Here is a 72,089-nt window from a genome sequence, read left to right as displayed (position 1 = left end):
TTATACTTCAATAAAATTGCTAAACTTGTTAAGATGAGATTGTACAAAAATAAGAACAAATAAGATTTATATTTTCATGGTGTATAAAGCAAGAGGGGTTTTTATTAATACAGCTGTGATTTAAGCATTTACAAATATTGAAGGGGAAAATGATCTTATACTAATATGCAGTGAATTTTGAGTTATAATGCTCAGAATCATGAATATCAACCTGAACTGAAGGTTGGTGGATCATCAAGACTTTCCCTCACAGATGGTGACAGTTGTTCATGTTTTACCTTGTTTGTAGTGCAGCCTAAGGCAAGTTTTTCCAGGCGGCTGAACATGTACTCCAACAGAGCTGTACTGCTCCACATAAATGACAGAAAAGAAATACTGAGTAAAGAAAAAAAAAAAACAGGATTAGAAAAAGTAAGAGACAAAAAATATCGTGAGCTTCAATTGATCCTAAAACATCCACTGCATCATGCCATTGGGGCCTTGGAGGCATTAACTGACACACACATGTCAAACTGTTTTGCCAAGGTCTTTGGTAGCTAGCCAGCTCTGACTCATCACCTCCTGAGAGCCCATAGGGAAGGAAAGGTTTACCATGCCCTCAGGCAGTGCTTATTGTCAAGGAAGCAGGAAGTGGTTTTCTGGGACTTTCTTTTAACACTTAATCCCAGTTTATAAAGACAGAAAATAGCCTACTATAAAACTCAGAGAAAAGACTCTTAGTAAATAAATGGATAGAAATCTAGACAGAAAGATATTTAAATGCAGCGTTACACACTATTTTAGCAACCTTTTGAAGGTTTAGAAGCCTAGTATTTTGTCAAAGGCCCTGAAAGCTGGTGAGCCATCAGCCACTTTCCATCACTTCTGGTTTTTATCACTGAAAGTCCAGAAAAAGAAACGTTAAGTACTCTTAAAAGATTTCAGTTTTCAAAAAAACACGTTTTCTGAAGTCTTATGGGCTCGACACACGGTACGCGACCAACTACAGCGACAGGCGAAACTCATCGCAACTTTCGTGAAACCGAACACACGGGAGGCGACCAACGACAGCAACGGCAGCAGTGCCGTGCATCGCGCTCTAAGATCGCTTTTCTCTAATAAAATTTGATTGGTTATGATATTGGTGGGGATTTGACATTTTCAAACCAGTCCCTGACGTGACAAAGTATGACAGATGGAGAGTCAGAATATTTTGCAGGAATTAACAGAAATCATGCTGTTTAGTATAAAAGAAAGACAACTCTGGGTTCATCCAAGTTTATAAAATAGGAAAGAGCAATCCTGAATATCATCATTTGATGGACCTCGAGGCTGAGCCAGATAAATCCAGAACCTACGTTTTGACTAATTCACTCTGGCGCCACGCTGCTACCTTTTATTAAGCTAAAACGATCCATTCTTCCACGTTCAAGGTGTTTGCAGACTGCGCTGTCTAGCTGCTCTCATTGGTCAGTCCATGAAGCCCCTCGCTGGTTGGCTGTAGTGCCATGTGTCGAGCCCATTAGGCTGTAATTAGTTTGCTGGGACTGTGGCTTGTTCACATTCATTGATAGAATAATGTAGGTTCTGTTTCTCATAAGATATTAAAAAAAAACATCCTAACAAGATGAAGTTTAAACATAACTTCTTGTTGGAATATTGAGAAATATATGTTTGAGAATAAATACATAAAAGGGTTTAAAAATTTGAATGTCAGTCAATTTACCTGGGCAACATCTGTGACAGCATTCTTCATGTTACCCCACAGATCTGAAATTACACTCAGGCCTAGGCTTTGGCTGATCCATTATTATTGAACATTGATCTGCTAGTTCTTGACAGGTTGGGAGTTACTTCCTAGTGGAACTAGTCAAGAAAGAATAAGCTGCCAGTAATAAGGAATTATTTACCAGTTTTTGATTGAGTACCAGGGTTGTTTTTCTTCTGTGAAGTAGCAGAAGGGCCCAAAGTCTCCAGGCCCTTGTTGAAAAATCAGCATATCAGCAACACAGTGACCAAAGCTGCCATTTCTTTGACAGTATTATGAATGCAATTAAAGTCCAACACTTAATTAATGTCGTTAGATTTATGTAAAAATAATGTATTGTTAAGTGTGAGAGCACCTTGTCATGGAATTTTTGTAGTTTTGCAAATGCAAAAGCCGGTGACAGTAATGTGTATTTTAATCCCTGTGTATTGAGTTGAAGATTTAAATGTGCATTCTTACATCAGAAGCCATTTTCATTCAGCCGTTAAAATAAAAAACAACATGTCATGTTACTGGTTCTTTAAATGCAAAACACCTTCCTAACAGGCAGTGACACGTCACTGTGGGGTTACAAATAGTCCATGGTTTATTAATCTCACAAAAGAAAAACCCGATCTTGCTTTGAACTTTGCTTTATTTATTAATCTGCAAGCAACCAACAAACTGCTGTAAGGTTAAATGCTTTCAGTAGAACAACCATAAGTATTAATGTGATAATTAATGACTCGTGAACAGCTTCCAAGTCAGTAGTTACCACACATCAAAGATAATAATGTGTGCATGAATGAACTTAGAGCTTTTACCCGCTGTTTTGAAATTACAATAATACTCACATTCTAATTTTTTGTGATCATGCATAGCCGCCATCATAAGTGACTGGAATTGGTTAACATGTCAGTTGATTAGATATTAAATATCTGAAGTTGAGGAAAATTATAGATCATGTTTTGACTTGAACGATCAGTTATGATTTTTGCTGTTCAAATCAGACCTTACAATAAATCTGCATGCAAGTTAGCAGCTTCTTGGAATGAAACAGGAAGATTAAGTGTCCTTTAAGTGATAGTGTTGCACAATCAGAATCGGAGACATGCCAGGAAAACTACAGGTTGACATGATCATACAGGGAAAGATAGGGTTTGAACAATATGCCCTACAGGGAGGAATCAAGGGGGAAAAAGTCATAATAACAAGTGCAAGGCATGAATTTTGAAATGCTATCTTTGTTGTCTCAGGGACTGAGCAGCTGACAGTCATTCAACAACTTATTCTGCTTCATATCCAAGACAGCTTGAAAATGATGTGAGACCAATTGTCCAGAAGTGGATGGACCTGCTAGCAAGTTATTGATTCTCAGGCCAAATCTACAGAGGAATAGTTAAAAAAAGACCAAAAGGAGGGTTAAGAAAAGATCGAGTCAAAGCCCAGACTTATATTTCACTGGAATTTTAAATAACCCAGTGTCATGTTGGGGTTTTGCTTACATGGAAATTCCTCCAACATCTTAAAATGTTAGGAATTTTACATGGAGCAGTGCTTAATAAATAGCTGAGAATGCTATTTTTCCTTGTAGCTGCAAGCCCAGAGGGTAATGTCTTAACAAGAAGTGAGTAAAGTAAAATCATGATGCATCTCATAAATAGAAGTGTATAAGGGTATGAAAAAACCCTGCTTAGATTTTATTTTGGGTCTTGTGCAGTGAATGGATGTCCTATGAGGGGGAGTAACTCTACTACAGTAGTGTGCCTAAGAGATGGCTTCACATAGCCAGTGAGACAGCCGTTGTTTTGTCAGAAGGTTTCCCTTGGGAATGCTCTCTATGAAGCACCAACAGCTGCTGGGTGGGTCGGATAACTGCGTGCACACCACATAATGAGACATGTGCACCAGGCAAATCTTTCTGGATTTAGGAGAATGTTAGAATTGTGTATCTATAAACACAGAGTTTGTTTCGCAAAGCGGTTGTGCTTCTATCACACCATATAGCAAGGCAGGATGGAATGACGGAGAGAACTATTTATAAGATGATGCTAGTGCAAGAGAGGCATTACCCTTAGAGACAAGAACCTCAGAGGGATTCATGCCTCTGGCTTAAATAGAGGCTGAATGAGGTTTGTAAAACTAAAGATAAATCCCACAGGCTTTAATCCTCTGACTCTTTTTAGAAAACATTTAATTGGTATATTCACAGTTACAGATCAGTAACCCCAGCCAACAGAATGAGATAGCAGCTGCTTGTTTTGTCTGTAGACTGAGTCAGACTGCTGCCTACAAAGAGGAAGATGTCAGTACTCTTGGAAGAGACTTTCAACTTTCAACAATATGTATAACTATGAGTGTCCCATTTTGCAAATCCTAGCATCAGTCAGTGCCCATGCTTTCTTGAGGTACCAGAATCACTGTCAGCCCCTCTTCCTGGATATGTGCAAATAACCCTGTATTTGACCACAGTTAATGAGAGAGTGGGGGAATCTCACATTCACTCACAGTGTGCTCATACTGACACTGCTTGTATACAGATAACAACAGATTGTTTTCTGACCTCCTGAATGTATCCCACATCTTTTAAGATAGATTATTAGGAACTGTTTAAAATCTCTTAAGTGCTCTTGAGCTATAGTTCTCTTATTGTAAGCCATGTAACACTGACCCATGATACATTCACGCATAAAAAAGCATTTACTATAGAGAACACCAGGCTTTGTGTCCACAAAACTTAGCAAAGAACCAGATTTTAGATCATAGCTCTCACCATTTTGTGACTTAATCATGTCAGGTCGTCTACTTGTTACCAAGGGTAATATTTAAAAAAAAGAAGACAAAAACAGTAATAAAGTTCTAATTATATTCATTTGCTGGACAATTAAAAGACACAAACAGGAGAACAATTTGCTTATAAATCCACGGCACACAGTGATGGTGGCCACGTAAAGCTTAACTGATTGCATATCAAACCGTTGCAAATAAACACCAACAAGATCAGGTGTAACAACTTTTTTTTTTGTTTGTTTACAGGAAGATGACCCAGTGAACATAAGACAACGTAAAAAAAAAAAACAATCTGCCTATGTATATACTACTACTGAAGAATACTGAAGAAGAAAGGTGGCCATTATAAATATTTACTTGAAAATTTATTCAATCGGCCAAACTGTATTTTGGAAAATTCTCCATTAGCTGTTCTCCATCAACCAACTGAGATCAAAATAAATACAATTACAAACTCATATTTGCACAGGTTTTAGTACATTTCTACACAATATTCCTGTTTTTCTAGTATCCTTAACAGACGTCAGGATACTTTTGCACAGCAAACTGAGCTTTAGAATTTTAACTGAGTAGAGTTTTCCTTGACAAATACCAAGACACCCCTGTTGTTTTTCTGCACTTTCCCATGTATGTGTTATGTATAAGATGTATATCTCTTGGTAGTGCAGTACAGTGCAGTGGGGAAAAAATAAAGGGTCTGTTTTTTTTCCCTACTTCTATCTGACATGGACTTACCTGAACCCCTCTGAAAGATAAATAGAAGAATGGATGTTAGCTACTTGCTGGAGACCAGAAAATGCATATAATGAATGGTGGAAAGCAGAGTCAACTCCAAACATGTAAGGATGATTTTACAATGTTAGTTTTCACAGTGCCATATCGAATGGTGGGAATCTTAGGCACACTGAGGAGTGTAGATCTTTTTCATTAATCCACCCACCCATTCATAGAAAGCAAGAGTTTCTACACTGAGTAACTCTGAAAGCAGGAAAGCAATCTGAGATGCCTCTGTGGACTTTACAGACAGGCTGTTCAGAGAACTTTCATACACTGAACTGAGTGTTCGCTCAATGCAACCTATGACATGGTTGAGCGGCCTGAGGCAGTGAGGCTTGTGTGTCATTAAAACAATCATGTCCAGCACCCTTATGCTGTGGAGAGAAATCCCCACCAACACGCACTGATGGGCGAGAAATGAGTGTGGATGGGTTTTGATTATTAGGCATAAGGGACTCTAAACTGAGGAGAAACTCAACATCCACAAAGAGTGTGCAGTGGAATCAGCTTGTACCAGGGCTACTCAATTCGGTCCTATGAGGGTCAAAGTCCTGCAGGTTGTCATGGTATCCCTGTACCAACACACCTGATTCAAATTAATGAGTCATTGTGCATAACTGTATAGGCTGTTGGATCCATCAAGATTGGGTCAGGTGTATTGGAGCAAGGACATATTGCAAATCTGCAGGACTTCCACACTTGTGGGACTGAATTAAGTACTGTGTGAATGCAGATCAAACAAGTCCCTCAGGGCTGAAGATGCACAAGGTTGTAAATTTAGTAAGGTATCACCAAATAAAATCAAAATTTTAATTTTTTAAAATTTATTTAATGGCTAGCCACTTGAGATGCAACCTCTCATTTCCAAGGGTGTCCATGAAAACAAAAAAATACATTACACATTACAAGCTGGATCACAACAAAAATACATAAAAAGTGCAACCATTATACAGTTTTCTTTTACTCAATGACAGTGATTTGCCTCTTTCTACTGTAGATTTGTCTTAAACCAGAATTACTGTTTTTGAAAATACAATAGCAATACATAGAAGGAAGAGATTGTTCAGAAAGCTGCAGAGAACACAGGCTGGGTGGTGGGTCAGCGCTGTGACCCTGCTGCAAACAGTTTTCATTTCATAAGTTGACATTTTAACACCAACTTGTACTTTTCTAAAGGTTAGATTATTTCCACAGAAAAAAAAAACTTATTTAAACAAAAGAGAAAAATAAAATGTAACAAAAATAAATAAATAATTGCACAATTAGGCTGTGTATCTAAAGTGAGATTAGCAAACGTAGAGCCATCGCTATTTGACTTAAAAATAGCTTACAGTATATTCAGAACCAGCCTGGCCTGTTTTCTGTAGTTTAATTATAACAAACCATCTTTGAGAAACAAATTGCGATTCATATTTTTATTAATTCTCTTTCTTTTGATGTAGTGTGCCTAATGCCTCCCAAAGCAATTCTAAATATGATAAAAGTCTGGATAACAAATCCAGAGTTCAAAACTTATCTCAGAATAGCCGGATATTTGCTGCTCTTTTTCATTAGAAACATCAGAACTACTGCAAGTAGGAAGAAAATTCAGCAGTAATATACTATCAGGGGTAGTGTGGCCACAGCTTTAATGATAGTTTGTTTTTCTCCACTATGTGTGTGCTGGGAACACACAACAGACGTTCAAATGGCTGCCACACCACACATTATTGATGGCACCATGCTATTACTGGACTAATTTAAATTTTTAGCAATGACCTATTTGTAGCTGCACTGATGTGGTGTATTATTTCTGTGGGGGGAAAAATGTTAATGAACAAACTGATACAATGTGGTAAAATTTAGTTTTGAAGAAAGCATTCTTAAAGTTTTGCTTTATTTTGGGGGGGGGGGGGGGTGTTACAGTTCTTGGTGTCCATGTGCAGAAAATAAATCCACAGTACAACAGTGTTTCCACTACTCCAGAGATATGTAAAAGAAAGAAAAACAGGACATTATAGTTATCTTTCTAGCAAATTAAGTTTTTTCCCCTAAGAATATTCTTGGGATTTTAGTTATGGTTAAATAAGACTTCTAGAAATAGTAAAGGTCTCCATCTCCCCCTTCTCCACCAAGTAAATATAATAAATAGATAAATATGACATACATAAAATGTCCTATCACCCCCTTTTGATTTTATTTAGACTTTGACTGGGTTGAAGATAACAAGAGAGGCTGATAAAAGATGCCACACAGCTGTGTAAGAGCTAGGACCACACCCATGTCCATCCATCCATCCATCCATCCATCCATCCTTTACATTGTATTGATTGAAACAATGATTCTTACTCAGTGCTCTCTGGCAGGAGCTGCACAGCGTTGTGGTGGTGGCATCAACCCCTCCACCCCAATTCCAACCCGTCAACACTTGCCCCTCATTCAGCCGTCTTTGTAAAGTTTGAGCCTGTCATCCTTTGATGAGGTCATCCAACAGATTAAGGCATCTAGCTCTCCTAGTGATGCCATTCCTCCCTATCTTTTAAAGGAGATCTTTTCCACTGTAGCTCAGGTGGTCCTTGCCATTAATAACAGCAGTTATTAATGTCTTCCATTGCCAGTTCTACCTTCACAATATTATCAGTGGCAGGGAATAGTCCAGTCGTAATGCCTTAATATTTCTACACAGGAGTTAAAACACTGTAAAACATGTTTCTTTATTCAATAAGAAGACTCCTGAGTTGTGCTAAACCAAGACTACAACAATGTCTCCTGTAATGCAGTGTCAGTGGGGGGGAAATTATTTAATGGGAGTTAATGTGCTTGAATGTGACTATTAAACAACACTGTTGTGAACATATTCTTTGTCTTTCTTAACAGCTTAAACCAAAAGAACCAAGCAGATCCAAATCTTAGTTGTGACTTTTTCAATGTGTAGGTTGTAACAAGCAGATTGTGGAGGAGTAAACACTGATCGGTCAATCAGCAGGATAAAATACTGACATGTCAATTTATACTGCCATGTATTTAAGACTAATGAGATCACAAATCCATGCAAAGTGAAAGTTTTTGATTATAGTTTTTAGTGCATTGATGAACATGAAAGATTCAATAATTATTGAATAAAACAGAATAACTATTATTACTTATTTTGTCTAAAACTATCCAGTTGTAATTTTTCTTGACCTAATCAACTTATTTAAGTTCCTAAACCTCACCAAGAAGTGTGCTGCCAAAACCAAACAAAGTCATTTTATGTACAAGACTCCATCCCCTCCAACTGCCTCTTTTAGTGGACCATGCTGTTTGTTCAGGTTTCAGTAATACAAAATCACATCAGTATATATGTTTTGGGCATTTACCAGGATTTAACAGGTACTGATAATTTGTAAATTTACAGTTTTAGCATTCAATAATGCTCGCATCACCACAAAATATTTTATATAATTAAAGACTTTATCAAATATAAATCTATCAAAGCCCTTATTTGTGTATTTGTGAGCAGTGAAATATGTCAATTAACATTTTCTCATTTTGTCAGTAAAAAATGTTATGGTGTTGGTGGTTTACCTGGCAACATGCTGACGTTGAAACAAACGAAAATGTTACTGCAGACAGAGTGAGAGGAGTTCCTCCTCAAAGCAACACTACATAACTTTCTGACCTTAAAAGTCCACGCTTCTGATTCATTTTGATGGTACTGACATTCATTATGTACATTCCTGAAGCTGTCATTGCTCTGCATCGTCCCGAGGCTGAAGAATTGCATTTCACTTTTTTGTTTTTTTTTTAAGACTCTTACCCACACTTTTATATGTGAGGAATGGGTTGAGTTGAACAGCCAGGTACATCCCTGCTGTAACTGGGGTCTCAAGATTCGTGAGGTAGCCTGAAAACTTTAAAAATAAAAAAAATTAAAAATTTCAGGAGACAAATGACTTGAAGAGAGCTTTATGTATTAACAATAAAAGACATTCCTTTAAGAATAAACAAAAACAACTGACAATAGTCAGCAAAACAGTTAACAACTAAAATGATACTATCAGATAATCTGTGTTCACTGTCTTTAAATCTCCAAGAAAAGTCAAGTCGATTGTCTCAAAGTGTCTCAAAGTCCAAAGCCAAAACAAAGTTTCATCAAGGTCGCTTGCTCTTAGCTTAGCTCTTTTCATTGTTTATGAATGTCTCCTTGTCCATAAACTCATTGAACTGCTTGTCAATAGATAGATCAACTTTGTTCTCATCATCTGTCCTTTTAAATCCAAGTCAAGGTCTAGGATGAGGTGAGCCATAGACCTAAGGTGAGGATGGTGTCAAGCAGCCTCAGGCACTGCTAAATTCCAGCCTATCATCAGGCATATAGATGCACTCTATGAGTGTGGGAAGAAGAGCACTAATGGTTTCATCCAGTGGCTGAACGACGAAGCCAATCTCTCTTCTTCCAAATGTTTCCAGCACATGTGCGCAAAGTGTGGGGAGAATCTACACCCTCAGGGTTGAAAAGGTAAAAAAAAAACTCAGACAGAGTGAGAGGCCTATTACTCTGATCTTGAAGAACAGCATAGACTTTTATTGATCTGTCTGGTTGTCCCACAGGATGCAATTTTTTTTAAGACAGATTTTATAACAAGAGCGGGAGATGTTAGCCTCACAAAAAGCTGCAGTGCATTTGGAAGTTATATTTGGAGAGGCCTTTTTCTTCTCTCCCTGCCATGTTGTACATCCAGATCTTGTGTGGTCCATAGAGAAGATTCCCGATGTAAATCTTAACCATATCTGTTGCTGTCATACTCCTTACAATGAATTACTATTTTATAGTCTTGAGCTCTATGATCAGTTGACACGCATCATTTGAAGCAAATCCCACTCTCCTTGAGAAATGCTTTCCTTTCTTCAAGTGTTTTACTTGCTTGTTTGTAGTTTTGCCTTGTTTTTAACTTCTCGTTTTATCTTTGGGTTTCTAATAATAATAATAATAATAATAATTATTATTATTATTATTAGTATTAGTATTATTATAAACCTTAACACCTCTGATTCTCCTGACATGCTCTGAAGACTGAGGGCATAGCCACTTAATGAGAAGGAGTTTTAATCCTTGCATGACAATCATGAAGGTTGACTTCCAAGGCCAATAATTTTTTTGGAAGGTCATTAAACTTGATCATCCCATAGGTCACAAGCTCACGACAAGCCATGAAAATTACAAAGTCACCGACACTTTGTCTGGTCATGAGCAGATGACTGCGATGCCTGTTGCATCCTGAGTGGCAATGATGTTATGCTCGAGCTGATCTGCTCGAGCAGATGTCGAGCACGTGACACAGAAGTGTTGAGTATTGTTCCTGAACATTGATTCAACATGCCAAAAGTCACGTGACCTTACCAACCAAGGCCTCGTTACGTCATCGGTGCGTATCAAGCAGCACACAGGAAATTCGAAGGGGCCGGGCTTATCTATCTCTCAGTGATTTAAAAGGGGTTCCAAACGCTTAGGAGATTGTGGGTTTTTGAGAGGAGAAGATTCTGTTAGCGACTGTGTGACATTACACATCACATCAGCATTAGCTTATACTGAATCACATTTAGCTGACATACATTTATATAGACACAGTGACAAACACAAAGGAGTAATACTACATATACATATGGTTAGGTTAATATATATATATCTATATATATATATAGATATATATATATAGATAGATATGGATATATACTGATAAGTATAGAGAGTGTATATAGAGTGTGTTTGAAAGGCTGAAAGAAATTTTGGGAAACAAACGTCAGCGCGTGATGCCATTGCCAGGGTAACTGCTGAACAAGCTTGGAGTATGAGAGTGTGAGAACGGAGCGGGCGGTGCCTTCACATCACAGGTAGGATTTATTTCCCTTTCTTTCTATAGTTGTTTTTTAAATATTCTTGCAAAAAGCAGACTTTAAAGTTAATCATAAACTTCACTCAGAAGCATCAGAGGGAACGTCTCAGTCTGCAGCTGCAGGGGAGAACCACAACCTGTGGGACCTTAGACAGCCGAGCTGGTTTCTAATCACCATCAGCAGAGAATTTTAATGATTTTAAACTTGGTTAATTACAATTTAATTCTTGTGCTTCTTTCAGGTGCAACCTCTTTAAAGGTGGAGAGGTAGTATGCCAGAAGAGGAGCAGACAGAAGCCTAACCTTATTGAGAAAATGCTTTTTTTAAAATAAAAATCTATGACACTTCACAAAGTTGCCAAAGTGTTTCTTTCATAACACATTTTAATACAACTTTATAAAATCACTAACATAATCGCTATCCCCATTGCACAAGCACTCCTTCCCTCATACATTCCCATTCCCGCTAGCTGTGAGTAGACTGGTATACTTTAAATTACACCATAATCCTGTTACCTAAACCAGTGTTACCTAAAAGCCCCTTTTTTCATTTATATGATTGACAGAAAAGATATTCAGTCGTGGTAGAAAACATGTACTTTATTGAACACTTCGTCAAAAGTTAGACACGGATGTCAGACGTGCACTGAGGAAGCCATGTCAACGCTGTCCTTCTGATGCATCACACACCCACAGCCAGCAGATGGAGCTCTTTGACCGTCTCAAATGTTTCAACACAGTGAGCTATTTTCATGCATTTGTGTCAAAGCTGACTTGATGATTCATGAGACCTCAGTTTCACCATCCCAATTAAGAGGTCCCTTCATAGTTGAGAAACTGTGTGGACAGACCCTAGGACGATGTTGGGTAGCTCACTGTTCATATGTTGTGTGCCAGAGTAGGTTGCAAGTCCATCTCCACCTGTATGAATGGATTGCCATTTGCTGTCTTGGTGTGGTGACGCACAGAAAGCTTTGGCATGCGCTTTAACTGCCAATAAGCTCACTGATGACTTGCTATAAGAAGATCTGCTGGAAGAACTAGCAACAGATCTGGCCCTGAATGACTTTACAGACAGCCTGAGATTCAGCCCTCTGCTGCTCTTCTGTATTTACCTCGCTGTCCATCATGAATGCTTTACACAGTTTCTTCAGTGTGGAGATGCATTTAAGATAAAGCAGAGCAATAAGGCAATGTCAAACATTACATTTAATTCCAGGACACCAAATCCCTTAACAGCTGAGGTTTGCTTTATGTATTGTGTCACACATGAACAACTTGACACAATGGCCATTTTAAACAGCACCATAGCTGATTTGGCAAAGAAACAGAAAAGGACATTACAGGAGGAAGTGCGAAAAATAATAAAAAAAAAAAGTGACAAGAGGATGAATAGAAGACAAGAGTCAACATCAGACTGACTTTTACTGGACAGCAAGAGCTGAGAGAACAGACATGGTTCAAAGCTAACGACAAATTAGATCTCATTTGGGGAGGCCAAGGTGTGAAAATTTGCTGAAGTGCAGTAGTGTTTCTTTAAAAAAGCATTACTGAACTTTAGCAGATTTTCTCACGGATGCACCCTCTAACAACATCTAATTCAGCATCCATCTTGCATCCTGCCACTAAATATCACTGTGCCATCCCAACAAGTTAGAAACACATATTTATAAGGTCAGAAAGTTATAGAATGTTACTTTAAGATCTCAAGCAGCCTTAATAGACATCCATTGAATATTTGCTTAGACATTAAAACCACATGCATCAGCCAAAACAAAATCAAGAAAAATTCATGATGTAGAAGCAACGAATTAACTATCTCCAAATAGCCTTTCAGTGGTTTTCAAAAGTCAATAGAATTTACTCTTTATGAACATGAATTTCTCTGCATATCAGTCTGAACTAGTAATGGATCATCAGTGTCAAAGAGCCATAACTATCAAAAGATAAAAAAAAATAAAAATAAATAAAATGTCTGCATATTGTATACTAATTTCTCCTGAATGTCTGATTTACTTACACTTTTAAAATGTGTTATGATCATGCAGATAGGATATTATGTTAATCTGCAATGGACCTGGATGACAACTGAAGCCAAAATTTATGAGGAAACACAGAGCACATGACATCTTGGAAAATGAAAAGAGAAAATAGTTGACAGATGCAGGAACAGAAGAGACTGAGAGTAAAAGATTCAGACTTTGGCTTGGACTTACAGAGAGATGGATGCAGGGCTCAATCTTGGCTGCAGCATCTAGCTCCTCTTGGCCCTCCTGCTTCCAATGTCTAGATTCACCTATGGAGTTGGATGAGAGCAGACAGGCAGAAACCAGGCTGGTGAGTATGATTGTGAAAGAGAGAAAGAGAGACAGGGAGAGCAGCCGTAAGGATGATAGCAGCTGAATCAGGGCGATATCTTGGCAAAAAGTAGGAGCTGCCCCACTGCCTAATGAAGTGCCATAAATACAACAGACAGCTTTCAATTCTCATTTTCTTTCTCCTGTATCTGTAACTGTGCCACTTTTATTTGGCTCACTGCTGTGGAAAAAGCACACACACTTATGCACACACATTTACAAAATTCTATATTCAGTAGCTGCCTTTACAGTATCAGCTTTACTGAAGATAATACTATTCCATGGAAAGATGCCAGACTGGTGCCTTCACAGTCTCTTTCAGACACACACACACACAGAGACACACGCAAACGCCCAAACACTAAAGGAAAATGACGGGCTGCATTCTCATGGAGGTGAACTCAAATAAATGCTGACACAACAATGACACCTGCTGGCCAAAGGAGACATTTATTTTTCTTTTTTTTTCATAACAAAGTGCACTTCTCAAGAGATCAAATTCATTAGAAAGAGTCTTACTAGGAAGTTATGCTTGAAAAACACTAGTCACACTATTTTTTACTGACGGTAAAAGCACTCAGCTGTCAACAGGGTTATTACGTGCCCTGCCATTTCTTAATGTACTTGTTTATATCTTACCTTTCACTACTTGCTTTTCCTGGCTAATTAATTTAAAATCCCTTTATCTAATTCAAAACGTATGAGCCTCCTTTTGAATGTGGGAGTTTTAAATGATTGCAAATGAAGAAACCATGTAGCTTCAGTCAAAGAACATATACTCTGCAAGACAAATGATCAGCTAACTGAGCAATATTAAGTCTGAGGATGGGGAATGTGCATATATATGTGTTCACTGTGAAGACAAGTGCTCAGATAAGCATGAATTTTTCAAGGTTTTTCAATGTTATTAATAATTAAGAAGGATGTAGCAAGTGTCATATAGGACGATGTATAGAAACAAAAGCAAATGTATCACATAACATATACATATAATGTGCTTAACTTAAGGATATATTTTAATACCCAAAAAGAAAAATGATATTTATATAAGAACCCAAGAGTCCTGGAAGCTCTGACATGATTAGGACCCAGAATTAATGGAAAGCATTGGTTCAAAATCTTAAATTTGATCTTTTCTCTGTGGAAAAAGCTAAAAAAAAAATTGGGCAAATAAATATAAAACTCACACTTATGAAACTCATCTCAGGTCAACAGCTCTCCAAATCTGTGTGACTTGAATTCATAATAAATTCTCTTAAAGAAGCGAGTTTAAGTGAATAAATGGTTGTGAAATCCTTTCTTGTGTGAGACTCTGTCCTTGACTGTGTGAATGTGACTCCCACTAATTATGTGCTGAGTGGCTCATTTCATCAGCCTTTATCCTCCTTCATCGACTATTCCTTCCAAATCAGCAAAAATGGCTTCATTGACTGATGTGATACACCAGCTTAACATTAAAGGAAATATTTCACAGATTGTGAACACTATAATCCCAAGTGTCTTAATATCTGACTTATCTGTCAAATAATACTACTGCTGAATAAATATATATAACTTAGCTATATAAGTAGCCTATAGTATGCACACTCATACATCACTGAATATTTAAAAGTACAAATTAATAGTGGACCATTTTTCTGAATTTGCTACCAATGAAAGGTTGAAAATGTTAGACACTACTGCGATTAAGGCAACTACAAGTAATTCAAATGAACGGGTGTTTTACATTTACAGTGTATGAAATGTTTAAGCACCAGTAATAGTTCAGCACCAGTGGTGCTAAAGTGACGCTCCCCTTTTTGATGGCATGAACACTGTTTAATGGGCATGACAATATTTAAAGGTGTAAAGAGTAAAGGTGGCCTCATCACCGGTTACATTTACACACAAACCACATTTTCTGATTACTGAACATAATAAGGTCATATTCAGAAAATGCAATGATCAAATTAAGCCATGTTAGGCACGCCAAGTCACATTATCTTCACACTTTAATCACACGTTAAAGTTTACTGGAGTTTTCACACCATCTCCTGACGCACATACACTGTTGTTCTGCATCTTTTGCTCTAGGCTACCAGAACAGTGCAGAACAGGAAAGGGCTGCAGGTGAGGATAAACATGTGGGGTGAGATGATGTTTGCATGAGGCTGCAGGTGTCAGAGGACTGAGTTGCAAGACCTGGCTTGGACTTTAATATAAGACTTTTTTTTTTAATTAGTTACATAAGGAAAACCATGGCTCATGTGTAGTTTCCTGTGTGACTTTATTCTTACTCAGTTTATTTTGCAGGGATTTGATGTAAGGCAAAAAAAAAAAGAAAGAAAAAAATGGGCTACCAAGTACTTTGTGTATTCTGACAATTTGTAAGACTAGTTGGGAAGAAAGAGGGTGATAAGAGACTTTAGGAGCCAATCCTGAGCGAGCTGCTGGAGGTTGAGTCAGTCACAGGCCGGCACATGCACACCACACTGCATGCAAATTTTTGTCAAGTCGCCCCAAACCACAGCAGTCATATCAGCACAGAAGCCATTTGGTTGGGGTAAAGAAAAGACTGGTCTGGCCTCAGTTATACCTTGGTAAGCAGTGGTGTCTGCTGAATATCGTTTTCAGATGTCTGTGGTTTATCCTGTATACAAATGTAAACAGGGCTCCTAAATACATTATTTCACTACCATTCCCATTGGTTAAACTTCATTTCCTTGTATATAAAAGGCCAAAATACGTAGACAATACCATCTTTTAAAAATACTCATGTTTTTTTTTTATGTCAAAACATAAATCTAGAGTACCATTTTTTTCCTTAAAGTTTTTTTTCTCTTACTTATATTAGCCTTGGATTTACTTTAACATTTTTTTCTTTTTTCTTTTTTTTTTTAGACTCAATTGTTCTTCATTGTTCTCCTTTTTCTAACTCATTCACTATTTCATTGTCTCTCTCTCTCTGCCCACACACTTTTGAATCAATACACTATTCCTTCTGCCCATTTTGCTGCCAGCCTGTTTCTCTCCATCTGTCTATCAGTCTGTTTGTGCTTCCTCTCTTCACAGCATAAACCACAGTTGGTTTGCCCACCCTCCATCCCTGTTGCTCATCTCTGGCAGATTGTCTTGTTTGTCATACAAACATTCACCAAAAGCATTTTTTCACAGGGCCCAGACATTGTTTCATTGGCCCAACCACATCACCTTTCATTCCATCAAATCAAGTGACTGTACAGATTAACAGTTTAAGAGAATGCATAAAAAACTAAGGAAAAATGGGAAGACCTGATGTATGTGTTGCAGAAAAGTTAACTTCTTTATCAAAATGGAGTGTAGTAGACACAACACAAGTGGAAATGTCAGATCCCTGGAGTTAATATACCATCCCAGGGCTTTATGCTGGAGCTACCCACAGATAACTTACATTGCATTGGCCCAAAGCACACAATACTGATCAATACTGAGCTTAGTGACTGTCAGTTTGAGTGATTGTTTGCACCCATGGATCCCCACACAGGACAAAAGACACAATAAGAATATAGTTTAATAATGCATAATGGTTTAGTAGTCTAGGTGAGAGAAATGACAATTGGATCATTGAAACACAGGGGAAACATGTATAGAATAATGATTAGTTAAAAGAGAGAGCACAAAAACAAGAAACTTTTCAATAAGGGATAGAGAGTAGCAAGGAGGGAGATGAGGAAAAAGAAAACATGTTGATATATGCAGACTCTTCAGAGTATAACAGTCTATTGGGAATGACTAAACATGAATATTGGATGAACAAAGATATGCAGGGCTGAGGCAGCATCTGAATGTTAAAGAAGGACATGGTGGCATCAGAGGTCATTCTACCAAGCACAGTGGCAATGACACCATCTTCAACCCAGAAGAAAAAGTCTAGATCTGTATTGTGCCCAGACATCCGTGTATAGACTCGATTTTGTATTAGAATGTTATACAAGTTTCTGTGCAACATCATCACAGAGGTGCATGTGCAACTAGGAACAGTTAAAGTAGAGATGACAGGCAGTTAACTGCCCCAACCACAAAGAAAAAGTGGATAGATATTGTTCAAAATTCCAAGGAGATCGCAGCCTTTTCCTAAGAGCAGAAGAAGATTGTGGATTGAAGCCAGTAAGGAGGGGACCAGCTGTCTGCAAGCCATCAACGTAGCGAAGTCTCTGTAGCATCCACTTTGTGTTTCAGTATACAAAACTTGTGTCACACAGTTTTATTTATTGTTACTATGCAAAGCAGCTAATGATATGGATCTAAGGATCCATGTGCACACACATTTGTTTTAACATTGCATAAACACTAGGATTCCCAGTGGTATGTTTACCAGGCCATGCAGAAGGCGATGTCTAACCATTTACTGTCAAAACTGGGATCAGGATCTGGGGATGTCAGCATATTTAATCCCAAATCTATTAATATAATTATAACAGTCTAAGATAACAATGTATTCAGTTCCAGCAACTGCAGACTAAACCAGCTCTTTTGTATAATATGCTTCTGTTTACACTGTGTGATCATATTTACTTGTTAAACCAGTAAAACTAATGTTACCACCATGGTACTAAAATTTTAAAATGAGGAGAACAGAAACACATTCAACATTAAAACTAAGTAAGATCATTTAAATTTACAAAGATTACTTTTCTATATTTTACATTAGTGTATATTAAAACAGTGAACTTTTAAAAGTGTTGTATAAAGCAAGAAATACGTATATGAAGTTGGTGGTTCATAATATAGAAATTTCAATTAGTGGTTTGTGGGTAACATGATAGAAAATAAAGCAGGACTGGCAAGTGGGGCAACCTTAAAAACCGTCTATCCAGAGTCTTGGGACACTTTGAAATTTGATCTGGGATCACATCCAATTTGCATTTTCAAATTTTTTAAGCCGCTTTGGCAGCAGCATAGATATATGAAGCTCTGTTGGCACTAGCAGCAAATATAATGAGACACAAATCAGCAATCTCATTACGAATAGATTTTCACTTAAACAGGATAAACTAATCATTAAAGAGGCACTGTCAGAAAACCACTTACCTTACATAGCAACAGAGAATTCAGCTTTTGTTTGTAGGCACTGCTAATGAGTTGTGATTGTTTTAAAATTAAACTTGTTTAATGATTACTACATAGTCTATCACACTATCCTTAATCTGGAGCTCAAATGCTTCAGATTAAATAATTCCACATAAATCAGGTTAGTGAATACATTATAGAAGTTTTATAAATTTCATACCTTAAACTGTGAGACATGACTCAAATGTTATGAGAAAAGGGCAAAGTAATCTTTTAAAGTTCAGTCATTGTAATAAATAAAGACTAGCTGGTAACTCAGAATCTTTAAATGTCAGCTTTAAAGCATACATTAAATGGTCATTTCCTTTCACTGAAATGGTCTCATCAGTGAAAGCTGACCACATCAGTCTTTTAGGGCCCTTTTAGACCAAGTTTAAATTCAGCTATTGAGCATGGAACTGCTGAGAATCTCCCTCTCTTGTATGATAAGTGTGATGCACGAGCGGCATTGTGTGACTCTTTTTTTCAGCTGTTTCAACATTTTGAATCAGCATGGGGTTGGTCAGCAAGAAAAATGACTCTGAATAATCAAATTGAGCATTAAGGTTGGAGATGTAGAAAAGCCATAATTATATCATCTACATCTGACAAGATGTAGATGAAGTATGGGACAAAAAGTTGTTTCATATTATGATAAAGTGCTTTTGAAAAACCAAATCGATCTGGATCACATGTCAAAAGTGCAACAAAAACACAAACCTTGCTCATATCTTTGTAGGAACTTCCATTGCTCATATTTTCTGACACTGATTCATTTAGGCTATTTTAAAAAAATGCTATTTTGATGAAAATGTAAACTGAAATGAGTCATTTTGTCATTATAAAAGTTTAGAGTTTGTGCTCAAAACCCTGATTAAAAAGGATGAGTATTCGTAATGGCTCTGAGGAGTGCCATTTGCCTTATTACTGACTGAATCCATTACTGTTTAAAACCTTAAATTGAGCACAAACACATACTGCCTTACTGATTGAAGGAAATGGGCTGTCTTTTCTCTTTTCCCTTTTTCATAACAGCTCATGTCAAAATGACTATGAAAAGCTCTTTGATTCATCCACTCAGAGAAGTTTAATGGGTTTTATTTTCCATTAACTTTCCACAATTACAGGCATTTAAGAGTGAGTAGATTAGGCTCAAAACATCACTTCTGGTCTCTGCTAACATTCATTGATGCAGCGTGATGGAGAAACTCCACAATCTTTTGTCCATTTCTTCCATTGTAAAAGTGTTTAGTATCTCTAAATCTACATACACATGCTGGAATTGTATGTACACATAAATGAGTTAAGCTGATTTACAAATTGAATTTTGTCGTAGCTATTGGGTCAAAGACTAATATTTGTCACACATTAGCTGTGAATGCAGTTTCCTCCAACAAAAGTTCCTAATTTTTAAAAAATCTTTTTATGGACGTCAGAGTTTCTCACTTTCCTTGCACAAAAACTGTCCCTGGTTTCATGACATTTCTTTAATGCAGCCAATTAAATCTTTAGAAAATGGTTCTGTACAAATTAAGTTATTATAACCCAGTCAAGTAAAAAATGTCAGCCACTCCAAGTAAATTGGATCCTTGTATAAATGTGATTATTTAGTAATTAGAGGTACACCTTCATAGATCTCTCATATTGTAGTAAATTGAAAGCAGACCTACTCAAGCTCAGTCAGAGGCCAAGATAAACACCGTCATACAGACACACGTATAAATTGCATGGATGCATATGGTTAAGAGCAGCTTAGAGAAAAGGTTGGCAAAAAGAAAACTTACTGCTAAAAGCAGGATTAATTTCTGTCAGCATAAGTGACTTTTATAACATAAAAGATCAATTGCCAATTAGTAATTTATGAGTACCCTGTTTTCCTGAACATTTATGCTACATACATACAGCGTGTCAACAATATTATCATTACTGGAGCAATAAGGTAAGTTTGCAAAGCTCCACACTATTTCAACCCAGATCACATACAATCATGTGAACTACAGAAGGAAATGTCTGTTTTTTTAGTACTATGTGAATCTTGTGTTTAATGATATTGCATTTTTATCTGTAATAAAAAAAATTTTAATTAGTTAAAAAAGAATTAAATGTAGAAAATGCTATGCAAAACACAGAACAGGAGCAGCAGTCCTGCATAATCATGGACCATATCTGGTTCAGTGTCAAAAGCTAATTGATTCTTTGTTGAGTCTCTCCACCATATCTTATGAAATTCATCTAGTTTTTGCACAGCCTTGCAGACATTAGATAAGAGTGTGGACTCTAAATGATCTAACAAAATATATGACAAAGCCAGAAACAAATTTGTTTCTCTATGGCATGCTTGAGGTGATACAACGGCTCTGCACATTTTTCCAATGACATGACTCATTTCATACCAAAGACTTAGTGGTGGTTTTGTAAGCCAATAAAATCAGTAGGCGACTGGGTGATACACTAATTGTTTTATTATTCTGTCTGGGGAGATGGATGACTGTGCAAAGGCGAAAGTGAATTAAATGGAGAAATTGTGTGGTATTTTGTCAACTGTGAGTCTAGCTTGAAATACCTCCATCCCCACTCATCATTTGATTCCCTGACCCACAGCTCTCCATCAAAGGCTCTCTCCTATTCCCATTTAATCCATCTGGATAAGCAGAGCCTGTGAAAACAAGTTGACAGGTTCACAGAGCAACACTTTGATTGAATTCCAACAGAAAAAAATCTGTTGTTACAGACTATAATATTAAGCCCTGCAGCGTTTAAAAATAATTACACCTGGGAAAAAAAGAGACTGAACTACTGTGCAAGTTTCATTGAAAGTCATCTGCAGCAACAGCAAAAGTATATGAAGGGTCCTGGGGCTGTAAAAACATGTTCAGAGTGGTCAAGTAAAAGGAATTTCAAGTGATTCCATAATTTCCTGTTTTATTGATCCATTAAACCAGTTAATACTGGTGTGCTTCTGATATAAGGTAAAGCTTTAATCAACAGACCAAATCGTATCTGTTGATTTGAACCAGTAAAGTTTAACGAGATTAAAAATCATTCAAGAATATTCCGTTCATACGTGCATAAAACTATGGATAACATTTAGGTGAAAGTTGGTGGTAAATGTGACGTCTATTTATTCAACTTTAACATTAAGTCCCTAATCAAAACTAGGAAGCAGAGTCCCACATCAAATCTCAATCCTGGAACTTGTGAAAAATGTGTTTCCTTTAAACAACAACGCAAAATATTCACAAAAACAAATGTTCACATCTCATTCTTATTCAAATTAGGTTTCCTACAGCATCTGTTGGTAGTGAACCTAAAACAGGATCCAACATTAGAAATCCAAGATGAAAAAAGACAGAAAAAAAGGATTAGTTTATTTACAGTGTGTGCAGAATTATTAGGCAAATGAGTATTTTGATCACATCATCCTGTTTATGCATGTTGTTCTACTCCACCCGGTACAGGCTTGAAAGCCTACTACCAATGAAGCATATCAGGTGATGTGCATCTCTGTAATGAGAAGGGGTGTGGTCTAATGACATCAACACCATATATCAGGTGTGCATAGTTATTAGGCAACTTCCATTCCTTTGGCAGAATGGGTCAGAAGAGAGATTTGACGGACTCTGAAAAGTCAAAAATAGTGAGATGTCTTGCAGAGGGATGCAGCACTCTTAAAATTACCAAGCTTTTGAGCCGTGATCATCAAACAATCAAGCGTTTCATTCAAAATAGTCAACAGGGTCGCAAGAAGCGTATTGAAAAAAACAAGGCGCAAAATAACTGACCATGAACTGAGGAAAATCAAGCATGAAGCTGCCAAGATGCCATTGGCCACCAGTTTCGCCATATTTCAGAGCTGCAACATCGCTGGAGTGCCAAGAAGCACAAGGTGTGCAATACTCAGGGACATGGCCAAGGTAAGGGAGGCTGAAAAACGACCACCACTGAACAAGACACACAAGATAAAACGTCAAGACTGGGCCAAGAAATATCATAAGACTGATTTTTCTAAGGTTTTATGGACTGATGAAATGAGAGTGAGTCTTGATGGGCCAGATGCAAAAAAAGAACTTATGCTTTGCTTATCTGGGATCATCTACTAAATGCAAGTCATCGTAGCAGTACCATTGCAGGACGAACATCATTTGGCAATCTTCAGCAAGACTAAAAACAACTCTCGCTGTCCAATGCAGCATAAATTTAGATTTAACTACGGACTTTCAGTCACGGACCTGCTTCACATCTTAACAGGTTGCATCGTCATGGGAACTTACGGTGGAAACCTAACCAGTTGCATCTGGCAAAGACTGGAATGTCTTTATACATCAAAAATGCACATGTGACACATTTAATACAATAAATAATCATGAATTGTTTGATCGATTTACTGAACGAGCTGATCCTGCTTAGTAAGATATGTTATTAGGTCATCTGGTTTCACTAGCCTGGTTATGTTGAACCTGCTTTGTAGATCTCTAATCTGCATCCTGCAATCAAGCACAAGACAACCACACAGACCGAAAGGTTGCAGGACTTTGAATTGAGGAGTCGTGGGAAGAGGACAAAAATAATGAGAATTGCTGCTTTTTAAACCTTCTTTATTTAAAAGGATTTAAAACACAAACTGGCACCACTTATTTTAAATTATAACATTTTTTAGCTTCAGTTTTTCTGCTCAACCAGCAGTTTTGTACATAAATAGACACAAAATGTGTCTGTTCAAAAAATAAATCCATGCACTATGGGAAAAGTCATCAGGGAAAGAACGTATGGGGGGGAAAAAAAAAAAAAAAAAAAAAAAATCAGAAAAGTTGGCAAATGCCTCTTGCCTGATAAGATCGCTGGTTTTGTATCAAACACAACTAAATGAGCTGCATTATAAACTTGACTACTTGCAGTGGATAGCATAACGTCTGTCTCATGGTTTGAAAACTTATTTAGGAACACCTCGTATACTGGTACCGTAAATAACATTGAATAAATATTTCTTTCCTGTGTCTGACGTTTGTATTTGACTCCTGATGTTTGGAAATTTGTTTTGCAGCTACTCGATCACTGATGTGGAGCACCTGAAAAAGTGTGCAAACTAAAATTTAGTGATTCAAGTAAGTTCTTCGCTGGCATCTGACATCCTGACTTTTTGCATCACATTAGCAAAATACATGAGAAATATTAATGGATGTCTTTTTTGGATTATAATAGGTATCACAATTAATCGGACTGTGCTTACAACTGTGCTTTGTTTTCCCCAAGCAAACATAGTAAAGGTGAAGAGGACTTACACATTATTAAAACATGACTGCAACTTGATTACATGTAGGAAAAAAAGAAAGACGAAAAAATACTATTCCAACTTTTTTCTCTTTTGGCTGCAATATAGTAAAACAGCAACACAAAGAGTTCAGTAAAAACTGAGCCTTCAGGCCTTTCGGCTGCAGGGTGAAACATCAGCAGTTTGAGCTCAAACAAGTCAGACTGATTTGTTTTCCATGTATAAATCAATGTTGGATAAGCAGCTACAATTTTAGGAACACAGGAAAATAATTTTCTTAAAATGACCACAAAGTTTCCAGAGTCAACACTACTTCAATTAAACTAAGAAGATCTTCCGGGTTGTTCCAGAGAACAACTGTAGCTACCTTCTAAAACAGTGGTTGAATAAACTAACATCTGAACAACTCTTTCATGTTGGAGCTTTCCAAGCCCTCAAGTTTGGTAATAAGTTCCCTTTCATGTCAATTCCAAATGAACATTTATAATAATGGCAGTTTCTGTGATGAAGATATTTTTAACAGAACTTATAAACAACTGACCACGATCTATCCCCTCGAGTCTGAAATAACTCCAAACCTGATGCTATGATTCCAATCAAGAAATGAAGTTCAGCAACTGGGGATAAAGTTTTGTAGGCTGGAGTTGGGGCAGGGGAAAGTGACCGATGTCCCTACAGGAAGCTCAAATTTGATAAAATAATAATAATGAAAAAAAAAAAGAGTAACTGAAACATTTGTATTAGAGTGTAATAGAACATTAACCTGCAAACCCAAACCAGTTTAAAACCTCAACACTATCTTCAGAGACTTGTTCACTGACATTTAGTGAGAAAAAAAAATCACTCGTGTCTCAAAACGAGTTGAATAATCCTTTTTATATTAAAGAAACTGGCTCTGACAGGCTGGTGTGTGGAGACAGCCAGCAGAGGGTTGTACAGTCACTTCATTTCTCTTTCGATGAAGACGTTGAGCAGAGGAGGCAGCCGAGCTTGTATCTTTAGGACGTGCCTGCTGCTCCTGCAGGCACTGCCGAGGACAGTGTTGCAGCGTTGAGGCCTTTTCCTCTGTGTCTCTGACCGCCTCGCCGGCGTCCTCCACCTCCTGACTTGAGCTGCAGACAAACATCCACAACAAAATGACCCAGATTTTACAAGAAATCATAAGATTAAAACTAAAGACAGCAAGTTACCGCTGTAGTGTGATTAATTGTTAACTAAAAGGTTTAAATGGTAATTATGAGTTTAAAGGTTTTACAAAAGAAGGGATGCCTGTTGCCCAAAATTACGTTGAAAAGAAGTCAACACACTTCATGTATGAAAAGAAAAACCTCTCTGAGATTACCACTAGGAAACCTGAATTACTTTAAAAACCATCATTTTCACTCGGCCCTCGTTAAATGTTTGATTAGTCAAAGAGGAAAGTCATTGAAACACAAAAAAGGAAAAGAAAAAAGACGTTACTGAACTGAATTCGCTCAAAATAAATAAGTAGAAATCACTTGAATTGATAAAAAAAACAAAAAAACAAGCTTTTTAATAGCAGCAACACAGGAGTGTGAGACTGTGAGGAAGAAATATGGCTGTAAACGGGGAACATGCTTCCTCACAAACAAACAGGGTGGAGAAATACCACAACATCCAAAACCTGGAGACACCATCCTGACTCCTGCAGCTCGCAGACACTTTACCTTGTTTTCTTTGTTGTCATCTTTAAAAAGAGCCTCCTCCTCTGTCACTGTCTAACGCAGCATGCCAAGACACGGAAGAAGAGGAATAATTGCAAGAAAATGAAGGTTAAAATTGAAGCACAGAAAAACAAACAAACAGTAAGTGGACAGGGAGAGCAGTGGGGATCAGAAGGTAAATAAAGAAATGGGTGTGGAAAGGGATGCAGAGTGAAAAGGCAAATGAAGGTTAATTTCAAACAAAATGTGACAACACCGTGATATGAAACAGAGAAGGTAGACAAAAGGAGAAAGAGACAGAAATTAGCTAACAGAGTTGAATAGAAAGACAAAAACAGGACGAAAAAGCTGCAATCGGACATTTGACACGACAACCTCAGCACTCGTTCAAGTTAAGAAAAATACATCAAAAGGACTCAAAATGGAGCATCCGTGAATTCTTATATCAAGTCTTTCCAGTAATAACAGTTCAGTGTCAACTTTTTAGGATGGGATGTAATAACTGCTACTATTTACATGTAAATTATTAAGATTTGATGAGCCTTGCTCTACTCACTGATGACTGTGCTGTTGGACTTTGCGGCCGTGCTGTTGATCCAGCATCTTCGTTGGCTGCTGTGCCCTCTTTATAAGTCTTCTTACTGGCCTGAGTTTTGGTCTGCTGGGCTTTAGAGGCCTGGGTGCTCACTGACTGGAGAAGCTGCAATCACAGACATTATCATTCTAAGATATACAGTACCTGGTTAATCTGGCAACATAATCATGGTAAAGTGAACGTTACCTTGGTGATGGTGCCTACAGCTTTAGTGCGTCCTTCTCTGAACACAAGCTTCTGATCACAGTGCAGGTACTCAGGGGTCTTGATGAAGCGAAAGTGGACCGTGGCCTTGTCCCCTGTCCTGAGGCAGTCTTTGTTCATTGACAGGATGGTGGCAGTCTGCCTGATGCTGCCACAGTGAACTAATGAGATGGATTGAGATTGATCCAGTTACTCATGCTGAGAAGATTAACAGGTGGAGCATGACAGAAAAAGCATGTGAAAGAATCAGTAAAGGCTATACATGGTTCATATTAATGTTTACCCTATTTAGAGGCGTTTTACTAACCCATGGCCTGGTATCTTGGAGATATCGTGGTTGGATGGTGCAGCACCAAAATCTCAGCCTCAAATTCCCAAGTGGCCTGTGGCATTAACTTTGGGGACACCATTACCATGCCTTTCCTTATTGACGATCGTTTGATCTGAGACAATGGAGAGAAAGTGGGGGAAAATAAGGACAAAGGATAGTATTCTTTCTCCATAGTATATGTTAAGGTGTACATTTTGATTCTTTAAATTAGTCTAAATGTACTCTTACAAACCTTTTTCAGGGCAAAGGACGCCGTCTGTCCACCACGAACCTCTCTGACAGGCATCCTCTTGCGGTGGATAGACTTCACAGCGATAGGGATGAAGGTGCCGAGTGGGTCAGGGCCTAACAGTAGCGTGTCATTAAGTCGTATTAATCCACGTAATGTAGTACCTGAAACTACTGTGCCCACACCCTGCCAAGACAAGATCAGTGTGAGGTCATGTGAAGAGTCTGAAACTCTCATCTTTAAAAGAAAAAAAAAAAAAAGTCTAATAGTCATTATACTTGAAGTTTTTCTGTTTTGTCTTAACAAAATATTTCCCATGAAAAAGTGTAAATAAAAACAGATTCATTTCACATTCAGAAAGCTTCTCTCTGTGCAGTCTGTTTATGCCAGAGTGTCAGCTGCCTTCTTATGTGTGGTGAAACTGTGGAGAAGATCCTTGAGTTTATATTCTGCTCTGCTGTTAAAAGCAGTCACAGCCTGGCTGTGCAAATCAAAATAATGCAAATGCTGTGTCATCGCGGCCACATGCACATTTACATAGTGACAGTGAGCGCACTCGTTCAAGTCAGGGTATCATATTTTTATATATAACTACATCTCACAGTAAAAGCATTTACATCACTGCTGACCTGGAGCGGCTCAAACTTCTGTCTAAAGAAGAAGTGTATAGCTGAGTGTGTGCTGCTTCTTACAGGCACTGAGTATGTGTCGTCTATCTGGAACTCAGCTGGTTCATCGTTGCTAAAAGTGGTCCGTGAAGAGAGGAGATTCAAAAACATCTTCAGCAGGTCCATGTTCTCCCCCGTCACATTTGATATCTGGAAAATTGGGCACATCCTAGCAAGTGGGGGGGGGGGGGGGACAAAAAGTGTGGAAATGAAAAAAAAAATTCCTACAACACTGTATTTATGGCAATAACTACTTTAACTGTTGCTAAACATCTGTTTTGTCTAAACAGGCTGGAAAAATCTCCTCCAGCTTCAGTTATGCTCAGCTAGCATAACGCCCCTCCCAGAGACTAACCATCAGATGGATATTTAAAAAGGCTTGAACATGGAAAAAAAAAAGGTTGTGTTTAAGATTTTCTCCAACACTGACTGAATATATTTTTGTGCATATTTTCTCCCATCTTTCCATCTCCCCAGTCCAGCTCCTCTTTGCCCTTACCTCTCAGAGCTGAAGTTGGAGGCTGTAACAATGACATCATCCTTGTTCTGGACCAGCACTGGGATTTTCCTGCAGCCCGGTGACTTTAATAACCTTTGTAGTAATTTTAGCGTCTCTGAAGATAAACACAGACAAACCCACAGACACATGAGTGTTTCCTAAAACAAAAACAACTGATACAGATTGGAGAAACACACTGAACAACTAAGGCTGAAAACAGAGACGTTTGCTTCTAATGAGGATTTAGGAATTACAGATTTCAATACACTGAGGAGATTTAAATAGTTCATTTAAACAGGTTATTTTTTTTTAAAACTCCCCACATTATTAAGATAGTTTAAATTAGATTTTTGTTAAGAGACCTACATTCTTCTCATTACTCTAATTAGCTTTATTTTCCTCTTTTACTAGTTTGTTGTTACTGCAAACAGCTTTTCTTCATTTGATTCACATTAAGCCCATTTTTGCAGTTTAGCTGGTTTAACAGTTTTATTCCAGGTTGATTCCTGTGATTAATTTTGTGCTGCCTCTCTAGGTGCCTGGGACTGGCTTATAAAGACTGAGGATCTGCACGTCTAAGCCTTTCAACCACTTGCCATTTGCACCGTGTGTCTGATGCATAAGCCTAGGTTTTGGTTATGTCTGGTGGTAGAATGTATCTTTAGTTTCCCAGATTGGTCTTGTAGGGGAGGGCTGCCATTTTGTTTTCCTTGAGGGTCCTTTTTCTCCTCTTTATGTTAAAGCTAGGATAATAAAAGAAATAGGTTTGTATTATTTTGTTTCTGAGGGGAGTTAAGTTGTTCTTTTCATTTTCAGGTAGAGGGGTTTTGTTATGTTGGCCTCGGCTCTCCCTGACGCTACTGGCCCTTCTATATTTTAGCAGTCACACAATATAATCAAATTAAATGGCTTATAGTGTCTCCTCACTGGCATCTTTTAGGTGTTGTGTTGCTCCCTTCTTCTCCTAGACCTGCCTTAGGGACGTAACAAACTCACTCGCATCTGAATATTCTCTGGTAATTGCTGAGTTTTCAGAAACGGTACCTTTAAGATCATTAAACGCTTAGGCTTGTATAGCCATACCCATCTTCACTGTGCTATGTCAGCAGTGGAAAAAGCCTGGCCAATCATCAGCTTAGGTTTAAGAGAATTAAGTGCTCTGGACTGTTTGTATTTCTTAAAACTAATCACATCTCAAGCAACGATGACTGTAGAGCTTAAAAAGCCCATATTGTAGCAGAGATGCCCCTACAAAACACTGATAGAGTATAAGTTATACAGCTGTTGGATGGATGGAAGATGTATGAACCTCTGGGTTAATTGTGAATTCCAATAATATGATCTCTTTACCTTGCAGGATGTTAGCTGGACACATGTCTATCTTGGTGACAACTACAAACACTGGTACGTTTAGGGCCAGAGCCAGACCAAGATGCTCTTTGGTCATGCCAACTATGCCGGCATTACTCCCAACCTAACAGGAAATATGGGAAAGAAACTGTGACATATGAAGCACAGAACTGAAAATGACAAAATCATGTGACTTTTCCTCTTCTCTCTCACCATAAGCATGCAGAAATCAGGCAGGTGTCCCGTCATGCCAAAGACAGTAGTCTTAAGATACTTCTCATGACCCGCCAGGTCGATAAAAGTGATGACCTTAGAGGATTTCTCACAGATTTTGGTCCAGTCTAGACCTCCACCATGGCTGTCTGGTTTGTTAACCACCTACAGAATCAGGTAAAAATTTGACATAAAAGGTAAAATAAAACTTCAGAGACAGAAAGAAAGAAAGAAAGAAATTACTTAAAGTGTCCACAGAAGCATAAGTCATATTTCTATGATCTGGAAAAGAAAATTAATATGAACATATTTGCTGTTGATGTATCAAAAGCTTGTAAATCATACAGGAAGACCATCAGTTTGGCATCCTAACAGAAACCTCAGCTTCTTACTTTGACGCTTGCCATGCCCTTTCTAAGTTGGCAGAAACTTACCTGCCCCTCCTGGTCAAAGCCCAGGATGTCATTGCCCACGCTGCTTGTCCTGCCACTCTCCATTTCATGTTTGTGTCTGAAGAGCTTCTGGCGAGCGAAACCTCTGCCATTGTCCAGCTCGCCATGGGTCAGCACTCCGAGCAGGGTGCTCTTTCCAGCATCCACATTGCCCACAACCGCCACTCTAAAAGTAGCATATAAAATCATACAGTCTTTAGATTAGTGCAAGTCATCTCTGCCTGCAAAGCATCTAACTGGCTCTGATACTCTGTTCTACTGATGACTTTGTTCATTTTCTTGTAATTAAATCCTAACAATGCATGGATCTTAATGATCACATATTCCCATTAGGGAATACAGTTGTTCTGTGAAAAGGAATGAAAGTTATTTTTTTAGAATTCTTAAATCCAAAATACAAATCAGCAGATCCAAAGAGACAGAACTTTTCAGTGACCATGGTTATGCAAAACATTGAGCCCATTTACATGACCATCAAAATCAGATATCTGGGAGTAATCAGAAATATTTCTACATGCACTTCTGAAATACAATATTCTAAAAATCTGTGTCTATATTTATCAGTCTATTATCGGATTTATTTCGGAGGACGTCTGTGTGTGGTGACTTTACTTCCTGTTATTTTTTAAATATTCAGTTTGTGTTGAAGATGGTGGTAGATAGGTAAAGAACGCATCTGACTTCTGCTATGCTAACTATGTTTGCACAGAAAATCCTTCTTAAAAATAAACCCATGTTTTTTTTTGTTTGCTTTCTAAGCCCAAAGACACTCTCACTGTCACTCTCATTTCCTGCTTTATGTTAAATTAAGAAGGCAAAAACTATATAGTTTTCCCATTTTCTGGAATCTCTCCTCATACGTTTTACCTGACTTCCAGGAAATCCTGCTCTCCCACACGCCGACGTATGAGGTAGTCCCGAATCCTCCCACCAGTGTCTGTCCGCTCCCTCAGCAGGATTAAGTCAGCCTCAATCTGTTCACACAGCGACTGCACCGTGGCTACGGATGCCTCCATGTCCGTCTCATTCAGACCATAGTCACCTCCGTCTACAAAGAAAAGTGTGGAAACGAACTACAGTTACTCTAATGCAGGGTAGAGAAATGGAACAATCGTGAAATATTTGATGTATGTTTTGATAATAAATGCGATGAGCATATGATTTATGAGCATGTCTGGCAAAGGGCCAATGACAAGCTGACCTGATGATGTCTGTTGCTTCAGTGTTGACTGATAAAAACCCGTGTGTAACATGTGATGCGTCAGGGCTTGAGTTGTGCCGATACCGATGTTTCGATGCCATTCTTTTCTGTCCAATGCCGAGTCTGATACCTGGGGTTTAGGTATCTGCCGATACGTAGTACTGATCCAATACCAGTGTTATTTTATTAAGAGGTCTATAAAAATTCCATTTCATTCTTCAGCTTCACGTGACAGTGACATGGATCTGATTGACATGAGACTGATTAATGTTTGCTATTGCTAGTGTGTCCAATAACAATACTTTGGGTTAAAATAAGATGAACCACGAACCGCTAGTTTCTTCCTTCTCAGATGAATAATAAATAATCACCAACAGCCGGTCACAGAACAACAGGAGAGAGAGTATAAGTGGAGGAGGAGAAGGCATTTTAGTACAGAACTGCAGGAAAAAAAAAATTTTCTGTTTCTGTTTTTGGGCCGGAAATAAAGAATTATGATTGTTTCCATGGTATCGGATGGTGTTTAGACAGAAATAGTCACCATTACCAATCCCCTTACTTTTGGTAGGATCGGCGAGTATTTCCAATGCTAGTATCGTATCGGCCCATTTCTACTGTAAACCATGGACATTGCTTGGCTGCAACATTTAATTCTGATTGAAACTCACAGCCAGTCAGTCAGTCAGAGTGATCAGTTGTTTATCCAACCAGCCAGCCACAAACACTGACCTAGGTATTACTTGACAAGTGGCAGTCCCTCTACAGAGCACTGACAAATGACACCCTTTCACACATGCACTCTGACCTCCCTAGCATGCCACATGGGTCAGGCATGTTGCTGTAACAGGCAAAAAAAAAAAAAAAACCATGAGTGTGGTTGCCAACAAAGGCCCTCGTGTTTCTGTGTAGCAGAGAGTAACAGAATGAAAACCAAAGCACAAACAAATGGGATTAGCTGCCTGGGAGGCACAGCTGACAAAAGTGACGACTCTGCTACTACACAGCTGCTACACAGTTTGATTTTTCTTAGATGTACCAGAAAACCACCTTCCCTTCACGTTTTATATGGAAATTAAATAATGTATGTCCATGTGTGTGTGAAAATACGCATTTGTAAAACTGCATTTCAAAATCTAGCTGTCTTCTAAATACAACTCACTTCTTTCAGTATTCAAAGTCTTTGGTGCCAGCTATGGGAACCATTTGCTCCACCAGCTGACTAAGACCAAGCTTATGACTGTTTGTTGTCATGTTGAGTAATATTTCAAACATTTTAGTCATTGCTTTAAATAAAAGTGTAAAATAAAAAGTTGAATCAAATCTTTTAAGGGGTTTTATATGAATCTCAATATTATTCAACAATAATGCCATGCAATCCCCCTTTTTTTCTGGAGGTCTAATCTCAACTGAAAGATGGAGAAGTTGTTACCACATTTCTCAAGGCTTATATATTCTGTGACCTACTCATTACACATGGTTTTCCTTCCTCTTCTGTATATGGATGAAACAATAAAAAAGTGAAATCTAACATCATGTCTGACGCTGTCTTTAACATTAGGCTGTTCTTTTGTTCATACATAGGCTCAAATAAAAGACTTTATCTTTAGGCTTCTCTGATGGCATTCAGTCTTACCTGAACCCATCCCAACCACATAGATTGTCTCTCCGCAGCCCTCATCTATCAGCTCCCTTAGATGCCGTAGTAATGAGTCATATTGTTCCCCCGTTGGACTCACAAGAACCAGCTGGAATATTAAAAATAGGGAAAGACTTGAAAAGTGCATAGTAACAGAGTCACAAGTTCAACAACCGTACACGTTTTGAGTTTTAAACATTAAGTTCCAGAAATCAGACATTTTGGATTTTCAAATTCAGTGTGATGTTTAAGGCTCCATATTACACCAGGATACAAACGATACCACTAATCGACCATACAGAAATACACCATGTTTCTGTTCAACTAGTAACATCCTAACTCAAAAGTGAGAATTGTATGGGTAAAAGTTTTCATGTTTTATCTCATCATATTCTTTTCATTAATTAATATACACCTGTTTTTGCATTTCAGATCCCCAACAATAATGACAGAAAAAAAGTGACTGCAGTTACTGGTCTTAAAAGATGACTGTAATCATGATTAAGAGTCAAAAATGTGTTGTAGTATGACAAATTTATGTATTCTGGATTTTATTTTATTTTTTTTATTTTTTTACTGTGGTCCAGTCCACAGACAAAAACTTGTTTTACAAAAGTCCATAATCTCAGCTGAGTGACAGAATTAGTATATATCCAATCCTCTTGGTATTAGTAATTTACACTTCAGTGGCAACATTTGGCAGCATCAGTCCCAAACACTACAATAGATTCAAACTGAAAAACAGCATATACTGCACTCAAGACATCTTTCCCATGAACGTCTGTGCATTATACGAGATTATGCAAAACCACATTTTGTAGGTATTACAAAGGAATCTCTGCAGAAGAAAATGATAGTAAAGCCACTGGACTGGCCTGCCTGCAGTTCTGAACAGTCCCCAACAAAGAATGTATGGATACTTTTTAAAACAAACCTATACATTTACACACCTTTAAATGTGTTTGCAGGAAGAATGTGGAAAAAAAATAATTGGAGTACTTCACATTTGATAAAACATTTTTGAAGAAACGTGAAGGAATATTTCAAAAGCTTTACTGTCCCAACTTTATTTCTGATATGTTTCAGAACTGAAATATAAGAATAGATTATTATTAATACAATTAAATTACTTTGGGAGACAAAACACAAATTCAGTCTCTGATATTTTGCATCAACAGTGCAAAATGCATTGTTCTAACCACCTATGCCACAATTTCTTCATTTAATGCTTTAGATTTCTACCTGGTAAATGGTAAACAAATCAAAGCATAACTATGCTCTGCTGCACGAAGACTTAAAACTAGCTGCAATTTACTGGAGGCCCACCTTGCTACTCAAGTCTAGATGATCCGCGGACTCTCCGTTCGTACCCTCGCTGCCTCCAAAGACTTCAACCCCGGAGGGATCCTCATCACATCCCTGGTCTGGTGCAAACATACAGGCTGGCACTACGAATTCAGCTGTTGATATGGAACTCGGGCACACCGCTGGATCTGTCACCGTTAACGATGCCATCTCTAAAACCATAAATAATGCAAAAGCAACTAAAGTAAACAGTCTAACACATCCCCTGTGCTTTGTTTCATTGATAAACAATAACATTTAACAAAATGTAAAGTTACGCTTGTTATAAGCGTAAGCTAGCTAATGTTAGCCAACAACCGAAGTTGGGCATTTAAAAAAAAAATAAACAACATTTTAATTAATCTTTTTAGCTGTAAAACATCAAAATATTAATGGATATTTTACTTAGAAATGAAATACAAGGTAGAATCAGTTTATTAATTTCATTATAAATTAAGCAAATACCAGAAGTCGGTAGCTAGCCGTCAAGCTAACTTAGTTGCTTATTCTGGCTAGCTTCGATTTCCAGGCTCGGACTGTGGACTGCAGAAACGCCCATTATAAAATAGAAGCCTGGGATTGGCTACGCCAGCGACGTAAATCCACGTAGAGATTTTGCTGCGTTTTATGTAACCGGAAAAACTAGAACCTTTCAATCTCCTGCCAGGGAATGAGTCTTTCCAACTGGATAACTCGTTCAAGGTTGATCATTTCTGACTTCTAAAGTTTACCTAAAGTCAGTTTGCACTGTAAATTCAGAAGCTATAAGTGCTCTGACTCTCTAATGTAGCATGAAAATGCATTTTAGTTCCAACTGTTTTTCAAGTAAAGTGACCTGCATCTCTGACAATACTTGTTGTTCAGAAAGCACCAAACCAATTGCAGAGATCAAATTTATGTCTAATTTGAACTAAAAACTTGAAGGTTGGAAGTTTTTTCTCCAATTATGAAAATACACGACACACATGAACGTTTAGTGGATAAAGCCACGCCCACTATGAAACGACCTATTTCCGAAATGCTCACTTGAAGTCTGTGACACGTTGGCAGTGTATGCATTTTAAAAGTTTTTCTCAGTTGCTAAAACACTAAACCCTATTGGCTGAACCAAACGCTTAGTTGCGTTTCCACTGATTGAATCAGTCACTCTTTTGGCAAAACCACAAGCACTTTTCACGTGTGAAGTCACAACTTGCCAACACATTTTCATTGTGATGCACCTGTGTTGCATAATGGTGAGCACAAGTGGCATAAGTCAAACACAATTAAAGCACAAGTGTCAGCGGCAGAACACGACTCAAAATTGATTTCACTGCTGACTTTTGATGAGTGAACCAACCTAAACCTATATATATATATATATATATATATATATATATATATATATATATATATGTATATATATATATATGTATATATATATGTATATATGAAGTGAATGTAGCTTGAAAAAATTGGTTCTCTGTTCATAGCTTGGAGAAAAGGAGAAAAGCTATCGAGTAGTGATGGCAGAAATGGAACGTTTGGGAGATCGAATCGTTTGGAACAATTGTTCCAGAAAAGGAATCGATCTTGTGGAACGTTCAGAACACATTACCACAGTGACATCTGGTGGCCATAAAAACTTCAACACTGACAAATATAGACTGTTTTTCCACATTTCACATTTGAGGATCCCTTAAGTTTTAATAAGCAGATAATTATTTAGTAAAATCTAGGTCTAAAAAAGTTCTCATTTGTGCCACCCTTTTCCTGGTTATTGCCCCTGCTCGGCACTTTCATCAAAACTTTTGTCCCTCTACATACAGCAAATCCTATCACATGTCAACCACCTGGTAAGAGAAGGTCCTGCTCTGATTTGGAGTTCATAAACTGTTTATAATTTCCCTTCACCACATTTATGGCTCCTAAAAAAATTAATCTGCCTGTCCAACATCTGCATAGCAACAATAATCTAGAGAAGACATCCTCTTGTTTAATCTTGACACTCATTAGATATCTAAACCTGTTCCATCTGGTTGTATTATGACCAGCAGATTTTACAGCTGTCATCAGCAAACCTCAGTTAATAAATAAAATAATAGACAGTAAATGCAAACAAAAGGCTATCTAATTGAAAAGGGCTAACGTTCTGAGTCAACATCCTGCTAGTTTCCTCCTCCTCAGAACAAGCTGATAGATAAACACACTACAAGGGAGAGGCTGGGACAGAAACGCCGATTAGCTGATCACGTCATGATTCAAGGAGCGACAGGAGAGGAAGGGAGAGGAGAGAGTCGCTCAGCAAGCACAGAGCGACTGCAGCAATTTTTGCTCAAAAGTATCGATACAATACTTTTCACATAAAAGAGGAAAGACTTTGCAAATAAACAGCCGTTAGGAGAACTTTCACCAGCTCTCCTAACGGCTTGTGAAAGAAATTAATATTGCAAAAAAACTAATAACAGTCTCTTGGTTAAAACCACAGTCCCCTAGCAAAGACCTTTGGTGGGAAAGAGTGAAAGATGTGATGGGAATGGAAAAAATAACAAAATTACAGTTTGAAGATAAGACGTTTCAAGAAACATGGGCACCGGTACTTCAGGAAACAGAAAAACTACATCTACCCTAGAGCTTTTTTTGTTGTTGTTGTTGGTTTAAATGCATATACATATTGGTTTATTTTGTTTTGTTTTTTTTTTATTATAATTTATTGTTTGGATAGGTATATATAAATGTATGCATATATATGTTGGTTAAATGGATGTCTTTTTTTGTTGTTGTTGTTTTTTTCGTGGCCATGGTATTGGTATTTCTGATTTTGTGAGTTCCATTTGTTGTTGTTTATGTAAATAAATGTTATGTTATGTAAGTAAAAGGAAGAAAAGGGAAGGGGGGTGTTACAGCCTGTCCAGCCAGTCCTTCCACCTTCAGCCAGTCGCCCAGTTCCCTGATCCTCCACACCTGTTCCTGATCTGCTCATCAGTAATCAAGTCAACCTGCCACACCTGTCTTCCTTTGTTCCCCAGTCCTTATATACGCCAGCACCACAGTCATTCCCTGTCGGACCTTAATCTACACACCTAATGGACTCACTCCCTCGCTGTTCCTGACTTCCTCAACCCTCGTTGCCTTCTCCAGCACCGGTACTAGTATAATCCTTCGTCTGAGTGCCAATCTATAATAAAGTATAGTAACCTGTTCATGTCTCCTTGGAGTCCTGTGTAACAGGGGGGGCTTCACTTTGTGAAAGAGCTATGATCATTCAATAAATACAACAAGCTAATGTTATCTGCAAAAAGGCGGACTTACACAAGCGACTGAGGTTGTTAAAAAGTTTAACTATAATTTAACTACGCATAGCCCTTTGCGCTATGGCAAAGCAGTGTTGTTTTTGGCAGGCATCTCAGTTTTAGTCTTAGTTTTAGTCTTCAAGACAAAAGTTCTTATTAGTTTTAGTCACATTTTAGTCATTTCTAAGTTTGATAGTTTTAGCCCAGTTTTAGTTGAAACAAACTCAAAAAGGTTTTAGTCAAATAAAAGAAGTATTTGTCTTTTACCAAATTAATTTAGGTCAATAATATGTATTAAAAGTGGAATCAAGGTTGGCAGGTTATAACAAGTATTGCAATTCATAAAACAAGTTAACCTTTAAACTTTTGCACAATAACCAGATCTTTTACCAGACTGATAGCTTGCTGCCATGCTATACTTAACTGCTGATGGGCAGAAACCTTTCATTTCTATATTTCACCTTTTTTCAAGAATTGATGCCCTTCTTCATCACACAAACACACACACAATGTCACACAAGAAAATAGCAGATCTTTAAGTTAAACATATAGCAACACATCGAGAGCTTGTTGTTTGTTGGGAAACCTTCTAAGTCTAAAACCATTGATTTTAATTTAATAATTATTCATGAAAATAACCAAACAGCAAATAATTTCTGATCTGTGTAGGGTTATGCAATGCACAGATAAAGTGCTAACTGTGGAATCAATTACTCCAAAAAAGCAAAGAGCAACAACATCATTACTTTAGTAACTGTGGCTTTATTTACGAGAATTTTCTGAAGTGCAATACTCCACCCTGAACATACACATGCCTAAAATATGAGCAATGGATGAGGAACACATGCTCAACTTGATCTAGTGTGCCAGTGAAATTATGATGGATTATAGTTAAAATATGTCCATATATCGTTTCGTCGCTTCGGACTACCAAACCGTTTTGTCGACACTGCCGCCATGATTCATCTTTGAATGAATGAACTGCTTCTCTGTGTGCGCTGCACATCTGGTGGTGAGCGTGGCCAAGTGCAGCAGCATTGCTGACTGACAGATTGCACTCACAATCGGCAGAAATGTCGTGCATTTTTAATGTTGGACAATCAGCCCTTGAACATTTTCGTCTTGTCTCGTCAACGAAATCTCACAAACGCCTCGTCATGTTTTCATCATCAAAGAGCCATTTTTAGCTCATCACTGTCTCGTCACTGTCAAGAAAAAAAGGTTTGTGAACAAAATAAATTTGTCATCCTTGACGAAAACAACATTGTGGCAAAGATTTTATGCTTCCCGCACATTTTCAATGAGACATTGTATTCTAATATTTCTGTCTGATATCACAATATTACTGTTGGCTATATGTAGTGTTATTATGCTGTAGGAAAAAATAAGACAGGCATTTATTTTACAACATGCATTTATTTTCCATAACTACACAGTGAAAAAAATCTGTAAACATTAAAAATATGATGTTGGCATGGTTGACATGGTTGATTTATTCTGAAAACACATTTTCACTTGTACACATTATTAAACAAATAAAATGTGACCTGTGATGTGGATAAAGTCCTGTGGCCTGACCCAGTACGGAGAAAAGATGACTAGCTGAGTAGCTATTGCCCTTTTCATCATTTGTACTTTATTTTTACGTAGGCTTATTGTATACAAGTGCTAAATGCACAGGTTCTTTTAGCTGGTATGACGTGTCTGCTCTTCTGGTTTTTGATCTTTAAGCCCTGTTACACATTGATTATCATCATGAATGAGTTTAGAAATGGATTTCTAATGGCAGTCTCAAACTTACCACCATTTCTTTCTTACATTCTGGCTTACCTGCAAAGCACACTAGGAAGCAAAACATTTTTGTTCCTTGTGCTGGATCCAGCCTGTGTTTTCGGGAGCAGCAGTGGACCAGACTCACCTGTTAGCTCTTCCTTTCCGCCGGTCAGAAAGGAGGAGCTTCTGAACGATCATTTCATGAGTTTAAATTTATGTTTCTGATGGAGACATGGCTTCGAGCTGGTGAGTTCACTGCTTTTTCAGAGCATCATTCTCCTGACTGTGGATTATTCAGCACCCCTCGAACTACAGGTAAAGGTGGAGGAGTCGCTGTCATGTTTAGAACCTGTTTTTTGTGTCAACAGCTGCCAATTAGTTGTTTTCCCATCTTTGAGGTTTAGCGTCTGAGATTAAATTTCAGTCCCCGCCCCTATCAGGATTAATTGCCAGTTTCTTCTCATGTATCTGTGGTCAAACCTCAAACCTGTATTTCAAGTGTGCACTTACTCTGAATTTATGGTGAAAGCAGCCGTCACCAACAATTACTTTCGGATTTTGTCAAACTCTGAACTGCAAAAAAATCAAATTCATCCAAGTAGTCTAGAAACCCTGCACTGCTGGACTAAGTACTTACTTCTTACACAGCAATCAGATTTACTGTATTACTGATAAAAAGTTATACACTTTAGAACACACAGAAAAAAATATTTTTTTTGTCCTCGACTAACCTGTACAGACAGAATGAGACCAATCTTAATGGGAAAAATTGATGTTTGACCTATAGAGTTCTCAAAGGTAAGGAAAGTCAACATTTAAACTTTATGCTTTTCTGTAAAAAAGGCTTTAGTGTTAGGGCTGTGGTTGTTGTGTGTCAAAATGGTTTATATCATCAGAAAGACAAGACTTTGAGCTTTCATTTGATGTGTATATTGTGGGCATTCATGACGGAGGGGCTTGCACACATGGCTGCAATGTTGTTGATTAGTAGTCTTGTACCGGGACCGGTACGTCTGCATCATAAGAGGCTAGGTACATTGTCAACTACTTGCACTACTACTATCTTGAGAAATTATTATTGTGAAATTCCCTATCTTGTCTTATTTTCCCTTCTTTTTGGTAGCTGAGTTGGTTCCTGTTTTATTTTGACGTTTCTGTTGGTACTTTGAAGACCTATTTATATACCTTTTTTAAACATTTTGTTACTCCTGAATTCTGTATTTTATGATTAAACCTGCACACAATGAATCAAAATGAGTCTTATGTCTTGCAACAGTGTATGGGACAAAATTTTGGTTGGCTCCACCAAATCAAGCCAGCCACTGATTGTCAGGTTGCGGGGGCAGCGGCTTAAGCAGGGAAACTCAGACTTACCTCTCCCCGGCCACATTCACCAGCTCATCCAGGGGCATCCTGAGGCGTTCCCAGGCCAGCCTAGAGATGTAGTCCAGCATGTTCTGGGTCTTCCCTGGAGCCTCTTTCCGGTGGGATGTGCCTGGAACACCTCACCAGGGAGACTTCAAGGAGGCATCCTGACCAGATGCCCGAGCCACCTCATTTGTCTACTCTTGAAGTGGAGGAGCAGCGACTCTACTCTGAGCCCCTACCGGATAAGCGAGCTTCTTATCCTATCCCTAAGGGAGAGCCTGGCCACCCTGCGGAGAAAACTCATTTCGGTACATCGAGAGCTTTACCTTTTGGCTCAGTTCCCTCTTTGCCATGACAGACTGATGCAGATTCTGCATCACTGCAGACGCTGCACCAATCTGCCTGTCGATCTCCTGCTCTATCCTTCCCTCACTCGTGAACAAGACCCCGAGATACATGAACTCCTCCACTTGGGGCAAGACCTCATTGCCAACCCATAGAGGCCACTCCACACTTTTCCAGCTGAAGACCATGGTCTCGGATTTGGAGGTGCTGATTTTCATCCCAGCCGCTTCACACTCGGCTACAAATTGCTCCAGTGAGAGTTGAAAACCACGGCCCAATGAAGCCAACAGAACCACATCACCCGCAAAGAGCAGAGACCCAATCCTGAGGCCACCAAACCGGATCCCCTCGACGCCCCGGCTGTGCCTTGAAAAATCTGTCCATAAAAGTTATGAACAGATTCAGTGACAAAGGGCACCCTTGGCAGAGTTCAACCCTTACCGGAAATGATTCTGATTTACTGTTGGCAATGCGGACCAAGCTCTGACACCAGTCGTACAGGGACCGTACAGCTCGTATATAGGGGTCCAGCACTCCATAGTCCCGGAGTACCCCCCCACAGGTGTCCCCGGGAGACACGGTTGAATGCCTTCTCCAAGTCCACAAAGCACATGTAGACTCGTTGAGTGAACTCCCTTAAGTGTAGAGCTGGTCCACTGTTCCACGACCGGGACGAAAACCACACTGCTGCTCCTCAATCCGAGGTTCAACTATCCGACAGACCCTCCTCTCCAGCACCCCTGAATAGACCTTACCAGGGAGGCTGAGGAGTGTGATCCCCCTGTAGTTGGAGCACACCCTCCGGCCCCCCCTTTTGAAGAGGGGGCCCACCACCCCAGTCTGCCAGTCCAGGGTAACAGTTCCTGATGTCCACGCGATGGTGCAGAGGCGTGTCAACCTAGACAACCCTACAGCATCCAAAGCCTTTAGGAACTCTGGGCAGACCTCATCCACCCCCGGGGCCCTGCCACTGAGGAGCTTTTTAACCACCTCAGCGACCTCAGCCCCAGAGATGGGAGAGCCAACACCAGGGTCCCTAGACTCTGCTTCCTCATCGGAAGATGTGTTGGTGGGATTGAGAATGTCTTCGAAGTATTTCCTACTCCGCCTCACAATGTCCCGAGTCGAGGTCAGCAGCCCCCCATCCCCACTGGAGCATTGCTTTCCCCTCCTGAGCCGCCGGATGGTGGACCAAAATCTCCTCGAAGCCCTCTGGAAGTCATTCTCCATGGCCTCTCCAAACTCCCCCCATGCTCGAGTTTTTGCCTTAGAGACTGCCAAAGCTGCTTTCCGCTTAGGCTTGTCGATACCCATCAGCTGCCTCTGGAGTCCCACAGACCAAAAAGGCCTGATAGGACTCCTTCTTCAGCTTGAGGGCATCCCTCACTGCTGGTGTCCACCAACAAGTTCAGGGGAAAGTTCCACTCTGACTGTCTTATTTATTTTATATGTATGATGATCACATGTCCGTGAGCAAATGGAGTACCTTCCTGTTTCAGTCATTTTACATCAGTATATTGTTTTATCCTGGTTGATCAGCTAAGACAAGAAGAGCGCCTATCTTCACTCCTTTCAATACACTCTGTATTCATATATTGCTCCCAAATGGTCATGCTGATACCTCCCAAACTTATTATCTGACAAAAATCATATCTGTGTACCTCATCTCTAAAAGCATAGGTTGCCTTTCCAAAGTCTTTCTGTCATGTTCCTTCAAAGAAAATTTATGAATTGGGATTGAAGGAGGGTCAGGAGTTGAAGATCTCCATCAAGCTCAGCAAGGACTGCTTTAAGTAAGTCCACCTCAGTCTCAGGTGAGGCAGAGTACTGTTTTCCTCACCTACTGACTTCTTTCTGCACTTTATTGAACAATAAATGGGAATATTTCTCTCACAAATACATTAAAGACATTACACAGACTGTAGAGAGTCATGGTGTATAACAAATATTTCTGTAAAATTTATGTTGGCGATATGCTGCGGAACAGAAACAGGCACGTGCCATGCAACCCAGTTTCTGCGACCTGCTTATAATTCCCCTTCACCACATTCATGGCTCCTAAAAAATTAAGCTGCCTGTCCAACATCTGCACAGCATCAATAATTTAGAGAAGACATCTTCATGTTTAATCTTGACACTCATTAGATATCTAAACCTGTTCCATCTGGTTGTATTATGACAGGCAGATTTTACAGCTGTTACCAGCAAACCTCAGTTAATAAATAAAATAATAGACATTAAATGCAAACAAAAGAAGAATTCTTCTCCTCATGGCGGTGGAAGGTATATGAATGCCAACCTTACACAGGGGTAAATCTCCTGCAAGCCATGGAAATAGCATGTAATAAACAGGTAGCCTGGATACGGCATGCCAGGGGTATTTTTCCCGTTGCCTGGCCAGACAAAATGTGACCTGTGATGTGGATGAAGTGCTGTGGCCTGACCCAGTATGGCGAAATGATGCAGCGGCTGAGTAATGCACTTCTCATTTGTTTAAGTTTGTACTTTATTTTTACGTAGGCTTACTGTATACAAGTGCTAAATGCACAGGTTATTTGTTTTGCCACATGCATTTAGCCTACAGTGAACAAAAAACATTTATTTCTACAAATTCATGTCATGAGCATTGTGTGTTCCATTTTTCTACCTTGTGTTTATTGACTGCTCAGTCGTGTATTTTAATTTTCATTGGCTTAGGGGATGATTTAACAACATAGTTCAGTTTTGGGCACATATTAAGCTGTTTTGAGGTGAGAGTTTGGTTTTGTAAGAGGAGTCCAAGGTTCTGTGAATGTAGCTTGAAAATTGGGTTTCATGTTCACAGTTCACAAGGAGAAAAGCTTTCGGGAAACATGCCTTATCAGTCGAGAAAAACTGTAATGATGATCAGTGATTAGACACTTCACTTTCCCTGTAAAAGCGCTATAATCATCCAATAATTACAAGTTAATGTCATCTGCAAAAAGGCGGACTTACAAAAGCCACTGAGCTTGTTAAAAAGTTTAACTACAATTTACAGCCCTTTGCGCTGTCTGTTCGATATTACAGTATAATTACTGTTGGCTATATGTAGTGTTGTTGTGCTGTAGGAAAAAATAAGACAGGCAACTATTTTACAACATGCATTTATTTTCCTTTAACAGGCAGTGAAAAAAGTATCTGTAAACATTAAAAATATGATGTTAACAGCTGGCATGGTTGACTGTCAACATTTATTCTGAAAACACATTTTCACTTTCTAAAAGAAAAAACACCAATTCTAAAAAAAAACAGTTTTACAGATTTACTAACCACAAAAGCACAAAAAAAAGTGTATTTATGTGAATAATATTACTTTGAGAAACATAAATATGATTATCACCAGTATGTAATATAAACTATAGACTAATAAAGCAGGATAAAATACTGTGTGCCATAGAATACCACCCCATCCCTGGTATGCTTCCTGTTCTCAGCGTCACCTTGCAGACTATATAAAGCACTCACCTGCCTGCAGAGGATTTTCATTCGAGGTACAAACAACTGAAGACAGTCAAGATGGTAAGGTGTTTCATTAATTGGGTATTTATTTTCCAGATGTGTATTTTATTATTATTATTATTATTATTATTGTTATTATTATTATTATTATTAATTGTATAATACTAAAGATAGGCTTAAGAGGACTAATTTTCTAATAGCAATATTGCACCAGCATGTGCGGCTCGCTGTCTGTTTGTGGTTTTTGTACTGTTTATTAATGTAAACATTAATAAACAAATAAAATGTGGCCTGACCCAGTATGGAGAAATAATGCTGTGGCTGAGTAGCTAATGCACTTCTCATCATTTGTGCTTTATTTTTACTTAGGCTTACTGTATACAAGTACTAAATGCAGGTTATTTGTTTTGCAAATATACTTTATTTTATTTTACTTTTATTTATTTATTTTTTAAAGCTGGCATGACGTGTCTGCTCTTCTGGTTTATGATCGTTAAGCCCTGTTACACATTGATCATAATCATGAATGAGTTTAGAAATGGATTTATAATGGCTGAGTCTCAAACTTACCACCGTTCCTTTCTAACATTCTGGCCTACCTACGACACACACACCAAGAACCAAAATATTTTTGTTCCTTGTGCTGGATCCAGCCTGTGTTTCCTGGAGCAGCAGTGGACGAGGCTCACCTGTTAGCTCCTCCTTTCCGCCGGTTGGAAAGGAGGAGCCAGCCGCTTTTGGCGTATCTGTGGTGAAACCTCAAACCTGTATTTAAAGTGTGCATTTATCCTGAATTTCTGGTGAAAGCAACCATCACCAGCAATTACTTCCGGATTTCTAAATGAAGCATTTCTCTTTCTCTCGGTGTCTGTCTTGTCTTACAGTACATGCAGAACGATCGATAATAACTATTATTAAACATATTTATTAACTGAAATACCAAGTACCAATTCATAAACTCTTCAGATCAAAAAACATGGACATGGGACTCATTACATGGCTTGAGGCTCACACTAGTGCCAACTTAACTCCCCCAGCCCAGTGCCTGCAACACTCAAACAACTAAGTATGTAATTCAGATGTTATGAATTAACTCCATATGTCAAGCCAAAAATAAAAAAAAAAAAATATATATATATAATTTGTGTTAGTCACAATGATAAGGTGATTAATAAAAAATAAGGTTTGCATCTTGCATAACAGTAAACTCATATGAATTCAATACACTACATTTAGTGTGGTTCAGACAGGGAGAAACTGGAAAAAGAGGGTAAAAAAGACAGCAGTTTTTTCATAGGCCTATGTCAGTAAAATTATCTACACTTCCACAGAAGTTATGTTTTCTAGTTATTTTATTTTTAGTTTGTTTTACTCATGATCATATATTCTATCTAAGTACACAAGGCTTTTTAGGACCCAGGAGAAAGGATGGTTTGGGAGATTTTTCTTTAAAACTGGCACAATAAACTTGTATTGTGTTACTTTTTTTAATTTATTACAATACATTTGGCAGTAAAAGAATGGCTGTTGAACTAATGTTGAAACAATATGTCACAGGCACATTTTAATGTCAGGCTTATTTTTGCGCTGCTTCTGTTGCTAGGGGTGATTTTGTAACTGTGACCTGGCAACCCTGATACATTTTTACCCCTCAGCCACACATTTACAGGTTAAAACGAGCAGAGTTTGGCGGAGGCGACCACAAATGGCAATCCCTGTCATCTTTCAAAACATATTTCATATTTGTCACCGCAGCATTTGGAATTGGTGATGGCTCATCGCCAAGGTTATGTATATTTTTCACTATCACATATGGTAGCTTAAAAAAACACTTTACTAAAATTCACCTTGTAATTGATGGTTTCTATCATTTGAAATGTAGCTCAATAGGCTGTAGCAATATTGACTGTGTATGTGTCTGTGTACTGTATATATATATATATATATATATATATATATATATTTACAATATAAATAAATAATACTTTAAAAACAGAAATGAGTGTCATTGCTATCTGAAACAGCCTGCAAGACAAGACAGACACAGAGAGATGCCTTATTTTGAAATCTGGGAACAGTCATGGTGGCATTAGCTTAAGATTACCAAGGCTTTAACATTGTCCCTCTGTGCTGTAGGTCCCTCAGTAGTTGGTTTTGTTAATGCTTCTCTTCTCTGGGTTGTGTTCCAGCTACTTTTTGTTTTGTTCTGTTTTTTATAACCTTCTTCTGAACTTCTGTATATAAAGTCTATATGGCTTCTTTTTTTTGTAGAGTTAAGGTTGTGGTCCCTGTCTGCACACATCCACTGTAGCAGAAAGTTCCACTCTGACCATCTTTTTATTTTATATGTATGATGATCACATGTCAGTGAGAAAATGGAGTACCTTCTTGTTTCAGTCATTTTACATCAGTACATTGTTTTATCCTGGTTGATCAGCTAAGATAAGAACAGCGCCTATCTTCACTCCTTTCATTACAGTCTGTATTCATATATTGCTCCCAAATGATCCCGCTGTTATCTCTCAAACTTATTATCTGACAAAAAATCATATCTGTGTACCTTATCTCTAAAATCATAGGTTGCCTTTTAATGTTAGAAGATAAAAATTAGCTGTCACTTTGAGGCCTGTATCTTACTCATTGTTTTTACCTCTTCCCAAGGAGAGAATAGACAATACCTCTGGAAACTTTGAACACCACTTAAAATATATCAATAATTTCCAAAGTCTGTCATGTTCTTTCACAGAAAATTTATGAATTGGGATTCAAGGAGGGGCAGGAGTTGAAGATCTCCATCAAGCTCAGCAAGGACTGCACTAAGTAAGTCCACCTCAGTCTACAGATGAAGTCTAAAGATGAACTAGCATGATGTTAAACTGGTTAATATTTCAAACATCTCTTCTTTTTTCTGACCTCTCTTCCTGCCCCTGCAGCAGCTTTGTTGTCAACATTGGCCACGATTCTGACAACATTGCGTTGCACTTCAACCCTCGCTTTGACTACAACCCTGACGATGCAGGATGCCGCAACATCATTGCCTGCAACTCTATGTCCGGGGGATTCTGGGAAGAGGAGCAACGTGAGGAAAATTTTGCCTTCTCACGTGGGGAGGAATGCAAGGTGTGTTACATTACAGTAATTTAGCAGACGCTTTTATCCAAAGCGACTTACAAAGGTCAGGCAGTAGCGTCAAGGGTCTGAACTCTGGTCTGGTCAAGGGAGACGGATGCTCTCCCAACTGAGCTATCCAGCCTATTAGAGCGGTACAGGGATAGAGTCAAGCAGCTGTCTAATATCTGATGCCTGTGCCAAAAAACATGCTGCATTTAAATATTTTGTCCTTGTTTTACCAATAAAGGCTGTTTTTTAATCTGATGACAGTTCATTCAAAGCTTAAATTACTTTATCTGAAATAATATTTGCAGGACATCCTTGGCAATGTAGTGTATTTATTGTAGCCATTTGGATTGTTGCACAATATCTTTTCCTATATGGATATTATTAACTTAATTGCTCCTGAGACAGATAAAGTCCTAAACTGAAGTCGCTGAAAGTTTTTTTGTTTGTTTGTTTGTTTTTGAGTAACAGCCAGAAATGAATCAAATAAACTGTTTCTCTCCTCTTTTTCTATCTCTCAGTTGAACTTCAGCTTCAACAATGAGAAATTTCACATCACACTTCCTGATGGAAGCATGATGAAATTCCCCAATCGTCCGAGAGAGCTTAAGTATGAATACTTAAACATCAGTGGTGCAGAGTTCAAAGGACTCGAGATGGTGTAGGAGCTGGCCTAATCTGGCCAGAAATGGGTCCACTTTGTGCTTGTTGCTGAGAGGTTGCTGATGTTGTAATAAGAATAAATGGCCTGAAGATGGAGCCACACTTCTTATTTCACTGCAAGTTTAATGGGCATCTTCATAAATGCTGTTTTCTGTTGTTTTGTTCGACAACAACTGTGACTTAAGCCATCATAATAAATCTAAATTCATTATAACCTAACCCTACTGTCTCGCCTTTTTTTCCTGATATGTTTCAGAACAGAAATGCAAGAATAGATGACTATCAAAACAATTACTTTGGGAGACAAAACACATATTCAGTCGCTGGTATTTTGCATCAACAGTGCAAAATGCATTGTTCTAACCACCCATACAACAGTTTCTTCATTTACTGCTTTACATTTCTACCTGGTACTTGGTAAATAAATCAAAGCATAACGATGCTCTGCTGCATAAGGTCTTAAAACTAGCTGCAATTTACTGCAATGCCCACCTTGCTACCAGTGACATGCAGTGAAGTTTATGTTTGGTGAGGCACTGATTTTCAATTGTAAGAACTGAAAAGAGCTTCTTATTTCAATATTCATTCAACAGCATGCAACTATTGGTAATGTTTCATATCCAATCAGCATTTATTCAATTACACCAACATATACACTGTTACAAACTCTTCAGTGAGAAAAGTAGCTATTGGTAATGTGGTACACCACAAAATTGTGCACTTTAAGATTTATTTATTTTCTTTACCTAATGGTAATTTTGTTTGCCTAATAACTAAAGTGGTTATTTGATTTTGCATATGTAAAATGAAAGGGTGTAAAAGCGAGCAGCACGAAGCGGAACCTTGATACAGAGGCAGCTGTGTTCCAGGTTGTTTTGTGTGAGCACTTCCGCCCACCTCTCAGACGTAATCTGGACGACAAACGGTGCACGCTGTGTTCTGATTGCTGCTTAAAACTTACCTCTGTTTTACAGAGTGGACATTTTGTTGCTGCGGTACCAATCCTGGGACCCGTAACAAATTGTGGGGGCTCGTCCGGGATCCGCTCCAACTGAACCATTGAGGGGGGAGCAGATCCAGCGATAACTGAACTACGAGGCCAAAGCGAGGTGACTTGACTACAACCGTGACAACAGCCGGTGGGTGTCCACAAGGGAAGAGCTAAACCTGGGGAAGGCCTCATTCTTCCAAGGGAACTGCACTGCTGCATCAACAACGCGACGCATGTCATGTCCACTCCACGCAAAGAACTCGTGTGGTCCATCAAAAAGAACTTGTTCAAGCTCTCCAGCGTTGAAATCTACAGGCTGGCAAAGGAGGTTGCCACCAACAGCGGGAGTAGCAATGACTTGGAGCCCACAGACGAAGAAAGTTGTGTCGACTATATCCTTAACTATATGATGTCTGAAACCCTGCTCAGTGCTGAAGATGAAGGCATGAGTCAGTTATTAGTGTTGAATGACCTTGTTTGTAGCATCCTTTGTAACTCTGACATATGTGATGTTGAAAAAGGGGTAGTAAAGGAGCATGAGGTATTAACATATGAGACAGCAACACCACCACATGCTACAAGGCATTGCACATCAGCCACAGACCATGCCACACAACAACAAGCTATTCCTAGTACAGCTGCCGCCACTCAAAGTGTAGACCAGCTCAAAGTAATGTATGAAGAGCTAGGCAAGAAGCTGCAACACTTCAAAGAGACCGCTTACACAACACACAATAGCCAACGAAACTATAGTGAACCAACATACCAGTTTCAGTATCATGCACCACAAACTGTTGGCACAGAGAAAGTGGTTTCCTTGAAGGACCTTTCCTATCTGCAGCGTAGAGAATTCAAGGTACAAGGAGGACAGATAGGGGAACAAAACTCTGATATTACCTATAGCAACATTTGTAAGCAGATAGATGAGGGAACCAGAGAGGGCTTCACAGAGATCGAGATCATCCGAGGTGTCTTGAGAATAATTAAGCCAGGCGCTTTCAAGGACATGCTATCCCATAAGGACGAGATAACAATCGATGAGCTCAAAGGCTTCCTCAGATCCCATCTTGGGGAAAAGGCGAGTACAGAGCTGTTCCAGGAACTAATGTGTGTGTAATGGGGCGGCGCGGTTTCAACAGCTAGTCACACAGTCAGGGACCACGCCTCCCCCTCTCTGTTAAGTTCGTACTGAGAATACCACAGGCCAGAGACGTGTCAACTAAAACAATACAACTTTATTAAACAATGCAATCATAACTAAAGTTCAAAACAATCCAATGAAGCGGTAGCACTGTGGAAAAGAAAGGGGATTTACTGTCAGGGCTAACCCAGCCCGCGGCAGCTCCAACCCGCAATAAAAGAAAAGAAAAGTCAGTGTTCTAGACCACCCGTGTAAACACTCACACTCACACTGCACGCAGAGGGATGTGAACCACCACCAGGGATGGGGCGGCTGCCCCGGGCCGCAGCACCTGACAAGAAAAAAACAGGGGGAGGAACAATTAAAACACAAAGCCACAGTGCTACCCTTTAACAAAACAAAAAAACACTCAAAGCACAATGAAAACATGCACAAAAATTAAAACCCAAAAACCATGCAACATAATTAAACAACAACGTAGCATAAACATACAAAAATAAACAAGGCTATTAAGATGGCGGGAGCCTGGTCCACCAATGCGTCCAGGCCCCGCATCCAGACAGCGTCACGCCGGATCGCAACGCCGTCCGCTCGCTCCACACCGGGGATGATCCGTGCAGACAGACAAACGGACGGAGGAAAACCCGGCAGAGCCAAAACAGCAGCAGAGCTCCCTCAGAGAGTGACGGCGGCGCACAGCCCAAGCCTGCCGCCTCTAAAGGGAGCAACAGAAGTTACTTGGAAGCTCCGAACCACCCATTGAGGTTACAACAGCTGATACGTACCGCTCGGTTGGCATACCCAAGAACCAGGAGATGCGCCACTGTCTCCGATCCCACGGTTTGGTTATCCAATGATCTAAAACGTGTACGAGAGTCAGCTGGAGGCCAAACGAGCAGACAGGCAGAAAGAAAAAAAACCTACCAGAGCAGACATCCAGCCGCGCGCACCGCGTTCAGCGGAGCAGTCGGCTCTCCACACCCCAGCAGCCACTCACGCTGTGTGGAAGCCCGACCCTGACCAGCACGCTAAGGCTACAGCTCCGCCAAGCCAGCCACAACCACCACGGGAGATTGAAGAAAAAGGGCCTGTGGAGCAAACCCATCCGCTGTTAAAAAGGGCCGTGGCACCGCCCCCTAATCACGGTGATAACCCGGGTGGTTGTAGCTAGACTGGCAATGCCACATAGTGGCCAGGAGGAAAACAACCTCCTGCCACATCTACCCCCCCGTTTTGCATCGTCGGCCCGACGATGGAGCACCCACAGCACTCACTATAGAGCCTGAAAACTGTTAGAAAAACCCCTCAGATCTCTTCTTTGTTCTTATCCCAGCGGCCAAGAGGTCGAGGAAGATGATGGACATTGGTATGGTGGCCGGCTGTTGAACGCCCTGTTCTTCGCAGATTTTGCACGTCACCCTCCCGATCAACCAGGGCCAGTGACACCGGTAGGGAGGGGCACACCTGTGCCATGGGTGGTTCCGGAGGGAGGCCACTCTGCTGGTCAGCCCCCAGTGGGTCAGATGGAGTCACTGACGATGGTATTACACCCAGGTTCTCCGGCGCAACTACTGGCAGCAAGGCAGGGGCCCTCTGAACCAAAACGCACCAATCCTCCCCATCAAGCGACTCCTCACCTGTAGGCTCGCCCCCCACTGGGGCCGGAACTGGGGGGGCAGCGGGCCCAGGCAGAGGAGCAGCTACCTCAGGCAACACTAGTGCTTTCACCATGTCACGATGCACGTTCCTCACGTTCTGGGGGTCATTAACAGGCGCGACTGTATAAACCGCCCCCTCCCCATGCGGGGCCTTCACAACCTGATAAACCACTGAACTCCACCGATCTTGGATTTTCTGGCGCCCTCTCCCACTACGATCTCTTAAATACACCCGCTGGCCCTCCACCAAAGGTGCATCTCGCACTCGCTGATCGTGCCGCTTTTTACGTCCCTCCGCGGCCGTCAACAACCGCTCCCGGGCCCCCTCAAAAGCCAGTCGAAGTCTGGTGTGATGTTCAGCCACCCACTCTTGCACCTCACCTGGCACTGGATCCGGTACCCGACCCAGAAGAAAATCAGCCGGAAGCCGGGGTTCTTGCCCAAACATGAGGTAAAATGGGGACTCACCTGTACTCTGGTGAGGGGTCGTGTTGTAACAAAAGAGTACCTGGGGCAAACAGGATGCCCAATCCCGTTTCCGCGATGATGGCAAGGCGCGCAGCAGGTCGTGAAGGGTTCGGTTAAACCGCTCACACTGACCATTACCAGCGGGATGGTAAGGGGTGGTGCGAGACTTCACCACCCCATACAGGAGGCAAAGCTGGCTTATCAACAGGCCTTCAAAACTCCTCCCCTGGTCCGAGTGCAGACGGCCTGGAATGCCAAACCGATAAAACCATTCATTAACCAACACCTGAGCCACAGTAGAGGCCCGTTGATCCCTGGTAGGCACCGCCACAGTAAATTTACTGAATACGTCCGTCATAACCAAGACGTTCTCATATCCAGTACGAGAGGGCTCCAGCAGGGTAAAATCCATGGCCAGGATCTCATTCGGTCGGGAAGCCAACACATGACCCATAAGGCTATGGGATCTCTGCCCAGAGTCTTTAGCCACTTGACAACGCGTGCATCCCAAAATCCACCGCTTTATGTCCGCAGACATCCCTGGCCAATAGCAACGCTGCCTAACCAGATTTGTAGTCCGCTCAACACCTTGGTGACCATGCTCTTGGTGGAGCAGACGCAACGTCTCCTGCTTAAGGGCTGCTGGCAAGACCAGCTGAAGGATCTCCTCCCCCCCATCTGAACGGAAGACCCGGCGGGAGAGGATCCCATCTTCCTCCACCAAGCGATCCCATTGACGTAACATGGTGATTGCTGGCTTTGAGAGTTTTTGCCTCTCCACCCGTGTTGGTGGGGTCTTCCGTTGCCAAAACGGCCACACCTCTTTCAAAAGGGGATCAGCCTCCTGCAAGGAGCGGAGATCGGTGGTGGAATGGGAGGGGAGGACCGAGACCACAGCTTGGGTAGCTGGTCGCAAAAAGCCGGGTGATGGGGCCTGCTGGAGACTGATGGGAACCGAGGTACCAGGCAAAAGGTCCGCCACCGCTTGGGAGCCAGGCATGCTCTGCCGTGAAAGGGCGTCAGCGTTGCGGTTGATACGGCCTGATCGGTACTTAATATCAAAGTCAAAGACAGCGAGCTGAGCAGCCCAACGCTGTTCGGTGGCCCCCAACTTGGCCGACTGCAGGTGGCTCAACGGGTTGTTATCGGTGTACACCGTGCACCTATGCCCCAGCAGATACTCCCTAAACTTCTCCGCCATGGCCCACTTGAGCGCAACAAATTCCAGCTTCATAGAGCTGTAGTTGGACATATTGCGCTCTGTGGGCCGCAGCCCCCTGCTGGCATAGGCCACCGGCCTCACCCCGTTGTCTGTCTCCTGCGAAAGAACGGCTCCCAACCCACTATGACTAGCGTCAATTTCCAAAATGAAAGGGCGCGAAAAATCTGCATAGGCCAACACTGGGGCCGAAACCAGCTTTAACTTCAAGGCCTCAAAGCTCTCTTCACACTGCGGCGTCCAGGCCGCATCCAAAGCCTGACCTGGTCTCCTCTTAGACTTGCTACCCCCCAGCTGAGCAACCAAACGATGCAAAGGACCCGCCAACTGCGCAAACCCTTCAACAAAGCGCCGGTAATAGCTGGCAAATCCCAAAAAGGAGCGCAGCTCAGAGACATAGCGAGGGCGTGGCCACTTAGCCACCGCCTCCACCTTTTTAGGGTCGGTCGAAACGCCCTGGCCTGAAATCACGTGCCCCAGATAGCTCACCTCTTGTTGGAAAAAGGCACACTTCTCAAGCTTGGCCTTCAAACCCTCAGTTTGGAGCCGGCCCAGCACCAATTCCAGGCGCTGGAGATGTTGTGCAACAGAGGATGAATATACCACAATGTCATCCAAATACAGCAACATAGACTGATTTTGCTGGTCACCAAACATCCTCTGCATCAGCCGCTGGAAGGTGCTCGGCGCATTACACAAACCAAAGGGCATGCGCTTAAACTCGAACAGGCCAAAGGGTGTACAGAACGCCGTTTTCGGTTGGTCCGGCTCAGACACAGGGACCTGATTGTATCCACTGGCCAAATCGAGCGTTGAAAACCAACGAGCCCCACAAAGTGCATCCAAGCTCTCCTCGATACGCGGGAGGGGGAAGGCATCTTTCCTGGTCTTGCTGTTAAGGAGGCGGTAGTCAACACATAAACGCAAACTCCCATCCTTCTTCCGTACTAAGACGATGGGAGACGCGTAGGGGCTGCTGCTCTCCGCGATGACCTGCGACTCAAGAAGCTGGTTAATATGAGCCTTCACCGCTTCATATTCCGATGGAGGAATCCGTCGATATCTCTGTCGGACCGGAACATCATCCAACAGAGGTATATCGTGCGAGAGGAGCTTTGTGCACCCCAGATCACCGTCATGGGCTGAAAAGACAGTGTGATACTGGCGCAACAGTGTCCTAACCCCCTTCTGCTCCACCTCAGCCAAAGCTGACAGGTCAAGCAAGTCGATCCTGTCTAGTACTGCGGCAGCGGCCGCCTGCGAGGACACCGTTGCAGAAATAGACCCCACCTCAGTCACGCCTGCAGGCAGGCTAACAACTTCAGCAACCCCTAGGGTGCCCAGACCAGTCCGTGGATAAAGGAGGACATCCGTTGCTCCGACATTTACCACCGGAACATACACCGTGCCCCGGATGACCTGCACCAAACACGGGGAGACCAGCAGACCAGCGGGCAAGCCAGCCTCAGGGGGTTCAAACAAGACACTCCGACCAGAAAAATGCTCGGGGCAGGTACTGGCGACAAGCTTCATCACCCCACCAGGTATACGTACAGCTCGCTTGCCCCGGACTCTCACCGTTCCGGTGAGGTCCCCTAGCTCCTGACTGGCGGCCTGTTGGTAACTCTGCAAAGCTGCAATGACCGGGCCAGGTGCCCGCGAAACACCCGGTGAGTTAAAGAGGGAGGACCCAAATGTGCCAAAAAGTTCGCGATAGCACCGGTGAATTACATTCATGCCCAAGACCCCTGGGACAGCAGGTGCAGGACCATGGGGATCCTTAACCACTAGGATCCCACAGCGAGGCACCACCTTGCCACATAGCTCGACATCAAGCTCCAAGTAGCCAACATAAGGGATAGCTAGCCCATTAGCCGCTCGCAGCTGAAGCCAGTGACATGAGGTAAGGCGCTCGTGGCCCCAAGGGGCAAACCGCTCCAGAAAGAAACTTTCTGTGATGGTGGAAACCATTGACCCAGTATCCATCAAACAAGGGACCATCACACCCCCAACCGAAACGTCGACAATAGGACACGGAGCAATTAACCCATCCATGGCACCCCCTTGTGAGCCCGTGGATTCCCCAACTGAGCCGCGACTCAACGGCTCAGCGGGCATCAGTTTTCCGACGTGCGGGGTGGAAGAGGAGGGCCAGTCGCATCACCCCTCAAGCCAGCCACTGACTCAGTGCGGCGGCGTGATGGAAAAGCCCGCTCACCCTCGCACTCCCGTGCAAAGTGACCTGGCTTCTGGCACCTCCTACATATTATGGGTTCCTTAAAGGTGGTCCTAGATTGCGACCGGGGGGCTTGCAGGGACGCTACCGTTTGGGTAAGCCGATCGAGCTGCTCCTGCTGATGCTTCAATAGCTCCAATAACTCTCGGAACCCTGGTTCCACTTTAGTGATACCGGGGTCCAGCTGAGAGCGGCCCTGGACTCCGAACTGGAGGCCCTGCCCCGATGGTAAGGAAAAACTACGCGCCCTGGTGCCTCCCGAAAAACCTTCTCTCTCCCACCTAATTGCCTCACCACGAAGCTCCAACAGGGTGGCTGTAGGCTGGCGGCGGACAAGCTGTTTCAGTTCCCGCCGGAGTGAGCTATCAAGTACATGCTCAGCAAACTGGTCCCGGAGCAAAACATCTGCATTGGGCATCCCATCCGGTGCCGAGCGCTTAATCTGCGCCATTAAAGCCATCAAGGCTAAGGAAAATTCCTGCAGCGTTTCCCCCTCTGACTGATGCCGGGAGAAGAAAGCCTGCTGTAAGGTTACATACGACTGCACACAGCCATACAAATCCTGTAAAATAGCGAGGATCCGAACAGGATCCCCCCGCTCTACTTCGGAGCGAAACTTAATTTCCTCCCTCGCTTCTCCCTCCAAATGATCGAACATAAACAGCGCCTCGTCAGCAGCGGAAAGATGGCGGGCGCGAACACATGCCTGCACCTCCTCTATCCATTCCACCACCCCAATACCCGTTCTACCATTAAACATGGGGCACTTCCGATCTCTTGGCATGATAACCAGTCGCTCGGTGACAGCAGAAACAACCTCTACAGGTGGAACCTGGCTGGCTGGGGCGGAGGTCGAAGCTGCTCCACCCAACCCGGCCGCGGAAGAGGCCCGCTCCTGGCGCAGTTGTTCATTATCCGCGCGCAGCTGTAACACCAGCTCCCGGAGTTGTTGCACATCATCCTCCATGCTGACCCTCGCAAGCTGTGAACACTGACAGAAATTAAAATTTGAATCCTCAGGACCAACTACTGCTGTTCTGGCTCTAACCTTACACCACCAAACTACAATAGACCGTACACAAAAAAACGTCCCTAGGCCTTTACAGTGGTATCCTGCCGACAACGCCAAAAATGTAATGGGGCGGCGCGGTTTCAACAGCTAGTCACACAGTCAGGGACCACGCCTCCCCCTCTCTGTTAAGTTCGTACTGAGAATACCACAGGCCAGAGACGTGTCAACTAAAACAATACAACTTTATTAAACAATGCAATCATAACTAAAGTTCAAAACAATCCAATGAAGCGGTAGCACTGTGGAAAAGAAAGGGGATTTACTGTCAGGGCTAACCCAGCCCGCGGCAGCTCCAACCCGCAATAAAAGAAAAGAAAAGTCAGTGTTCTAGACCACCCGTGTAAACACTCACACTCACACTGCACGCAGAGGGATGTGAACCACCACCAGGGATGGGGCGGCTGCCCCGGGCCGCAGCACCTGACAAGAAAAAAACAGGGGGAGGAACAATTAAAACACAAAGCCACAGTGCTACCCTTTAACAAAACAAAAAAACACTCAAAGCACAATGAAAACATGCACAAAAATTAAAACCCAAAAACCATGCAACATAATTAAACAACAACGTAGCATAAACATACAAAAATAAACAAGGCTATTAAGATGGCGGGAGCCTGGTCCACCAATGCGTCCAGGCCCCGCATCCAGACAGCGTCACGCCGGATCGCAACGCCGTCCGCTCGCTCCACACCGGGGATGATCCGTGCAGACAGACAAACGGACGGAGGAAAACCCGGCAGAGCCAAAACAGCAGCAGAGCTCCCTCAGAGAGTGACGGCGGCGCACAGCCCAAGCCTGCCGCCTCTAAAGGGAGCAACAGAAGTTACTTGGAAGCTCCGAACCACCCATTGAGGTTACAACAGCTGATACGTACCGCTCGGTTGGCATACCCAAGAACCAGGAGATGCGCCACTGTCTCCGATCCCACGGTTTGGTTATCCAATGATCTAAAACGTGTACGAGAGTCAGCTGGAGGCCGAACGAGCAGACAGGCAGAAAGAAAAAAACCTACCAGAGCAGACATCCAGCCGCGCGCACCGCGTTCAGCGGAGCAGTCGGCTCTCCACACCCCAGCAGCCACTCACGCTGTGTGGAAGCCCGACCCTGACCAGCACGCTAAGGCTACAGCTCCGCCAAGCCAGCCACAACCACCACGGGAGATTGAAGAAAAAGGGCCTGTGGAGCAAACCCATCCGCTGTTAAAAGGGCCGTGGCACCGCCCCCTAATCACGGTGATAACCCGGGTGGTTGTAGCTAGACTGGCAATGCCACATAGTGGCCAGGAGGAAAACAACCTCCTGCCACATGTGCAAAACAAAATGACCAAGAATCACCACAACAGTTCCTGTATCGGATGATTGGGCTCAAGCAGAAAATTCTCTTCCAGTCAAGGCAAGCCAACACAGACATTCGGTACGATCATAAGACCATACAAGAGGTTTTTTCTTCACACCATTTATCAGGGCCTTGGGTCTAAACATACAGACATTCGACAGCAGCTGAGACCACTCCTCTCCAACAACCAAGTGACGGATGAGGAAATAGTAAGTCACGTCACAAAAATTGTCAGTGATGAGAATGAACACCTGCGACGGATTGGTTATGGGCCACGGCAGAAGGCAACACATATACACAGTGTTGGGGCAGATGGGATATACCAGTCCGTGAAGGAAAAAGACCACCAGGCTATCCAACAGCTCAGTGCACAGGTGGAAACCCTAACAAACCTGGTTACAGCTCTGATGGATCAGCAGTCAGCAGTTGTACAAACTGTCCGCTCAAAAGCTTCACCCGGCTACACTCAAAGACAGCATCAGACACATGATCTCCATGCACCCACTCCCAGCAGAATACCACCTTCCATACCAGGCCAGCCTTCTCTCACCAGAAAGGGAAAACCCCCTAGGTGTACTAACTGTTCCTAGCAAGGCTCAGAAAACTGTAATCATTGTTTTGTGTGTGGGGACCCAGGGCATCTAGCTGTTGGTTGCTTGAAGAAAGCACGGGAGCAGGGAAACGGGAGTCGGCTTCTGCTGAGGGACAACCAGGGGCCGAACTGCAATTCCAGTCCCACCCAGTAACACCCACACTAAAGCAAAACCAGCCCAAACACAAAAAACATCCTAGAGAACCACCTGTCACTTTGCCCCAAGAGATTTTGTCCACTCCCAAAAATGCCATCCCCACAGTCCCTCTGATTGGTAGGAAGAGCTTGCTCAAATGCTTTCTCAGTGGCTATGCAGTTACAATGCTACTAGATTCGGGCTCACAGGTCAGCATCATTGACAGGTCCTGGAGAGAGAACTTCATTCCCAAACAAACAGTTCGGCCATTGGAAGAGCTTCTGGGGCCAGGGGAAAGCCTCGACTTGTATGCTGCAAACGGAGAACCACTGCCATATGACGGGTGGGTGGAGTTGACATGGAACCTCACAGGAAATGATAATCCAAACCTTGCAGTACAGGTACCCTTCCTGGTCAGTCAGGTATCTCTCCCCCAGCCCCTGTTGGGCTCTAACGTTCTCAGAGAAATGATTGGTGGACAGAAGTCTTCTGCTGAAGCACCAGCCGCCGTTGTTAGTCTCCTCTGCAAAGCACTTGATATAGAAGAAGAACAAGCAAAAGCTATGGTTAACTTCATCCACACCCAAAAGACCACAGACCCCAGCATAACCACGATCAGGGTGGGCAGAGAGAATGTAAACATCCCAGCTGGGAAAGTAGTCCACGTACGCTGCAGAATACCACACACATTTGACACATCTGACCCTGTTGTCCTATATGAACCCCCAGAGCAAAGTGCCCCATTAGAGCAGCTGAGTGTTGGAGAGGGACTCTTGGAGATCAGTAAACACAGAGGGACAGTTGTCAGTGTGCCTGTTTCCAATCACACAAGGCATGAAATCATCCTCCCTAAGAGGACCTCATTAGGTTCCATCCAACACATAGCCAAAGTCATTGAGATGAGAGGGGTCAAGACACCACAGGTTGAGGCACTGCAGGCTACGCCAGTGAGGGCTGATGTAAATAATGTCACCACCCCAAGGGCAGCCCTGACTGAGCCATGGGTACCCCCTGTTGATCTCAGTCATCTTGAGCCAGAGCAACAACGGCTAGTTGAAAAGATGCTTGTGGAGGAGTCTGCATCATTTGCTTATGACGACAGCGACATTGGATATATCCCATCTCTCCAGATGCCAATCAGGGTCAGTGATGACATCCCTGTTCAGAAGGCTTATGCTTCCATCCCCAAGCCGCTATACAAGGAGGTAAAAGAGTATGTCCAGGAGTTGTTGCTTAAAGGGTGGATAGTAAAATCCCAGTCCCCATATGCAGCCCCCATTGTCTGTGTGAGGAAGAAGGATGGGTCGCTGCGTCTTTGCATCGACTACAGGCTGCTCAACAAAAAGACAGTACCAGACAGACATCCCCTACCACGAATACAGGACTTGCTTGACTCACTAGGAGGCTACAGCTGGTTTTCCATTTTAGACCAGGGCAAAGCCTATCATCAAGGTTTCATCGCAGAGGGTTCAAGGCATCTGACGGCGTTCACCACCCCTTGGGGTTTGTATGAGTGGGTCAGAATACCCTTCGGGTTGTCAAACGCACCTGCGGCCTTCCAAAGAAGCATGGAGGAGATGCTTCTCACACTCAGGGATGAGTGTTGTATCCCGTACCTAGATGACGTCCTCTGCTTTTCCAGGTCATTTGAAGAGCATGTTGATGCGCTCCGCCGAGTGCTGCAAGCCCTACAGCGCCACAGGGTCAAGCTAAAACCCGAAAAGTGCGAATTATTTCGCAAGGAGGTAAGATATGTTGGGCGGCTTGTGTCTGCTGATGGGGTGAGGGTCGATCCAAAAGATGTGGAGGCAGTGCAGGCCTTGAGGGAGAGAACTCCTCAGACTGTGGGGGACGTACGCAGACTGCTAGGCTTCCTCAGCTACTATCGTGCATATGTACAGGACTTCTCGCGGATAGCACGACCATTGTATAAGCTACTCGAGGTCAAGCCTAGTTCACCACAGCAAAATTTTTCCACAGGACAAACAAAGAGCCCCCAGCTGCCTTCTCGCACCTTAGTGGAGTGGAAGAGTGAGCACCAACAAACTCTTGAGTACCTCATAAACATTCTAACCAACCCACCAGTGCTGGCGTACCCAAACTTTGATCAGCCCTTCATACTCCACACTGATGCCTGTCAGCAAGGCCTCGGAGCAGTCCTTTATCAAGAACAGGATGGGAAAATGAGGGTGATTGGCTATGGCTCACGCACCCTAACCCCTGCAGAGAAAAACTACCACCTCCACAGTGGTAAGCTGGAGTTTTTAGCCCTGAAGTGGGCCGTCTGTGACAAGTTCAGGGACTACTTGTTTTATGCCCCTCATTTTGTGGTCTACACCGATAACAATCCCCTGACTTATGTATTGAGCACGGCTAAGCTTAACGCAGTGGGTCATCGCTGGGTAGGGCAGCTCGCCGATTTCCATTTTGAAATCCGGTATAAGCCAGGCAGACTTAACACTGATGCAGACACTCTTTCTCGTTGTCCTCTTGACATTAACGCTTACATGAGTCAGTGCTCGGAGAGATGGACAGAAGAGGCTGTAGGTGCCACTTGGGAAGGTGGCCAGGCAGCCCAGAAAAGGGATGTAGCATGGGTGGCAGCCCTTAACATTATGTCCCAACAACAGCAAACCCACACTGAACCATTCCCTGTTATTGACGTCAACGAACTGGCAAGCGAGCAGCGGAAGGATCCTGCCATTGGGAAAATCTTGGAGTTAAAGGACAGTAGGACAGAACTGACTGAGGACAAAAGGAGGATTTTTGATAGAGCTACAAGGAAGCTCTCGCGAGAGTGGAGCAAACTTCATGTAGAGAATGGTCTCCTGTATAGGACAGCTCTTGGTCGTAAACAGCTGGTCCTGCCTACCACTTATAAGCAAACTGCTCTCACCTATCTGCACGACAAAATGGGACATGTAGGTGTAGAGCGAGTCCTGAGTCTTGCAAGAGAACGATTCTATTGGCCCTTTATGAAGAGGGATATTGAGGAGTATGTCACCAGGAGATGTCACTGCATCAAGCAGAAAAAGCCAGCCCTGCCAGATCGAGCACCCATGGGGAGTCTGACATCAAACTCACCTCTTGATCTTGTCTGCATAGACTTCCTCCATCTTGAAACCAGCCGTGGTGGTTATGAGTATATCCTGGTGGTAATCGATCATTTTACGAGGTTTGCCACTGCGTACCCAACCAGAAATAAGGCAGGCAAAACGGCTGCAAATAAGATTTTTAATGACTTCGTCCCTCTCTTTGGGTACCCCGGCAGGCTCCACCATGATCAGGGCCGTGAGTTTGAAAATGAACTGTTCAGGACTCTCAGACAACTTTCTGGCATGAATCACTCCAGAACCTCACCTTACCACCCACAAGGCAATCCAGCGGAGAGGTTCAATCGGACCCTGCTGCAGATGCTCCGAACTCTAGGTGAAAAAGAGAGAGATAACTGGAAGGAACACCTACCTCATGTCATTCACGCATATAACTGTACTAAGCATGAGTCAACTGGTTATTCCCCATATTATCTCTTGTATGGTCGACACCCACGACTTCCAGTGGACCTCCTCTTTGGGTTGTTAGCGGAGGAAGAAGAGACAAACACAGCAAGAGGGTATGCTGAAAAATGGGCAAAGAACATGGTTGAGGCCTACAAGATAGCTAACACTAATAGCCAACTGTCCAGTGCAAAAGGCAAACAGTATTACGACAGGAAAAACAGGGGTGTGACTCTCCAGCCAGGGGACAGGGTCCTGGTCCGTAATGTAGCGGAAAGAGGTGGTCCCAGTAAACTAAAACCCTACTGGGAAAAGTTAATCTATGTGGTCAGGGAACAGCTTGGTGGTAACCCAGTCTACAAGGTGAGCCCAGAGAGGGGTGGGAAGCCCATCCGCACCCTCCACAGAAACCTGTTACTCCAAGTAAATGACCTACCTGTTGAGCCACAAACAAAGGATGCATCAGCCAAGCTACAAAGGGGAGATAGGAAGTTAACAAAACCACAAAGGGAAACTGAACAGGCACAGGATCATTCTGAAAGTGACTCAGAAGAAGAAGATGAGAGATCATGGTATTGGCTGCGTATACCAAGGGAAATACAAAACTCTGAAGCCGCCCTTCCTCAGCGAAGGGTTACCTACCAGAGACAAGCTCAGTCTGAACTGATGGGAGCCGCCTCGAGAGGGACAGCTCCAGTTGAGTTCGCATATGAGGGAGAAAGTGTCACTGGGGTGGAACATGGGACACAAAATGAAAACATATCATGTGATGAGGAACCTCAGCCTCATGGTGAGGAGGAGTTACCCCCGGTCGATAACCCAGACAGGCGGGTAGAAGACCTAAACACCCAGCCCACACTGAGGAGATCTACGAGAGACCGACGTCCTGGCCAAATGTTTACTTATGCTTCCCTGGGCCAACCAACTTACCAACCATGCATCACTGTGGGTGCAGTGGAAACTCAGCCCACAGTTTATGCGTACCAATATCCACAGCCATACTCCCATTCCTTCTCACCAACACCCATCCTCCTACCAACATATCTATCTGTCACACATCCTATTCAGTGTTGGTGAATCATAAAGATGGTACAGAGACATGTGGTGACCTAGCAATATTCTTTAACATGTTGAATGGGAGTGGAGGTATTTGTTTGATGTTCTGTGTATTAATAGTTTGTGCAGCCAATGGGGGTTACATTATAAATAGCAAGTGTCGGGAGCCACTTCTGTTTGTGGGGGAGTGTGTGGTACACCACAAAATTGTGCACTTTAAGATTTATTTATTTTCTTTACCTAATGGTAATTTTGTTTGCCTAATAACTAAAGTGGTTATTTGATTTTGCATATGTAAAATGAAAGGGTGTAAAAGCGAGCAGCACGAAGCGGAACCTTGATACAGAGGCAGCTGTGTTCCAGGTTGTTTTGTGTGAGCACTTCCGCCCACCTCTCAGACGTAATCTGGACGACAAACGGTGCACGCTGTGTTCTGATTGCTGCTTAAAACTTACCTCTGTTTTACAGGTCAGTAATTGATAAAAATGACCAATACTGCTTCTGTAAGTTGTATTAGATGTGCATGAGAGTTTTGGGGGACTTTTATATCGGTATGAGCACTTAAGACAAACTTTAAAACATTTTGGGAAACTGTAATGCTTTGCAGCAGGCATAGACGCTGCTGTGTCGCGGGTATTATGGGCTTCTTTTGCCCGCGGTTTTGCCTTGCAGGCGGGACGCCAGGTTCTTTGGTTTACTGTCTATACTGATTTATGTTGGGCTCCCGCACACTGTGAGTTAAGGAAGGCTTAAATATAGTAGAGCTGCACTTTCCTTTGCTTTTAAGAGTGTTAATGTCACAGTTTACTGTTTTGTTAATGTGAATGTTGGACTGAAGAAGTTTGACATCCCACTGTGAGTTATATATGTGTGTTAACTGAAGTGTATACAACCAGAGTCTTCACAGCCTGGAAGTAGTTGTTTAGTACTGCAATACTTTGCACTATATGCTTATAGTAGCCCATGATGCACTTATATTGTGTGTAGATACACGATTAGACTTTGAGTATGTCACTATGTGAGGCATTGATGGATAAGTGGATTAATGGACATTGCTATGCACTTATGGACACCAATGGACTGAAATAGCCATGACTAGGCGGGATGTTGCAGTTGTTCTGATACTTTGATTAAAAATAAAGAGACGTAATCTGGACGACAAACGGTGCACGCTGTGTTCTGATTGCTGCTTAAAACTTACCTCTGTTTTACAGAGTGGACATTTTGTTGCTGCGGTACCAATCCTGGGACCCGTAACAGTAACCCTAAAAGTAGCTAGAAGTCACTAAATGACATCATCAATGTGCATAATAGCCTGGTACATATAGTTGTAATGGAGGATGCCATGGAGAGGAATGTTGTGGGAAAGGCAAAAATTGACGAAAAGACCAGCTAAAAATGTTTAAAAAGGCAAAACCAATAAAAATAAAACAAATTCTTTGGTTAGTATTTTGTTTTGTTGTAGTTTAATTTTATTAAGTGTAGATTGTTTTCTAATTAGGAGGCCGCAACATGTCACAACACTTAACTTTCTAAATGTTTTCCTCCACACTCTTCATTAAAAGACATTAAGATCTGACAGTGAGCCAGCGCGGCATCATCCAGCAGCAGCTTTCTTCGTTTCATTTTCCACCTGGTCATGAAACAGAGGTGATCATGTCCAGGTGAGGCACTCATCTGTCTCTCCTGACTTATGTCACTGCTTGCTATTCAAGTCTAGATGATCCGTGCACTCTTCGTTCGTACCCTCACTGCCTCCAAAGACTTCACCCCCGGATGCAGTGCCGTGCATCGCTCTCTAAGATGCTACTTATCAAGGGGGCAGGCAAATCTCTGTTGTCGTTCCAAACAGGGGTCAATATCCAGATAGGCACTTGACAAGAACAAACGCGGCATGGGTCAGGCAAGAGAAATCCAAAATCGTGACAGGGTCGATAACAGGAGGTCTGAAACGCAGGAAAATCGCTGGATCTCAACAAGGTCAGTATTGCTGACCATCTGTCAGGGAAGCAGCGACTGGAGAGTGTTTAAGTAGGGTGGGGAGCAGGTGAGGAGAGTGAGTAATCAGGGCAGGTGGAGGAGATGAGCTTGATTGCTGCTCTGCTCTGCAGCTCTGCAATCATGACAGCTTCGATTTCCAGGCTCAGATTGTGGACTGCAGAAAGGCCCATTATGAAATAGAAGCCTGGGATTGGCTACGCTAGAGATGTAAATCAAAGAATAAATTTTGCTGCGTTTTATGTAACCAGAAAAACTAGAACCTTTCATTCTCCTGCCAGGGAATGAGTCTTTCCAACTGGATAACTCGTTCACGGTTTCTTATTTCTGACATCTAGAGTTTACCTAAAGTCAGTTTGCACTGTGAATTCAGAAGCTATAAGTGCTCTGACTCTCTTATAGTTCCTTATTTAGCTCAACTAATTTACAAGTAAAGTGACCTGCATCTCTGACAATACTTGTTGTTCAGAAAGCACCAAACCAACTGCAGAGATCAAATTTATGTCTAATTTGAACTAAAAACTTGAAGGTTGGAAGTTTTTTCTCCAATTATGAAAATACACGACACACATGAACGTTCAGTGGATAAAGCCACGCCCACTATGAAACGACCTATTTTCGAAATGCTCACTTGAAGTCTGTGACACGTTGGCAGTGTATGCATTTGAAAAGTTTTCCTCAGTTGCTAAAACACTAAACCCTATTGGCTGAACCAAACACTTAGTTGCGTTTCCACTGATTGAATCAGTCACTCTTTTGGCAAAACCACAAGCACTTTTCACGTGTGAAGTCACAACTTGCCAACACATTTTCATTGTGACGCACCTGTGTTGCATAATGGTGAGCACAAGTGGCATAAGTCAAACACAATTAAAGCACAAGTGTCAGCGGCAGAACACGACTCAAAATTGATTTCACTGCTGACTTTTGATGAGTGAACCACTGCTCACAAAAATTAAAGGAACACTTTTTCTATTGGGCCTGGCATGAAATCAGTTAAACCTGTCTGATAATTTTCTGGTTGGTTAAGCAGCTGAGGGCATCGTTAATCACTTTCAGCTGTATTGGTGTTCATGGAATTAACAACAGGTGCACCACAGTGGCAACAATCAGAAAACCCTCAAAACAGGACTGGTTTTACATGTGGAGGTCATTTCAAGTTTCTCCCTCTTGATCTTTTTTGGCTGATTTTTCACTCGTGCTGGTTTTGGCTTGCGTAATTATCTCTACTGGCAGTATGAGGCGATTCCTTAACCCTACAGAAGTTGCACAGGTTGTCCAACTTCTCCAGGATGGCACATCCACACGTGCTGCAGCAAGAAGGTTTAATGTGTCTCCCAGCACAATCTCCAGAACATGGAGGAGATTTCAGGAGACTGGTGGTTATTCTCGGAGAGCTGGACAGGGCCGTAGAAGGTCCTCAAGCCATCAGCAAGACTGATACCTGCTCCTTTGTGCAAGGCGGAACAGGCTGAGCACTGCTCGTGCCCTACAGAATGACCTCCAGAGGGCCACTGGTGTGAATGTCTCTACCCAAACAATCAGGAACAGACTTCATGAAGGTGGCCTGAGGGCCCGACGTCCTGTAGTGGGCCCTGTGCTCACTGCCCAGCACCGTGGAGCTCGACTGGCATTTGCTGAAGAACACCAGAATTGGCAAGTCCGCCACTGGCGCCCTGTACTTTTCACAGACGAGAGCAGGTTCACCCTGAGCACCTGTGATAGATGTGAAAGAGTCTGGAGAAGACAAGGAGAACGTTATGCTGCCTGCAACGTCGTTCAACATGACAGGTTTGGTGGTGGGTCAGTGATAGTCTGGGGAGGCATATCCATGGAGGGACGCACAGACCTCTACTGCCTAGGAAATGGTTCTCTGACTGCCATAAGGTATCGAGATGAAATCCTTCAACCCATTGTCAGACCCTACGCTGGTGCAGTAGGTCCTGGTTTCCTCCTAATGCACGACAATGCCCGGCCTCATGTGGCAAGAGTATGCAGGCAGTACCTGGAGGATGAAGGAATTGAAACAATTGAATGGTCTTCACGATCCCCTGACTTAAACCCAATAGAACATGTGTGGGACATTATGTTTCGATCCATTAGGCGCCGCCAAGTTGCTCCTCAGACTGTACAACAGCTCAGGGATGCCCTCACACAGATCTGGGAGGAAATGCCACAAGACACCATCCGTCATCTCATTAGGAGCATGCCGCGACGTTGTCAAGCATGCATACAAGCTCGTGGGGGCCACACAAGATACTGAAAGCATTTTGAGTTGCAGAAATTAAGTTTTTGAAAAAATGGACTAGCCTGCCACATCTTCATTTCACTCTGATTTTAGGGTGTCTACACAATTGAGCCCTGTAGGCAGAAAACTCTTATTTCCATTAAAAGACTTGGCATCCTTTTGTTCCTAAGACATTGCCCTGTCGTTATTTGTATAGATATCCAACTTCATATTGAGATCTGATGTATCTAATGTGTTTCTTTAAAGTGCTCCTTTAATTTTTGTGAGCAGTATATATATATATATATATATATATATATGTATATATGAAGTGAATGTAGCTTGAAAAAATTGGTTCTCTGTTCATAGCTTGGAGAAAAGGAGAAAAGCTATCGAGTAGTGATGGCAGAAATGGAACGTTTGGGAGATCGAATCGTTTGGAACAATTGTTCCAGAAAAGGAATCGATCTTGTGGAACGTTCAGAACACATTACCACAGTGACATCTGGTGGCCATAAAAACTTCAACACTGACAAATATAGACTGTTTTTCCACATTTCACATTTGAGGATCCCTTAAGTTTTAATAAGCAGATAATTATTTAGTAAAATCTAGGTCTAAAAAAGTTCTCATTTGTGCCACCCTTTTCCTGGTTATTGCCCCTGCTCGGCACTTTCATCAAAACTTTTCCCGTCCCTCTACATACAGCAAATCCTATCACATGTCAACCAGTAAGAGAAGGTCCTGCTCTGATTTGGATTTCATAACCTGTTTATAATTTCCCTTCACCACATTTATGGCTCCTAAAAAAATTAATCTGCCTGTCCAACATCTGCATAGCAACAATAATCTAGAGAAGACATCCTCTTGTTTAATCTTGACACTCATTAGATATCTAAACCTGTTCCATCTGGTTGTATTATGACCAGCAGATTTTACAGCTGTCATCAGCAAACCTCAGTTAATAAATAAAATAATAGACAGTAAATGCAAACAAAAGGCTATCTAATTGAAAAGGGCTAACGTTCTGAGTCAACATCCTGCTAGTTTCCTCCTCCTCAGAACAAGCTGATAGATAAACACACTACAAGGGAGAGGCTGGGACAGAAACGCCGATTAGCTGATCACGTCATGATTCAAGGAGCGACAGGAGAGGAAGGGAGAGGAGAGAGTCGCTCAGCAAGCGCAGAGCGACTGCAGCAATTTTTGCTCAAAAGTATCGATACAATACTTTTCACATAAATGAGAAAAGACTTTGCAAATAAACAGCCGTTAGGAGAACTTTCACCAGCTCTCCTAACGGCTTGTGAAAGAAATTAATATTGCAAAAAAACTAATAACAGTCTCTTGGTTAAAACCACAGTCCCCTAGCAAAGACTTTTGGTGGGAAAGAGTGAAAGATGTGATGGAAATGGAAAAAATAACAAAATTACAGTTTGAAGATAAGACGTTTCAAGAAACATGGGCACCGGTACTTCAGGAAACAGAAAAACTACATCTACCCTAGAGCTTTTTTTGTTGTTGTTGTTGGTTTAAATGTATATACATATTGGTTTATTTTGTTTTGTTTTTTTTTTTATTATAATTTATTGTTTGGATAGGTATATATAAATGTTTGCATATATATGTTGGTTAAATGGATGTCTTTTTTTGTTGTTGTTGTTTTTTTCGTGGCCATGGTATTGGTATTTCTGATTTTGGGAGTTTCATTTGTTGTTGTTTATGTAAATAAATGTTATGTTATGTAAGTAAAAGGAAGAAAAGGGAAGGGGGGTGTTACAGCCTGTCCAGCCAGTCCTTCCACCTTCAGCCAGTCGCCCAGTTCCCTGATCCTCCACACCTGTTCCTGATCTGCTCATCAGTAATCAAGTCAACCTGCCACACCTGTCTTCCTTTGTTCCCCAGTCCTTATATACGCCAGCACCACAGTCATTCCCTGTCGGACCTTAATCTACACACCTAATGGACTCACTCCCTCGCTGTTCCTGACTTCCTCAACCCTCGTTGCCTTCTCCAGCACCGGTACTAGTATAATCCTTCGTCTGAGTGCCAATCTATAATAAAGTATAGTAACCTGTTCATGTCTCCTTGGAGTCCTGTGTAACAGGGGGGGCTTCACTTTGTGAAAGAGCTATGATCATTCAATAAATACAACAAGCTAATGTTATCTGCAAAAAGGCGGACTTACACAAGCGACTGAGGTTGTTAAAAAGTTTAACTATAATTTAACTACGCATAGCCCTTTGCGCTATGGCAAAGCAGTGTTGTTTTTGGCAGGCATCTCAGTTTTAGTCTTCAAGACAAAAGTTCTTATTAGTTTTAGTCACATTTTAGTCATTTCTAAGTTTGACAGTTTTAGCCCAGTTTTAGTTGAAACAAACTCAAAAAGGTTTTAGTCAAATAAAAGAAGTATTTGTCTTTTACCAAATTAATTTAGGTCAATAATACGTATTAAAAGTGGAATCAAGGTTGGCAGGTTATAACAAGTATTGCAATTCATAAAACAAGTTAACCTTTAAACTTTTGCACAATAACCAGATCTTTTACCAGACTGATAGCTTTAGCCGAGACTTTACCATCAACAAGGATGTAATGCTGCCATGCTATACTTAACTGCTGATGGGCAGAAACCTTTCATTTCTATATTTCACCTTTTTTCAAGAATTGATGCCCTTCTTCATCACACAAACACACACACAATGTCACACAAGAAAATAGCAGATCTATAAGTTAAACATATAGCAACACATCGAGAGCTTGTTGTTTGTTGGGAAACCTTCTAAGTCTAAAACCATTGATTTTAATTTAATAATTATTCATGAAAATAACCAAACAGCAAATAATTTCTGATCTGCGTAGGGTTATGCAATGCACAGATAAAGTGCTAACTGTGGAATCAATTACTCCAAAAAAGCAAAGAGCAACAACATCATTACTTTAGTAACTGTGGCTTTATTTACGAGAATTTTCTGAAGTGCAATACTCCACCCTGAACATACACATGCCTAAAATATGAGCAATGGATGAGGAACACATGCTCAACTTGATCTAGTGTGCCAGTGAAATTATGATGGATTATAGTTAAAATATGTCCATATATCGTTTCGTCGCTTCGGACTACCAAACCGTTTTGTCGACACTGCCACCATGATTCATCTTTGAATGAATGAACTGCTTATCTGTGCGCGAGCTGCACATCTGGTGGTGAGCGTGGCCAAGTGCAGCAGCATTGCTGACTGACAGATTGCACTCACAATCGGAAGAAATGTCGTGCATTTTTAATGTTGGACAATCAGCCCTTGAACATTTTCATCTCGTCTCGTCAACGAAATCTAACAAACGCCTCGTCATGTTTTCATCATCAAAGAGCCATTTTTAGCTCGTCACTGTCTCGTCATTGTCAAGAAAAAAAGGTTTGTCAACAAAATAAATTTGTCATCCTTGACAAAAACAACATTGTGGCAAAGATATTAACATTTTATGCTTCCAGCACATTTTCAATGAGACATTGTATTCTAATATTTCTGTCTGATATCACAGTATTGCTGTTGGCTATATGTAGTGTTATTATGCTGTAGGAAAAAATAAGACAGGCATTTATTTTATAACATGCATTTATTTTCCATAACTACGCAGTGAAAAAAATCTGTAAACATTAAAATATGATGTTGGCATGGTTGACATGGTTGATTTATTCTGAAAACACATTTTCACTTGTACACATTAATAAACAAATAAAATGTGGCCTGTGATGTGGATAAAGTCCTGTGGCCTGACCCAGTACGGAGAAAAGATGACTAGCTGAGTAGCTATTGCCCTTTTCATCATTTTGTACTTTATTTTTACGTAGGCTTACTATATACAAGTGCTAAATGCACAGGTTCTTTTAGCTGGTATGACGTGTCTGCTCTTCTGGTTTTTGATCTTTAAGCCCTGTTGTTACACATTGATCATCATGAATGAGTTTAGAAATGGATTTCTAATGACAGTCTCAAACTTACCACCATTTCTTTCTAACATTCTGGCTTACCTGCAAAGCACAGTAGAAAGCAAAACATTTTTGTTCCTTGTGCTGGATCCAGCCTATGTTTTCTGGAGCAGCAGTGGACCAGACTCACCTGTTAGCTCTTCCTTTCCGCCGGTCAGAAAGGAGGAGCTTCTGAACGATCATTTCATGAGTTTAAATTTATGTTTCTG

At 41.4% G+C, this 72,089-nt stretch overlaps 2 protein-coding genes across 4 annotated transcripts; one reads left to right on the top strand and one right to left on the bottom strand.

Moving 5' to 3' along the window:
- Window positions 1-23,159: 23,159 nt before the first annotated feature.
- gtpbp1l (GTP binding protein 1, like) lies at window positions 23,160-34,822 on the bottom strand. 2 transcript variants are annotated; one of them, XM_041983174.1, is made up of 15 exons: window positions 34,714-34,822; window positions 34,231-34,421; window positions 32,902-33,013; window positions 30,935-31,115; window positions 30,050-30,233; window positions 29,616-29,780; window positions 29,403-29,526; window positions 28,053-28,167; window positions 27,578-27,722; window positions 26,889-27,071; window positions 26,633-26,768; window positions 26,308-26,486; window positions 26,083-26,226; window positions 25,530-25,580; window positions 23,160-24,953 (listed from the first exon to the last, which is right to left on the bottom strand). In XM_041983174.1, the coding sequence occupies exons 2-15, from the start codon at window positions 34,417-34,419 to the stop codon at window positions 24,840-24,842; spliced, it is 2,022 nt and encodes a 673-aa protein (XP_041839108.1). In that variant the 5' UTR covers window positions 34,420-34,421; window positions 34,714-34,822; the 3' UTR covers window positions 23,160-24,839. The 2 variants fall into 2 exon arrangements, with proteins under 2 accessions (XP_041839108.1, XP_041839109.1); XM_041983175.1 differs by lacking the exon at window positions 25,530-25,580.
- A 4,773-nt stretch (window positions 34,823-39,595) lies between these two features.
- Window positions 39,596-48,440, top strand: LOC121638310 (galectin-2-like). 2 transcript variants are annotated; one of them, XM_041983016.1, is made up of 5 exons: window positions 39,596-39,608; window positions 44,462-44,546; window positions 47,233-47,306; window positions 47,423-47,606; window positions 48,125-48,440. In XM_041983016.1, the coding sequence occupies exons 2-5, from the start codon at window positions 44,544-44,546 to the stop codon at window positions 48,266-48,268; spliced, it is 405 nt and encodes a 134-aa protein (XP_041838950.1). In that variant the 5' UTR covers window positions 39,596-39,608; window positions 44,462-44,543; the 3' UTR covers window positions 48,269-48,440. The 2 variants fall into 2 exon arrangements, with proteins under 2 accessions (XP_041838950.1, XP_041838951.1); XM_041983017.1 differs by lacking the exon at window positions 39,596-39,608 and having other exon boundaries at window positions 44,423-44,546.
- Window positions 48,441-72,089: the final 23,649 nt, after the last annotated feature.

Source organism: Melanotaenia boesemani, chromosome 4 (genome assembly GCF_017639745.1).
Source record: "Melanotaenia boesemani isolate fMelBoe1 chromosome 4, fMelBoe1.pri, whole genome shotgun sequence".
NCBI lineage: Eukaryota > Metazoa > Chordata > Actinopteri > Atheriniformes > Melanotaeniidae > Melanotaenia > Melanotaenia boesemani.
The sequence above is the reverse complement of the archived record's forward strand: the minus strand, read 5'-3'. Positions and strand labels throughout refer to the sequence as shown.

Coding starts and splice junctions, on each gene's coding strand:
- gtpbp1l (XM_041983174.1), bottom strand. CDS start 34,419: ATGGCATCGTTAACGGTGACAGATCCAGCGGTGTGCCCGAGTTCCATA. Junction 26,769..26,888: donor CGTCCTTTGCCCTGAAAAAG/GTTTGTAAGAGT, acceptor CCATTGTCTCAG/ATCAAACGATCGTCAATAAG. Junction 26,487..26,632: donor TCCAAGATACCAGGCCATGG/GTTAGTAAAACG, acceptor CCATCTCATTAG/TTCACTGTGGCAGCATCAGG.
- LOC121638310 (XM_041983016.1), top strand. Junction 47,307..47,422: donor CTCAGCAAGGACTGCACTAA/GTAAGTCCACCT, acceptor CCCCTGCAGCAG/CTTTGTTGTCAACATTGGCC. Junction 47,607..48,124: donor CACGTGGGGAGGAATGCAAG/GTGTGTTACATT, acceptor TCTATCTCTCAG/TTGAACTTCAGCTTCAACAA.